The following is a 72,089-nucleotide window of genomic DNA, read 5'->3' as shown; positions in this document are numbered from 1 at the left end:
CTTAGTGGGCATCTACCTCCTCTGAATGAATATGCAAAATATATGATGGTATGTTATATGAGGTCTGAACTTGACCTAAATATTAATGTATGGTATATCAGATTGAACTGTCCATGTGCTTTTTCTCAACATTTGTTTTTCCATTGTTTTTTATTGTTGCCTTTGATATTTAATTGCCCTTTTTGGCCATTGAATACTAAATCAGCATATGCATAACATGCACATTAAAAATATTTCTCTCTTAGTTTGTTATTATAATAATCTTTGAACAGCACATGTTTTTGGGTTTATTGAATTCCCTGGGGTATGTATTCAGAAATCCCCGTTTTATAGGACATGTGCTTATACCATTTTTTTTCTATTGCTAGATTACCCACCAGAATGGCTGCAATAAATACCGTAGAACCCCCGTAGTTTAGCACCTCCCTAAACTGAGCTGATTTTCATAGACTGGATGTGCACCAAGTGTACCTATCAGTACAGTAGGCCTATTTCTTATGTTGACTAGTTTGTTGCAGTCCCTTGGGTGGTCAACTTACAGAGGTTTTACTGTATTTGCAAAGTCATTAGCATACGCAAGAGCTCCTATTTCCTCACATGTTTGCTGAAATGGGCTATGATTCGAATGTTTATTTATTCTTTTTATCAGAGTAGTTATAAATTGATACCTCTACTTTGGAAATTTCTGATGACCTATCAATAAGAACATGGATTTCTTCACATCATCCATTCAGTTTCTCCTTCACCAGTTTGAACATTCATATGCCTGGTCCATTTTCCTGTTGGGCTGCCTCTCTTGTTTTTACTGATATGTAGGGTTTTGTAAATATTAACCCTTTCTTGGTCGTACACATTGGAAATACCTCCTGTCTGTGACCTGCAATCTTTTAACTTTGACTGCAGTGCACTTTGTGGAGCAGAAATCTTTCATTTTGATGTAAACAAGGGGTAATGCTTTTTCTGACATGCTTGAGAAATCCTTCCTGATCCCAGGGTCATAAAGCTGTTCTTCCTATTCCTCTCTCCCTGGGTAGCTTATTTTATACTGAGGTTTTAAATCCGTCTGGATTTATTTTTGCTTATAGAGCGAGGTAGTGCTATAACTACCTCGCTCAGATGTTTTCATTATGATGACCTGATTTTCCCAATGGCATTAATAAAATGATCCTGTTTATTCTCTGTTTATGTGTGATGCCATTTCTATCATTCCCCACTTTTGAAATGGGTAAAAGTCTGGTTTTAGATTCTCCATTTTGTTCCATTGCTCAATTTGTCTATAACTGGACCGGAAATGTAATAGCTTAATCACTGTGATCTGTGCTGTGTCTTAATATCAGGTAGGGTAATTCCCTCCCTGCCTCCTCCCTCCCTTTCTTCCTTCTTTTCTTCTCCTCCCTTCCTCCCTCCCTCTTCTTCCCTCTCTCCCTTTCTTTCCTTCCTTCCTTCCTTCCTTCCCTCCTCTCTTTCTCTTCCTCCCTCCCTCCCTTTCTTTTTTGGACAGTCTTACTTTGTTGTCCCAGGCTAGAGGGCAGTAGCACCAGCCCAGCTCCCAGCAACCTTAATCTCATGGTTCAAGCAATCCTCCTGCCTCAGCCTCCTGAGTACCTGGAACTACAGGCACCTGCCATGACACCTCACTAATTTTTCTATTTTTAGTAGAGACAGCGTCTCACTCTTGCTCAGGCTGATCTTGAACTTCAGAGCTCAAGGGCTCCTCCTGTCTCAGCTTCCCAGAGTGCTAGGCTTACAGGCTTAAGCCACCATGCCTGGCACCAGGTAGGGTAATTGTAATGACGTGACTCTTGTTTTTCAGAATCCATCTGCGATTTTGACTGGAGCTTTGCTGGTTTACTATGATCCTTGGTAGCTCTTTGCTTTGATCTCTGCATATGTAGAATTCTGTCTCCAAATAGCACATGACCTCTGCAAAGTTAATTTTGATATATCCAAATTTCTAGAGAAGGAATGACTTTCTGTGCGAAATCCAGTTTTCAGATTCTTTAGTGGTATACTTACGATGATGGTTTTGAGAAACTTCCCTCATGAGTCTTCATCCATTCCTACATGAACTCACTCCTTACTAAACGATAATTGAGCACATGCTTTGTAATAAACACAGCACAAAGTGTTGTCAACAAACATTCCAAGCTTCCCCTTCATTCACATATCCTGCATGAACCAGCTGTCATTTTTTGTTGTTAGCAGCTGGACTTAACCATGGCTTCCACAACAAGATTTTGGGGAGCTATACTTTGAATTAAGGCACTCTGATTATATTTTTTAGTTAGTGATGCTGACACTATCAGAGGTTAATGTTGTCAGATCCCAATGCTGGCAACTATTCTCTGGAGTTCTGGACTTGAATCCATTCTGCTATCAACCAGTGGGTCAATTAGATGCTCTGAGCCTCTGTTTCCTTATGTGTAAAATTAAGACATTGGATAGATGGTTTCTAAAGTCTTTTATAGCTCTAAAATGAATTTATGATTTTTTTTGACAACTGGGATTGTGGAAGCTCTTTGATTATACATGCAAGGGGAACCTGTGGGTCTTGGTAGCAAAGTGACTAGTACTGAATGGGTAGGTAGGGCACACAGAGCTCTGCACGGGAGGAGGGATTAAAGAATGGCTGAGGCCGAGGTAATGGTAAAGCAATGCAGCCCTATATGTGAGGATGGAAGGTCAATTTTCTGGTTAAAAAAATATACCTAAGCTAAGGCTGAACATGAGTCAGAGGAGTGGTGAGGGCATCAAACCTTGGTACCCCTTAAAATAACAGTGATATTATTAATAAAACTATTTTTAATGAATACATCATTTGTCTACTTATACAACATAAAGTGAAGTCATATGTTACCCATTTGCTATTAAGAATTCCATCTTTATAGATAGTCATATTCTTTGCTCTGTTTTGCACAGAGGAAATTGAGGCATAGAAGTTCAAATAGCCTGATTACCAGCTTTTCATGGTGAGGTGGGTACTCGACTCTTTGGTCTCCAAAGTCTTATCATTTCTTCACGCCACCCCCCCGCCCCCCTGGGGAACTTTTCTTTCTTTCTCTCTCTCTCTCTCTCTCTTTCTTTTTAACACTGATTGTGTCTGTTTGGTAAAGGCCCTCTTACAATTATGTCTTGTCCCCCAAAAGGTGTGTCACACACTGAGCAAAGTCTTGTAATTTCCACCTCACCACCGTGCATGGACCTGAGTTTCATCTGTTGAAGTAAGCGTGCAGAAAGGGCCTACGGCAATTTCTATATTTAGGGACTCATAATGAACTGTCTTAAACCTCGTGGATTTTATTTTTCTTTCTTAAGCAACAAATGGTCTCATAGAAGACCCCTGATTAAGCAAGAATTAGTGCCCCCCTTGCTTTCTTTTAGAAAATCTCAGCTTATACCGGCTGTTGAGAGAGGCCTCTGTCTTCCCTGGCTTTTCAGACTCTCTCTATGGACCTCTCCAGATCTCACAGTCAGTGTCAAGTGCAGCAGAGGGAAAAACAAACCCTGCATGCCTTTCTTCATATTTGCATTCCTGAGCTTTGCAGCTTCCTGATTTCATAGCATGGAGGAGTTTCAGTTAGTTAGCAGATAATTGACACATTTTTGAGTTGAATGGCCATGTCAGGCTCCTATTCTTAAAACAGAATTTAAAAAACAGGTGGAGGTAGTCTTTGAGTCTGGTAAGTCTATCTCAGTGTCTGGAAAGCCCTTGCTGTTAGGCAGGCCCTGGCTGGGATGCAGCTTCATACAACTTATGCAGGCTTTGCGTTGATGGCCAAAGGATACTTTTACAGAATTGATTTTTTTTTTTTTTTTTAGTTTTGGCCAGGGCTGGGTTTGAACCCACCACCTCTGGTATAAGGGGCTGGCGCCCTACTCCTTGAGCCACGGGTGCAGCCCCAAAAGGTACTTCTAATACCATGTCTAGGGAGTAGAAAGTAACCCTTCTGTCTGTACCCATAAGAACTTTAGATGCCTTGAATTTGTATTCTATTTTATTTTTTAATATTGCACGACTTCACGTTTTCTTCCCCTAATTCATTTATTTTCAAAGTACATTAATTTTCCATATCTTAAGACCCATTTCCCAAGAAAACAAAAGAGAAATGAACACAAGACCTTTTCTGTAATTTGCTGTTTTAAGTTTTCCAAATTTGTCCAGTCATAGTCATTATTTTACTTTTTTTTTTATATTGCCAGAATGCCCTAGGTAGAGAGAGAGAGAGAGAGAGAGAGAGAGAAAGGTTGCACTTATGCTTTTTTTTATGAGAACGGAACGATTGATGTAGATGGCTAAAAAGTACAACTTTATGGTTTGGTTATATGAGTTTTTTGTTGGCAAAACTAGATTTTTGGTAGTATGGTAAGATTTCAAAGAGTTGCGCTGTCAGCTGAGGTTTTGATTTACTATTGTTAGAAAACCTTAGGTCAGTGGTCCCCAACCTTTTTGGCACTAGATAACGTTTCATGAAAGACAATGTTTTTCCAGGATGGGGGCCATTAGATTCTGACAGGGAGTGTACAACGGAGATTTCCTACATGTGCAGGCGGGTTTGTGCTCCTATTGAGGGTCTAATCTCACCACTGATCTGACAGCAGGTGGAACTCAGGGAGTGACATGAGCCATGGGGAGCAGCTATAAATACAGAGGAAGCTTTGCTCATTCACCTGCTTCTCACCTCCTGCTGTGCAGCACAGTTCCTAACAGGCCACAGACCAGCAGCAGTCCAAGGTCTAGGGGCTGGGAGGACCACAGGCTTAGATGATGTAAATGCACTACCAGGATTGAGAGCCATTGACACCTAGAGCATCCCTGACCTGAAGCTGCCCATTTTATTAGGCACCAGGTATGAGATGTAGACTGTATAGGATATTTTTGCTAATTAAAAAAATGCTATGACTCATAATTTATTTATTTTACCTTATTTTTCATTAACAGAACAGTTTTAGATTTACAGAAAAACTGAGCAGATGGGATAAAGAATTCCCATATGCTCCCCTGCATATGGTTTTCCCTATTATTAACGTTTTACATTATTGTGGTATATCTGTTACTATGAATGAACCGATATTGATACATTATTAACAAAGTCCCTAGTTTATTCAGATTCCTTAGTTTTAAACCTAATGCCCATGTGCTGGTCCGGAATCACATTCAGGATGTTGCTTTCCCTTCAGACATCAAGTCTCCTTAGGTTCCTCTTGGCTGTGACAATTGCTCAGACTTGTTTTTGATGACCTTGACAGTTTTGAGGACTAAGGTTTATTGTAGGATGCCCCTCTCCTGGGATTTGTCTGATGTTTAAATTTTTTTTTTTTTTTTTTTTTTTTTTTTGAGGCAAGGTGTCTTGCTCTGTTGCCCACAAAAGAATGCAGGGGCATTGTCAGAGCTCACTGCAGCCTCAGACTCCTGGGCTCGAGTGATCCTTCTGTCTCAGCCTCCCAAAGAGTAGTTGGGGCTGCAGGTGTGGGCCACCATACCTAATCTTTAAATATTTTGTAGAGATGAGGCCTTACTGTGTAGCTCAGGCCTATGTCAAACTCCTGGCCTTAAATGATTCTCCCGTGTCAGCCTACCAAAGTCCTGGAGTTACATGCATGAGCCACAGCACCTGGCAGGTTGTCTATTTTCTGATTAGACTGTGTTTAGGAATTTTGAGGAAAAAGAACACAGAGGTAAAGAGCCATTTTCAGCACATAATACCAAGGGTTCATAATATCATAATTGTTAGTGATAACATATATCACCCAGTAGTTTTTATTAGATTCCTGTAAAGTTATTCTTCTCCCCTCCCCCCTTTTTACACCATATTCTTTGGAAGGAGGTTAGGAGGGAAGTCCACATTTAACAAGTGGACAGAGCTATATTCTCCCTCCTCCAGGGTGAAGTATCTGCAAATTTATTTGAAATTTTTATGCATGAGAGATTTGTCTTTATTTACCTGTTTATTAATTTATTAGGCTATTTATTTATAATCAGCATGGTCTTAATGGATATTTATTTTATGCTTTGAGTTTTAGTCCAATGCAACTTTATTTATTTTATTGTTCAAATGGCTCTGGCTTTAGCCACTGGGAGTTCTTTTTAGTTGGATCCTGTCAAGTTTGACATACTGCCATCATTGTGGGATTTTGTTTTATTTTTGGCAATCATTTCTGAAAGGCACCCTGGATCCTTTTATTAATGACATTAACATCCAAGATACAGGAGCTTAGTTTATTTTTAAAGAAATTACTTTGGGTGAAACCTCTAAGTCAGCCTTGTCTACCAATGTGTTGCTCTGGTTAACTGATTACTTTTATTAACTAGGATTAATTCATTACATTATGATATTTCAGAAGAGTGGATTTGTCCTTAATTTCTCTTACATTTATTCAGGTATTAATTGCGATATTTGTTTGTGGATCACATGTCCTCCAGTATGTTCGGAAAGTGAAAATAAGTTATCTGGGGCCAGTTACACTCAATGCTTACTATATTATTTATTTTCAACTTTTGCTTCGATGTAAATAATACACAGTTTTGTTTTAATTGTCCTGCTATTCTCAACTATGACTTTTCAACAGTGATTAACATGAGAGGGAAACACAGGAATGAATTTTGAGACCACTGTGCTAAAGAGACAGAAATTTTGTGGCGCCAAGCCTATGTTTTCATAGGAGGTAATGATATTTTAGTGTGACATGTTGTGGCTCAACAACTGGAAGTCATTTGGTCATAACTCTGTGTACACATATGGGCAGGCTTGAAGAAGTGGACCCACATGCTAGGAGTAGTGCTTGGCTTCCAGTGACCTCCGAGTGATTTTTTTTCTTTCTATTTTTGATATTTTTCAAATTTAAAAAGAAATAAGAATCAATCAAAACACTAATTGATGTAAAGTCTTCATCTTTTTTTATGGCTGAATAGCATATCTTTTATGTTTATGATTTGCATATTTTGAATCAGACAAAAGCTTGATAACTAGGATCTATAGAGAACTCAAATTAATCCACATGAAAAAAATCAACAATCCCATGTATCAATGGGCAAGAAACATGAATAGAACTTTCTCTAAAGGAGATAGACAAATGGCTAACAAACAAATGAAAAAATGCTCATCATCTCTAATTATTAGAGAAATGCAAATCAAAACAACCCTGAGATACCATCTAACCCCAGGGAGAATGGCCCACATCATAAAATCTCAAAACTGCAGATGCTGGCATGGATGTGGAGAGAAGGGAACACTTTTACACTGCTGGCGGGACTGCAAACTAGTACAACCTTTTTGGAAGGAAGTACGGAGAAACCTCAAAGAACTCAAACTAGATCTCCCATTCGATCCTGTAATCCCATTACTGGGCATCTACCCAGAAGGAAAAAAATCCTTCTATCATAAGGACACTTGCACTAGACTGTTTATCGCAGTTCAATTTACAATCGCCAAAATGTGGAAACAGCCTAAATGCCACCAACCCAGGAATGGATTAACAAGTTGTGGTGTATATATACCATGGAATACTATTCAGCCATTAAAAAAAGATGGAGACTTTGCATCTTTTGTATTAACCTGGATAGAAGTGGAGCACATTATTCTTAGTAAAGCATCACAAGAATGGAGAAGCCTGAATCCTATGTACTCAATTTCGATATGAAGATAATTAATGACCTAGTACATTAGGGTGGTGGAATGGGAGAGCAGAGAGAGAGAGAGAAGGAGGGAGGGGGGTGAGGGAAATGAAGAGCAGGGAGAGAGAAGGTGGGATGGGGGTGGGGTCTTGCTGTGTGACACACCTTTGGGGGCAAGTCACAATTGTAAGAGGGACTTTACGTAACAAATGCAATCCAGTGTAACCTGGTTTCTTGTACCCTCAATGAATTCCAAACAATTAAAAAAAGAAAAAAGAATGGAAAAAAAAAGTATTGTTCTCAATACTATTATGAAACCAATATACAAACACTCACACACTCATATGAATGATAAAATACAAATATAGTCTAGCAAAGGGGAGGGTAAAGAAGGAATGGGGGAAGGGCAAGTGGCGGTAGAAGGGAGGGCATTTGGTGAGATCTCACCTAATGTGCACAATACAAAGGTATATTTCAAAGTAACTAAGAGATGGTTATGTTAATCAGCTTGATTTAAGCATTCCACATTGCATATCACATCATCACATTGTACTCCATAAATGTATAGTTATGATTTTAATTAAAAATTAAATTAAAAATATTAAAAATAGTAAAAACTCTGTTGGACACTCATGAAAACGCACACTAAATCAGTCATTGAGAAAAATCTCTTTTAATTTTTCTTGGCTGGGGCTGGGTTTGAACCCACCACCTCTGCATATGGGGTCGGCGCCCTATTCCTTTGAGCCACAGGCACTGACTGAGAAAAATCTCTTTTAATTTTAAGAACTTATTTTGTGAACGTGTAGGACAGACCTGAGCTGTCCTCCTGCTTCTGAGACCCTCACCTAGCCACCCTACTGGCTTCTTCAGGGATTGCTCTTCTGGAAGCTCCTGACTCTCATTTTGCTCTTCATCCACCCCATAGAATTCCACGGGCCAGAAAATTGCTCATTCATGTCACTCTTCTCAGTAGAACTCTGCATTTTCAAAATGGAGTTTACCAAATAAATTCACTAATGGATAAGGACAGTCGTGCTTGGTTGGGATTCCGCAGTCCTTGCTTTGCCCTTGTGCCCACACCTGGAGGAAACTGTGCCAAACACTGTCACTGATCTTGGGCTTTACCTGAGTTATTTCATTTCTGGGTCTTTGTTTCCACGTTTTGAAAAATCAAAAAATTGAACTTTAAAGTCATTTAGTAAAGTATCTCAAGAATGGAAGAAAAAGTATTCAATGTACTCAGCCCTAGTATGAAACTAATTTATGGCTTTCACATGAAAGCTGTAACCCAGTTATAACCTAAGCATATGGGGAAGGGGGAGAGAGAGGGGAGGGAGGGTGATTGGTGGGATTACACCTGCCGTGCATCTTACAAGGGTACATGTGAAACTTAGTAAATGTAGAATGTAAATGTCTTAACACAATAACTAAGAAAATGCCAGGAAGGCTATGTTAACCAGTGTGATGAAAATGTGTCAGACGTTCTATAAAACCAGTGTATGGTGCCCCATGATCGCACTAATATACACAGCTATGATTTAATAATTAAAAAAAAAAGAAAAAAGAAATAAAGTCATTTCCATACTGAAACATGATGCAGAGTAAAAATAATTTTTCATTATTTCTGAATTTAGCAATGATCACAAGTTAGTTTGGGGTGATTATTATTTGCCTTTTTACCTTTGAATCTTTCCTGAATTTTTGATGAAATAATTTACATAATTCATTTTTCCCTCTCCAAACAATATATAATTTTACCCTTCGATTGAAGGAAGTAATACATATTTAATTTTATTTTTCACATTATACACTTGCTTGTTTGTCCCTTATTAAGGCAGATGTAGAGGCTTATCTTCTTTAGACAGAAGTTTTTGTTTTTGTTTTTAATTAAATCATAACTGTGTACATTGATATAATCATGGGGCATCATTCACTAGCTTCACAAACCTTTTACCAAGTTTCACATATACCCTTGTAAGATGCACCGCTGGTGTAATCCCACCAATTCCCTTCCCTCTATCCTCCTCCCCCCTCCCTCATCTCCCTTTCCCCCTTCCCCCATTCTTAGGTTGTAACTAGGTTATAGCTTTCATGTGAAAACCCTAAATTAGTTTCATAGTAGGGCTGAGTACATTGGGTACTTTTTCTTTTTTTTCTTTTTTTTTTGTAGAGACAGAGTCTCACTTTATGGCCCTCAGTAGAGTGCCATGGCCTCACACAGCTCACATCAACCTCCAACTCCTGGGCTTACGCGATTCTCTTGCCTCAGCCTCCCAAGTAGCTGGGACTACAGGCGCTCGCCACAGCGCGCGGCTATTTTTTGGTTGCAGTTTGGCTGGGGTCGGGTTTGAACCTGCCACCCTCGGTATATGGGGCCGGCGCCTTACCGACTGAACCACAGGAGCCGCCCACATTGGGTACTTTTTCTTCCATTCTTTAGATACTTTACTAAGAAGATGGAAGTAGTTTTTAACCATGTTTGGCTAGAGGGCCACATTGCTGCTACTGAAGACTCAAAAGAAGCAACTCATCAACAATTTGGGAGTCAGAAAATAGCAAGACTTTAATGAGTTGTGAGAGTGAAGTGATGATTATCTTGGATAAGCCATTGCTTTCTATCAGGAACACCTATAGAACCTTATCATTCAGAAAGCAATAATAACAAATGAATTGATAGAACGTAGAGATCATCTCATCCAACTTTTTTATGTTACCGGAGAGGAAATTGAAGCTGTAGTTTGGCAGCTTATCCAAGGTTACATTACTGTTGAGTGGTGGGATTCTTATAATCCAGGCTACCAACTGGTAGAAACTATACCACAAAATCCAGTGATCAAGGATGTAGGCACCATGAGGCAGGAGATACGTGTTATTGTCATCACTACATTCCTATTGCATGGAACATTGTTTGGATGGTATAGATATTGAATAAATATTTCTTAGATGTTTGACTGTGAACAGTGATCCACATCACTCTGAGAGTGTCTAGGGTTTGGCAAATGCACCTTCATAATATAGAATTCAACATTTATTCCATCAGTATTTATCAAACACTCATATGTGGGGTGGCACCTGTGGCTCAGTTGGTAGGGCGCCGGCCCCATATACCGAGGGCGACAGGTTCAAGCCCGGCCCCGGCCAAACTGCAACCAAAAAATAGCCAGGCGTTGTGGTGGGCGCCTGTAGTCCCAGCTACTTGGGAGGCTGAGGCAAGAGAATCACTTAAGCCCAGGAGTTGGAGGTTGCTGTGAGCTGTGTGAGGCCATGGCACTCTACTGAGTGCCATAAAGTAAGACTCTGTCTCTACAAAAAAAAAAAAAAAAAATCCAAACACTCATATGTGAAACATTGTGCTAGCTGCAAGGCCTTCATCTGTGAACAAAAGTGTATATGAACGGTCTTAGTTTTCATGGAACTTGCAGTCTCATTGGGGTGATGGAGGAACCACAAAAATACAGGTAGAATTACAAATGTGGGCTCAGCGCCTGTACACAGTTGTTATGGTGCCAGCCACATGCACCGAGGCTGGTGGGTTAGAGCTGACCTGGGCCAGCTGAACAACCATGACATCTGCAACAAGAAAATAGTCGGGCATTGTGGCAGGTGCCTATAGTCCCAGCTACTCAGGAGGCTGAGGCAAGAGAATGGCTTAAGCCTAAGAGTTTGAGGTTGCTGTCAGCTGTGACTCCACAGCACTCTACCCAGGGCAACAGAGTAAGACTCTGTCTCAAAAAAGAAAAAAAAAAATTTACAAATGTGGCAAGTGCTACATCTTCAAAGAACTGAGGACCTGTAATAGAAGGACCTATCTAACTGGTCAGGGAAAGCTTCTCTGAGGCAGAGGGTCTGCCTGGGTTGTCACGAGGAAGGAAGCATTGACTAGATGAGAAGAGGGAGGTGCCCTATGCTACGCTTGTTAATGCCGATATTGAAGAGAATGGATAAAGGGGTGTGTGTGTATGCAAGAGATGTAATCAGGACTGACTTCTACAAGTAAGTCAGTTCTTTAGATGCAGCAGGGTGAACCATTTGGAGAAAAGCCAGAGTGAATCAGAAACTCAAGTGTAGACAATGGACTTAGACATATACAAGAATCCTCAGGACAGACCAGAGTTAGAGGATGAAGGAGAAAGAGGAGTCCAGGATTTCTCCTCATTCCTGGCTGGAGCCAATAGGTGAATGTTGATGTTATGTCTTCTCTGAGGCATAGAATATGGAAGAATGATCAGGTCTAAACACCTTGTGGAGATCACAGTGAGGAAGGAAATGTTGAAAATCATGATGATGATGCCTTTAAGATTTTCTTGAAAAGTTGCATAGATTGTCCTCAAAAATTTTGGTGTTGATGCTAAAGCATTTTGATGTCTTTCACAGAGTTATGCACAAATTCTTTACATTTACACCCAAGGCCGTTAAGTACAATTACAGTATGATACCCCGTTTCCCCGAAAATAAGACAGTGTCTTATTTTAAGGTGTGCTCCCAAAGATGCGCTAGGTCTTATTTTCAGGGGATGTCTTATCCTTCCTGTAAGTAGGTCTTATTTTTGGAGGATGTCTTATTGTCGGGGAAACAGGGTAGATGTGGGAGGCAGACAGGAGAGCATCCTGTTCACTTTGGAGTTGAGAGGACAAGCCCCCAGAGCTCATACAACTTCCTTAAGGGACCCCCCACCCCTGGAATGAGTGACAGAATTGGGAGTAGAACCTTGATCTGTTTCCTCTCTGTAAGATCTTTACAGTGTACTAACTGCCCTTTAATCTCCTTTTTGCTGAAAAAGTTTCAAATTTTTAACATCAAATATTTGGGTCAATATCCTATTTAAAAAATCTTGTTGTTTTTACTGGGTGTCCTTACGCTTCCCTGGGGAATTTGGAGGTTGGTGGGACTCTGTTTGTTTGTTTGTTTGTTTGTTTTGAGACAGAGTCTCCCTCTGTTGTGTTGGGGTAGAAGTCCCCTGGTGTCATAGCTCATAGCAACCTCAAACTTATGGGCTCAAGTGATCCTCATAACTCAGCCTCCTGAGTAGCTGGAACTACAGGTATCTGGCACAATGCCAAGCTAGTTTTTCTATTTTTAGTAGAGGTGGGGTTCTTTCTCTTGCTGAGGCTGGTCTCAAACTTCTGAGCTGGAGCAATTCACCTGCCTTGGCCTCCCAGAGTGCTAGGATTAAAGGAGTGAGCCACCACACCTGGCCTGATGGGATTTTTTAAAATTCAAATATACCAGCTCTGTTTGAGACCACAAAGCTCTAACTAGAATACAGTATTTTGTTTTGTGCTTCGGATCCACACTCCAGAAAGATATCATGTCAGTACATGGCCTGTAGGCTGGGACTCTGCAAAATATTCCCTATCCATGGAGAATCCAAGGAATGTTCTATTTTGCTAGTATTGTGGAAATATAGCTACATTCAAGAATTAAATAAAAATACTATATGATACTTACCTTGTTTACATGTATTCTGCTAAAAAAAGACATACTTAACTTCCTTTTGGCCTTGTAATTTGGCAGAGTAGGGAGAGGTGGAGATGTGAGGCAGTTTTCCAGGTAATTCTACAGAAAATGTATTTACTTCTCCAATTGTTAAAACATTTCATATTTGCCAAGAGTAAGCACCATACATTATGATTCTATTCTTGTCTTTAGTAGTATATATTAAACTGAGGGAGTCAGTCTATGACATGATTGAACAGATTCTATTAAAATGGATTGATATGGTTTGATTATTCATTCACATAATAGATTTTTAAGAAACCACACAGACAATAGTGGATTTTAACATGTTTCCACTTTACTTCAGGTCAAAGCAGATGGCTCAGTACAGACATACAGATTTCATTTGGAAATGTGTGGGTGTGCAAATGTTCCTTGAGGACAATCCCTCTGGGCCAAGGTCAGGCAGGGGCTGTATACACACAGTTTTCAGGTTTGGTCATGCTCTGGGCCAAGTAGGTGGTTGTCCAGAAGGGTGAACTTCAGGGCAGTGGGAGGAAATGAGGCCTCAAAAATCTTCCTAATTTCCTGTTCCCAGGATGGCAGTATTTACATGTTGTTTATTTGTGTATCCATCTTTTAATGGAGTCTGATAGATTCAAATATCTCACGCCTTTATCAGAAAAAGGAAGGTGTCATCTGAGTAAATGTATCATGAAACTAGAGATTTCTGTGCAGGTCCCATAGGACATATGAATTTTGCCTTTCTCCGAAGTTTTCATAATGTTGGCCAGATGAATCTACAACTTAATACCTCAGCATGGGCATTCACCTTGGTGTGATAGCATAATCATAGCAATTATGCTTACTCGTTGTGGAGTAACATGGAGGGAATACGGAAGCACTTAGTACAAGAGATCATTATTGAAGGTCCCAGCTGAAGTTGCAGGGTCTCATGGATTCTACTGTAATTCCAGTTTCCTAAGGGGAAAGATGGAACTTTGAATTTGTTAGTCATGTCACCAATTATCCTTTTTCTTATCTCAGCAACTCTCAGGGTCCCTCATTTTATTAATATGTCATAGTAAGCATAATGATCACTTTAAACATATTATCAATGTCAAAATCAAATGAATGCATGTTTCCATAGTTGGTCTCATAAGAGAACAGAGAATTTGCAATACCTTGTCACAGAATACACTCAGATGTGAGCTACAGAAAACTCAACTCCAATGATGTAACAATAAGAAAAAGTTGTCATCCTTCATAAGAAGCTTGGAGGAAGAGCAGGTCCTTAAGAAGTTAATTTAGTGGCTTGAGAGCATTATCCAGGGCCCTTTTTCCTGCATCTGTTCTTGCTGCCATCCTCAGAGTGTTGCATTTTGTTGTGAGACTTGCTCCTCTGTGTTGCAAGATGGCCATTGGCAGTTCATGCAACATTGCCCAAAGGCAAGAAGGTAAAAGGGAATTCATTCTTCCTCATCTTTTACTTAAAGATAAAAGAAAATCCCAAATGCTCAAAGACAAAGAGAAATGGACAGCAAAGATCCATCATTCCCTGTGAGACTCGTGGGACCACTCCAAAAAGCAAGCATTCTCCTTATTGGAATTCCTGAAGGTGATGAGAATGATCTGAAAGGCACAGATGCTCTACTCCAAGAAATTTTAGAGGAAAACTTTCCAAACATGGCAAGAGATAATGAAATTCAGACAGCAAACAGTTTCAGAACCCCAGCACGACTCAATCCAAATAAAGCATCCTCTAGACACATTGTAATTAACTTTGCCAAAGTTAATATGAAAGAGAAAGTCCTGCAAACAGCCAGATATAAGAAAATAATAACCTACAAGGGGAAGAATATTAGAATGACTGCAGATCTTTCTGCTGAAACATTTCAAGCCAGAAGAGGATGGTCATCAACCTTTAATTTTCTAAAACAAAACAACTTTCAGCCCAGGATCCTGTATCCAGAACAACTGAGTTTCATTTATGATGGAGAAGTCAAATACTTTAATGACATTCACACGTTGAAGAAATTTGCCATAACTAAACCAGCTCTTCAAGATATTCTTAGACATATCCTCCATAATGACCACAACAATGTTCTATTGCCAAAGTAAACTCACTCAGAAATTATTGATTAAAACTCAAATTCCACAGTGGCAGAAGGATTAAAAATGTCCATTGGTCTTTCAAAAAACTTGACATCCAAAATACTACCAGGCTTATCAATACTCTCAATTAACATGAATGGCTTACATTGTCCTCTAAAGAGGCACAGGTTGGCTGACTGGATACAAAAGCTCAGGCCAGATATCTGCTGCATACAAGAATCTCATCTTATCTTAAAGGATAAATATAGACTCAGTATGAAGGGATGGACAACTATAATCCAGGCAAATGAAAAACAGAAAAAAGCAGAAGTTGCAATTCTATTTGCAGATACATTAGGCTTTAAACCAACAAAAGTAAGGAAAGATAAGGATGGTCACTTCATATTTGTTAGGGGAAACACTCAACATCATGAGATATCAATTATTAACATTATGCACCCAAGCAAAATGCTCCTCAATTTATAAGCTAGACTTTAACAGATATAAACAATTTGATATCTTCCAGCACCATAATAATTGCAGATTTTAACACCCCTTTGGCAGTGTTGGATAGATCCTCCAAGAATAAACTAAGTAAATAAATTTTGGACTTAAACTTCACCATACAACAATTGAATTTAATAGACATCTAAGAAAATTTCATCCTAACAAAATTGAATACACATTCTTCTCATCAGCCTATGGAACATCCTCCAAAATTGATAACATCTTAGGTCACAAAGTTAACCTCAGCAAATTTAAAAGAATAGAAATTATTCCATGTATTTCCACAGATCATCACAGAATAAAAGTTGAACTCACCAATAACAGGAATCTGCATACTCATACAAAGACATGGAAACTAAATAATCTTATGCTGAAAGATAGCTGGGTCAAAGAGGAGATTAAGAAGGAAATTACCAAGATTTTGGAACAGAATTATAATGAATATATGAATTATCAGAACCTCTGGGATACTGCAAAGGCAGTCCTAAGAGGGAAATTTATAGCGTTCCAAGTCTTCCTTAAAAGAATAGAAAGAGAGGAAGTCAACAACTTAATGGAACATCTCAAGCAACTGGAAAAGAAAGAACATTCCAACCCCAAACCCAGCAGAAGAAAAGAAATAACCAAAATTAGAGCTGAATTAAATGAAATTGAAAACAAAAGAATTATTCAAAAGACCAGTGAATCAAAAAGTTGTTTTTTTGAAAAGTTTAACAAAATAGATAAACTCTTGGCTAGCCTAACCAGAAATAGAAAATAAAAATCCCCAATTTCATCAATCAGAAATGAGAAAGGTGAAATAACAACAGACACCTCAGAAATTCAACAAATTCTTAATGAATACTACCAAAAACTCTACTCTCAGAAATACGAAAATATGAAAGAAATTGACCAATACTTGGAAGCCACCTTCCTAGACTTACCAGCTACCACACCCCTTCCTAGACTTACCCAGAAAGAATTAGAAATATGGAACCAACCTATATCAAGTACCCAAATAGCATCAACTATACAAAATCTCCCAACAAGTAAGAGTCCAGGACGAGATGGTTTCACATCAGAATTCTACCAAACCCTTAAAGAGGAACTAGTACCTATGTTACATAACCTTTATAAAGCATAGAAAAAGAAGAAATACTTCCCAACACATTCTATGAAGCAAATATCACCCTGCAAACCAGGGTGATATTGATCTCCAAACCAGGAAAAGACCCAACAAGAAAAGAAAATTATAGACCAATATCTTTAATGAACATAGATGCAAAAATAAGATCTTAGTAAACAGAATCTAGCAATACATCAAACAAATTATACACCATGACCAAGTTGGTTTTATCCCAGGGTCTCAAGGCTGGTCCAATATACGTAAATCTATAAATATAATACATCACATAAACAAAATAAAAAACAAAGACCATATGATTCTCTCAATCAATGCAGACAAAGCTTTTGATAATATCCAGCATCCTTTTATGATCAGAGCACTTAAGAAAATAGGTATAGAAGGGACATTTCTTAAACTGATAGAGGCCATCTACAGCAAACCCACAGCCAATATCATCTTGAATGAAGTTAAATTGAAATCATTTCCAGTCAGATCAGGAACCAGGCAAGGTTGCTCACTGTCTTCGCTGCTTTTTAACATTGTAATGGAAGTCTTAGCCATCGCAATCAGGCAAGAAAAGGTGATCAAGGGTATCCATACAGGGTCAGAGGAGATCAAACGTACACTCTTTGCAGATGATAACGATTGTATATCTGGAAAACCCCAGGGATTCAACCCCAAAATTCTTATAAGTGATCAAGGAATACAGCAGCATCTCAGTTTACAAAATCAATACTCACAAATCTGTAGCCTTTATGTATACCAACAATAGTCAAGCTCAAAAAAACAGTCAAGGACTCTATTACTTTTACAGTAGTGCCAAAGAAGATGAAATATTTGGGAGTTAACCTAACAAAGGATGTGAAAGATCTCTATAAAGAGAACTATGAAACTCTGAGAAAAGAAATAGCTCAGGGCAGCGCCTGTGGCTCCATGGAGTAGGGCGCTGGACCCATATGCTGGAGGTGGCGGGTTCAAACAGAGCCCGGGCCAAAAACTGCAAAAAACAAAAGAAATAGCTGAAGATGTTAACAAATGGAAAAACATACCATGCTCATGGCTGGGAAAAATCAACATTGTTAAAATGTACATACTACCCAAAGCAATATACAATTTTAATGCAATCCCTATTAAAACTCCACTGTCATACTATAAAGACCTCAAAAAACTAATATTTCATTTTATATGGAATCAGAAAAAACCTCAAATAGCCAAGAAATTACTCAGAAATAAAAACAAATCAGGAGGAACCATGCTACCAGACCTCAGACTATACTATAAATCATAGTGATCAAAATAGCACTGTACTGGCACAAAAACAGAGAGGTAGATATAAGGAACAGAACAGAGAACCAAGAGATGAACCCAGCTACTTACTGTCATTTGATCTTCAATAAGCCAATCAAAATCATTCAGTGGGGAAAAGACTCCCTATTTAACGAATGGCACTGGGTGAACTGGCTGGTGACCTATAGAAGACTGAAACTGAACCCACACCTGTCACCATTAAGAAAGAGAGACTCTCACTGGATTAAAGATTTAAACTTAAGACATGAAACTATAAAAATACTAGAAGAAAGTGCAGGTTGAATATTTTATGAGGAGGACCCCCCGGGCAATTGAAGGAACATCAAAAATATATTAATGGAATCTGATCAAACTAAAAAGCTTCTGCACAGCCAAGAACACAGTACATAAAGCAAGCAGATAGCCCTCAGAATGGGAGAAGATATTTGCAGGTTGTGTCTCCGACAAAGGTTTAATAACCAGAATCCACAGAGAACTCAAATGTATTAGCAAGAAAAGAACAAGTAATCCTATCTCAGGGTGGGCAAGGGACTTGAAGAGAAACTTCTCTGAAGACAGGCGCTTGGCCTACAGACACATGAAAAAATGCTTATTATCCTTAATTATCAGAGAAATGCAAATCAAAACCATTTTGAGACACCATCTAACTCCAGTAAGATTAGCCCACATCACAAAATCCCATAACCATAGATGTGGAGAAAAGGGAAGACTTCTACACTGTGGGTGGGAATGCAAACTAATATGTTCCTTTTTGGAAAGAAGTTGGAGATCACTTAGGGATCTAAAAATAGACCTGTCATTCAATCCTGCAATTCCTCTACTAGGTATATAGCCAGAAGATCAAAAATCACTTTATAACAAAGATATTTGCACCAGAATGTTTATTGCAGCCCAATTCATAATTGCTAAGTCATGGAAGAAGCCCAAGTGCCCATCAACCCACGAATGGATTAATAAATTGTGGTATATGTACACCACAGAATACTATGTAGCCTTAAAAAAGATGGAGATTTTATCTCTTTCATGTTTACATGGATGGAGCTGGAACATATTCTTATTAGCAAAGTATCTCAAGAATGGAAGAAGTATCTAAAGTACTCAGCCCTAATATGAAACCAATTTACAAACACCCACACTTCCATATGAAAGCTATAACCCAACTACAGCCCAAGATGAAGGGGAAAGAGGAGGGGGAGGAGGGAAGATGCATGGAGGGGTGGTGATTCGTGGGATGACACCTATGGTGCATTTTACAAGGGTACAAGTTAAATCTTCTAAGTGTAGAATATAAATATCTTAACACAAGAACTAAGAAAATGAGGTGAAGGCTATGTTAACCAGTTTGATGAAAGTGTTTCACATTGTATATAAAACCAGCACATTGTACCCCGTGATTGTATTAATGTACCCAGCTATGATTTAATAAAAAAAAAGAAGAAGAAGAAAATGTCCCAGAAGAACTAGCAGGATTCTTGTGTCTCATGGGCCAGAATTGAGACTTAGGCCTTTTATGACTCACTCACTGGCTCACTGAAGGCCTAGCTTCCCTGAGCACATGGCCCTTGGACATTGAGATGAATCCCGTTCTGGAGAGAGGAGTAGATGAAAAAATGTCTGCCTGGTGAGCACCCCGTACATACATCCAGTCCTGATGGTCTTGAGAACTCTATGCTCCAGTGAAGCTTCCCAGGAGACAGCATCATTGTCAATAGTTTCCATTTTGTTTTAAATGGGGCCTTCTGAGGACAGGATAAGGAGTCCACATGGGACCTGAGGTTCTGGCCCTGCTCACGTTGGTTCAGTCCCACCCTTCTCCAGGTCTCATTTTCTGTTGTACAAAATGGGTTTGGGGTGGGCTGGGTGCAAGCCCTCTGGCATTTCTCCCGGGACAACCTTGGGCCTTCTTTCTTATTTAGATGATGTAATTGACAATGAGGTCCCATAAAGGTGGCTCCTGCTGTGCCCATGTGTTGTGGTGGGTGGCGTGTTTTTCGTCCAGGTGCTGCTGTATGTGATGGGGCTAGTGTTGCACGCCCATGGATTCGGTCTTTCTAAGCTGTGTCAGCTTCACAACTTGACCTTCCTCACTGCTGTCTGATGTGATTAACACTGAAGACCTGCTAATGAGGTGTATGAAAGTCTTACTGAGTTTGGCTTTCATAGACAGAAAACTTGTAGGGGAAAGGTTGTGCTTACTGAGGCTAATGAGGTAGAAAAACAAAGTAAACATGAAAAATGTGCAAACCAGTGGAAACTATGGTATAAATGGGAACAAAAATACAGTAGAACTACCATAGTTGACCACCTCCTTAAGTTATCCTAATTTTTGTAGACCAGACATGTACCACTTGTATGTATTAGTACAGTAGGCCTAGTTCCCTTTGTTGACCAGTTTGTTATTGTCCCTTGGGTGGTCAGCTTACAGAGGTTCTACTGTACACAGTAAGTGGTTTTGGAGTTTTAGGATGTACAATGGATTGAATCCTAAAAATTTAAATGGAATTAAGACAGAAATACAAAAAAATGTATCTTCTCTCAACTGTATTTTTTTCTGGAAAAAAAAAAAAATCTAAATAACAGACATAGAAAGCCACAAAAAAGTCAAAGTTTCCAGTAAAGGAAACATGGAAGAAATAGTTGCAGAAATGTCTATAATAGTTTTAATTTCTGCAGGGTAATGGCGTGCATTCCCAGACACATTACTTAATAATGATTATCTTGGACGGAGTCAGGTTTTTCTTGTCACTGTTTGTCTCTTTCCATGGCATCTGCGGGAAACATCTTAAACTGGATCCTTTACTTCCTAAAGATAATAAACACGGGTTTTTACATCCCTTTGACTTTCTGATGCTAAATCAACGTTCTGATGCTGATTCAACCTTACAGCACCTGCAGGTTGAATCAGACCACATCTTTACATGAAAGTTCTTCACGACTGCTGATTTGACAAAAGTTGTTTACTAAGTGAGCATTTAGCAGGATGTAGAACAAACTTGCCTACCTAAAGTTTTTAACCTTCTCCAGGTGCTTGACATTGTGTAGATGTCAACATGTATATAAAATGTAATATATTATAATAATGGCGTTGACCTTTGCCATAAATCAAGCCTAACACACACCAGCCACTTATCAAATGAGTGAATAATAGTTTCAAGGACAGAGAAGCCTTGTCACAATTTTTGTGAATATGTGACATGGTCACTTTTTAAATCTATGCACTAGACTATTGGGTCAAGTTTGGGGGAGAAAAATTCACTGAATTCCAAGTAATCAAGAAGACATCACTGCTACGCTATCACTCTCTGCTGTTTTTCTGAAAATTGCTGCAGCTGTAGGCTCTTTGACTTCTGCCAGACTTCCAACGGATTGTCATGGACACTCAGATGAATTTTAGATATTTTTTGCATGGAAGCAGAGGTAGCAAAAACCAAAACCACGTCAAAACTATGACTTGAACACAATTCACAAACATCACTTTACCTGTTGCCAAAATTATCTGTGTTTTGGTTATACTTTGCTAGGGGGCAGGGTTAAACGTTGTGCAAAGTTCATTCTCAACTCACAGCTGGAAAATGCTCAAAGATTGATAAGGGGTTAGACCAGCGGTTCTCAACCTGTGGGTCGCCACCCCTTTGTAACAATGAAAATATATCCTGCATATCAGATATTTACATTATGATTCATAACAGTAGCAAAATTACAGTTATAAAGTAGCAACGAAAATAATTTTATGGTTGGGGGGTCACCACAACATGAGGAACTGTATTAAAGGGTCGTGGCATTAGGAAGGTTGCGAACCACTGGGTTAGACTCTCTTTTTAACTTCTTGTTCAATAAATAACTGACGCATTCTCCTTAGTACAGCATCACAAGAACAAGAAGCAAAAATCCAATGTACTCAATTCTAATATGCAGGCAGGAGATGATCTAATATAAGGTGGGGGGTAGGGGAAGGAGGGAGCAGGGAGAGGGGAGGAGGGAGGGGGATGGGGGCCAGGTTTATGGCACTCCTCTCAGGGGTGGGATGCAATTACAAGAGGGCCTTTACCTAACAAATGCTGTCAGTGTAACCTAATTCTTTGTACCCACAATGAATCTCAAACAATAATTAAAAAAAAAATGATGAATTTTGTATTGGATGAAACTGATTAAAACGCTGCTATTAATTAATAATATTATGATCAATAAAAATGGGATTTTCTTTCTTTTTTTTTTTTTGAAAAACCATTTTTAATCAAGTCTAAAACTCCATACAATTTACTAAAGCAGGTAGTTAAAAAGTAAAAGACAATCAAATAATTTCTTTGTCTGTAGGGTACATTACACATATTTCCCCCCCAAATAAATGTGTTTTGATACCGGGAATAATAAGTTGAACAAAATCAAACTAAAATTTTTAAAGTTTGTTATGAGCCAGTTACTTTCAAATGCATAGTATGGGGTATATGGTATTATCCTTATTTTAAAAATGGGGACGGGAAGGCTCAGAGTGGATAAATTGCCCATATTCTTACTGTTAACAAGAGGCAGTCGTGGGGTTTGAACGTTCACTTGTCTGGCTGCAAAGCCTGTATTGACCTGCCATTCAGGCAGCCCATGAGAAATATCCCCTCTGTCACCAATACTCTGAAAGAAATTCAACTGTTAAGTCAAACATAAGCTACTGTGTATTACTTTTCTTCCAGGAATCTCAAATTACAGATGAACAATCTGGTGTGATTGCTACTATCTCATGCTTATTAAACGGAGTCACACAGTCTTTGGGCCAGTTGAGAGGGAAACAATGGGAACCAAAGGACATTACCAAAGAGCAAGAGAGACATTCAGAGAAGCATGTTGAAAAGAAGATTATGCAACACTCTCTACTTTGCAGCAGTAAAGGTGCAATGTCTAGGGCTAACAATCGCCCCTTTCAGACTGTCCTGAAGTTGTGGTCTCTTCCAAAATACGAAAAATTGTATGATATAATGAGAAATAGTTTAATCTTTCGTTATGCACTGGGAAAGTTTCTTTTCAAAGCATGATGGGATCTGACAAGGCCCTGCCCAGCTGTCTAAGTTCAGCACATGTGAAAATTCAGGAAAGTAACAAAGACGAAATGTTTATAATGAGTGGATTAAACCTCAAACAGTTGCAAGCTGTAGTAAGGCTAACTCGAGATACGCAAAGCACAGTGTTCATGTGAATCAGATGTGCTGTAAATTGACCCTGTAATCAAAAACTTTTAGTCCTTTATCCTTGAATGTTTTAATCATCTATGCTAGCCATCACAGGGTATTTGTGTGTATGTATTTACTGTGTTGAAAAATATTGTATTGAAAAACTTACAAATTATGACATATTAAATATTCTATTAAAATAGACCATATTCCAACTCATAAAATATGAACTTGAAATATGTGGCGCCCTGGAAGACCATGCTGAAGACCATACATTTTTGTTGTACCATGTCCATTGGTACAAACTTCTCTGAGATTTATAGAGAGAGTGAAAGTGTTTTAAAAATTTTCAAATTCCTTACATGAAAATAAAAATCATACCAACATTCGCTTTTTAGCCACTTTTGGTGATGAGTTCATTGAAGGCAATAAACCCCTTTTAGCACATTATAGCTCTGATATATAGGTATAGAATTTTAATTGCTGAAAGTGACTTTGCTAAAGGAGGTGCCCAAGAAATACTTAGATTCAAATTTAATTAATTTTTGAGTATGTAGCCAATGTTGGACGCTAGATAAGAAATGTTTACACCCATGATTGTCTAATAATTTAGGTGTATTTTTTTTTTCCCATTTCACAAATAAAAGAGTTGAAAAAATGAGATCTAAATGTGGTTGGCTTGCTCTGGCTGCTAGAAATCTTAGCACCTAATTAAAACCCCTACTTGGTACCGTGGTTATAATTTTTTGTATCACTCATTTTTTTATCTTCCATTTTTCTTATCCATGTTGTTTTGTAACCTCTTGTATGTATCTCTGTAAATCATCTCAGTTTCTTGTTTTTCTTTTTTGTTTGATTTTGTTTATATTGTTTATAACAGAGGAAATTTAAATTAAATGACATGCAGTTTTGTTCTGTTGCTAACTTTGACAGAGCCGGGGCTGGGAAGCAGGCTACGTTAGTCCCTACTTCTCATGAAAGTATCAAGTGGGATTACTCCTTTTACAAACTGCAGTTCCACCTTCAAGTAATCCATGAAGCAGTTGGTGAGAGAGAGCCGAGGAAAACTTAACACGGAAAACAAACATACTAATGGACCAGAAGCCAGTGAAGCGGCGTTCAAGAGCAAAGCGGGGATGATCCCGGCTTGCTTCCTCTCCTTCTCTTCTCTAGTTAACCCTCTTGAAGTCTGCAGCCTTGAAGTTAGAGACCAAACCTAACTTCAATGCAGTTAAAGGAGACAAAGCAAGTCTGGCCATGCAAGGTTGCAAATCAGAGGGAGTTTCTTTCAAATAGGGTAACGTGGTTAATAAGTGGCACTTTCCTAGACATCAAAAGGCTGACACAAATGGAAATAAGCACCAAACGGACCTAACCCACCTAACCGAACATATTTTGTCAACACACTGTGGTGAGACCTTCTGGAATAGACACCGGTGATGTCAGGCTGCAGCCCGGACCTGAGCCAATGCAGCTATACACCCAGGATGTGTGAAGTTTAAAGCGCTGAGATGGTTCAGAGCCACACCATAGATCCAATGATGCCATTTGCACCTATGTGTTAATGCAGCTCAATGTATATCAGACAAAATTATTTTCAGCATATTGATATTCTCCTGAGTAAAAGAAGAGAGAGAGAGAGAGAGAGAGAGAGAGAAAGAAGGAGAGAGAGAAATGATTCTAGAAACACCTACCACATAGGTGTTTATTGTTTATGAAATGTATGGATTAAAAGAAATGAAAAATGACAAAGCAAATTGAATGAGCTAGGATGCAAGAATGCTGTACAATTTTATTTCAAGAGAGAGGGTCTTAATCGGCTTAGAAATGTAACTGGTCCTTTTAAGGCAGACATGCTGTATAACACAGCTTTAGGGATGCAGAAACTTGAAAAGCCCAGATCTTTGATATAATTTTTGATAGAGTGAAACAACATGATACAGGACAAATTAAAACACCGAGACGACTCCTCTTGGACGAGAGAGAACTCTTGGCCATCAGAGGCCAGTCTGTGGTTTCATTAGAGTAGCACAAAAATAGGAGCTCTATACTCAAGACTCCGTACAGGCCCAAGTAAAAAGTTACTGGAAGATCAGAGCAACAAACAGAGCAGTTAGCAAGTGGGATTACTCCTTTTACAAACTGCAGTTCCACCTTCAAGTAATCCATGAAGCAGTTGGTGAGAGAGAGCCGAGGAAAACTTAACACGGAAAACAAACATACTAATGGACCAGATTCCGTATTCCTTAAAGAGCTGGAGAAAGGAGCAGGGAGTCGCTGGGTCACAGGCAGCATCCAAATGGGATATTTATAAGGCCAAAGAGGAGAGGAGGTGATGAGAAAAACATCTGAAGGTCTTGGCCGAGATAAGGAAAGGCTTACTAGGGAAATAACACAAACAAAATAATAGAGGAAGTGGAAAACATCAGATTGTAGTGGCACAAGGTTTCGTAAGCTTTGCTGCAATGCAACAGACAAGTTGGAGCTGCGGGCAGGATGGAAGGACCAAAGATGACCCCCACCCCCAGCCATGCCTTTGCTATTTTAGTAACATGAAACTGAGAAAGAATTAAATTCCTGACTTAGCCTCAGATGAAACAAAAATTTTCATCCATTTTGACAAATTTTCTTAAACATAACAAAAAAAAAAAAAAAAAGAAAGAAAGAAAAAGAAATCAATGGGCTTAAGCATCATACCTTTTGCTATCTGTCCTTAACCAAGAGACCAGAAATTCAAGTGGGGTGGAGGTATCTGAGGAGGGTTGGAGAACTGGCAATATTGGGAACCTTGAGAAATGAGGAGAAGGCAGAGGATGGATTTAAACATTCCTTTTAACCCATCACCATCCATGAGTGTTTCTCTGGTTCACAGAGTCTTTGGCTCCTTTGCTCACTCATCAGATGCTTACTCTGCCTTAACTTCAGGAACGCACTGCTCTGATGTGTATTAAGGATGTCACAATGAATGAAGTAAGAACTTCTAAGGGTGCTGAGAACAGTGGGATAATTGAGACACATTTTCTTATTTTTTTTTCTGGATTTCACCTGTTTATGGAGAGGGATGTAGAGGCCTTGTTTGTAAGGGAGTTGGCCAGCTTTGGCAAGCATTGGAGGTCTCTTATTTAGTCAAGTTAACTAAGTTAATTATGACTAAAAGTGTTGATGGATTTGCATTTTTCTCGAGACAGAAAATTCAGAACTTGCTTCCTTCTAAACTCTTACCCAACTCCCCTTCCCCCACGAAAGGCAGGGGCGACACACCACCCACCGACTTCCCTTTCCTCGTCCTGGTTGTTGATTTTAGAAGAAAGAGTAATGAAGACTTTGAAGGGTTTATCCTAGTGGGCAACAGGAACTACTCAATTTAATCTGTTGTCCTTTCCCTTAATTTTAAAATTATAATTCTTTCACTTCAAATAGACTTTGATCTTTTCTCTAACTAGTCTTTGCAGAACTAACAGTCTGGATAATTTGTGTCTCGTGTATATCCTATTGATACAAATGTCAGGTGTACACACACCCACTTAGTGGGTTAGCCTAATTTATCATTACCGGATTTTCATGTCTAGCCTAGGGCCAGGTTGTGAGGGAGACAAAGTACTTCCACATTTCCTTCTGCCTGCCAAAAATTTCCCTGCGTTATACGATGTTGAGTCTTTGATTTCTTTCTTTGGGGGGGTTCAAATCTTGCCTAACTTTATTTGTGAGCTGACTTTTGCTCTGAGAGACATTTTAGAAGGCATTCTTCACTTATTTAAGATTTGCAAATTATTTAATGCAGTGTCTTTCTGTCAACTACAGGGCAGTTTTTTTTTTTCTTTGTGTTTTATGAAAACACTTTCTTTTCCTTTCTTTCTTTCTTTTTTTTTTTTTTTAGAGATGTGGTCTTGCTCTTGCTCAGGCTGGTCTCAAACATGAGCTCAGGCAATCTACCCACCTCGGCCTCCCAGAGTGCTAGGAAAAACACTTTATTTTCAAAGGAAAAACTTAACAACTCACTGTCATGAGTTTACTACTAGATAGTAAATTCTAGCCAGAGAATCATGTTCTGTATGTCAGTGACGATCACATATACACAGTTCATGGTCCATCTGATGGGCAAGGGACCTGACCCCTGGGGTCATCTTGTGTCTCTCTCAATCTGTGGAGCTGGCTAAGCTGAATTGGATGAGTTTGCTTCTCTCCTAGTGTAACCTGTGTTGTTCTCCTTTGGAGACTGCTGTCTTCCCATTTATATGACTTCTGCAATTTCCTTCCTGTTTAATCTGCTCCAGCCACACTGGATGTGTTGGCCCTGCCTGGCTATGACACAGACAGGATGTATGACTGTATTCTGGGAGACTAAGGGGCTCCCTGTGGCCTTTTTGTATTCCACAGAGATATTTCAAAAAATTGCATCTCATCTGCTATGGTGTGTGCACCTCTTCTGCACTGCTGTCTCAAAGGCACAATCTGTGATGCATAGATGTCCCTTCCTGAGGCCTCTCCATACTTTTGACCTGTTCTCCTATTGCCTGCTCAGACATCAGACCAATACCTATCTGGGAAACGGAAGAGGAAGATTCTAGAACTCACTGAGGAGGCATGTGAGGACGTGCTTTTCCCTGAAACCCTGAAATGTATTGGCTTCAGGTAAATGGTCAGATGGTTAACTGCGAATGTGATTTATGTCCTGATGGAGACTGGAAATGTTGGGGCTTTTCCAAAACTGTGAGTTATGCTTTGTGTTTCTGCTTCCCCAGCAGCACTGACTTTCCTGACTTTATTTTTATTTTTTTTGTCTTGACTCTATCTTCACTCATCAAGCGGTGAACTCTCAGTCACCCAGACTCGCCCTTGGTGATGCAAGAAGCATCCTCTCCCTCTAGCCACAGGGAATAACAGGAGTAGCAGCGCTCTGCTCCATCCATGGTGTTTTAATGCCTTTACAACTTAGTTTCGGATTCCTTACTGGTTAATTCTGTAATTAAATGATTTAGATTCTTTTTCAGATTCCTTACTGGTTAATTCTGTAATTAAATGATTTAATTGTTATAGAAAAAAGATTATTACTGAGCTCTGTGTTTAAAAACAAAACAAAATATCAGCAACAATTGTTTTCCTCCTTCACGCGTTCAACAAGTATTTTCCAGCTGCCTTATGGGTATGGCAAGATGCCAAAATTTACCTCCACAAATACTCAGCTGATGAAAACATGTTCTTGAATTTTACATGTAATTTATTCACTGAGAATGGATGTGGCATGTGGTCTCCTCTGCACCCTGTTGCAATTCATTTATTGTCTACCATGTTTGCTAGGGGTGTTCGTGCATGAGGCTCCGGGGGTGTGAGGTGGGGGTACATTTCTCATGGCTGGGGTCTAGCTCCTCACTCTTGGTCGGTGACAATTCTTGTGAAAATAGAGATGTTCTAAGCATGAGCTAATGACCGGTTTTGAGGACAGGGATTTTTGAGAACAATATCAGGCCAAAGTTTTCCCAAATAAGACATGAATCCTGAAAGGACCTCATACCTTCAGTAATGCCTGTGGTCCATCTGTGGGATCACGAAAGATAAAAGAGTATTCTGGGCTTGGCACCTGTAGCTCGGCAGCTACGGCACCAGCCACGTACACCAGAGCTCGCGGGTTCAAACCCAACCTTGGCCCACCAAACAACAATACCAACTACAACCAAAAAATAGCCAGGTGTTGTGGCGAGTGCCTGTAGTCCCAGCTACTTGGGAGGCTGAGGCAAGAGAATAGCCTAAGCCCAGGAGTTGGAGGTTGCTGTGAGCTGTGATGCCAAGGTGCTCTAACGAGGGTGACATAGTGAGACTCTGTGTTAAAAAAAAAAAAAAAAAGAAAAGAAAAAAAGAGTATTCTGAATTTGAAATGCTCTGTTCTCTGTCAGAGCATCCTTTCGTGAACATTTCTTTGTGCATTCTGCAAACATCTGTTTGTTTGTGAGGTATCCTGGTAGGTATTGGATGTAGAAAGATGAAGAATGTATAAACCTGTCCACAAGGAGTTTACAACCAAGTAAGTCAGACAGGAACAAATGGCGTCATAATTCAGCACGCTCTGGACCACTTTGCACGTATGTACGCACACTCACATTCAGGGCCGCCTTTATCAGCATGTGATCTGGATTGCTATGCAAGTCTCTGTGCTTAGTTAGGTGGGGCCTGTTGTGCCCAGTCAAAATCCCCCACAAAGACCACCGAATCTGATGCAAAAGCAAAAGAGCAGTTTTATTGCAAATTCGAGCTTGGACTCCTGGGGTCTCCGTTACAACAGATCCGAGCCAGGAGCCCCGAGCTCTGGAACAGGGGTATTTTTATAAGATAGCACAGCAAAGTAGGTGTATACAAGGTAAACAAAGGAATCGCTTCTGGATTGGTTGCCACTGGTCCTGCCATATGGCCCATTCCAGGAGGCAGTTTCTGATTGGACGCCCATGACTCAAGGCCCAAAACTCAGCAATTCATGGTGACTCATCAGTTTTAGACAAAATGGCTCTGAACCTTAAGATGGCGTCAGTCTGGTTCCCTCAAATATGGCATTGGTCTGGTTCTCTCAGGGCCTATGCTTGGTTTAATACTCTGCTATTACCTCTTAAAATTCTTAATAATTTTTGAACAAGGGCTTCATATTTTCATTCTATGATGGGCCCCACAAATTATATAACCACCCCAGCTTATAGCTTATGAAAGTTTTGAGACACCCTAAAATCAAGAAGTATAAAGTCTGTGTGGATAGAAATGAATGAAGCCCTCCCAGCTTTACTGATAAGCTGAGCAAAATGAAAGTTGCACAAGTGAATCAGAAAGGACACCACTGACTGTGTTTCTTGGAGGTGAAATAACAGACTGTAAGACAGTCTATCTCCAAACATTCATAGTGACCCATAGATTCATACTTTCATTCAATGTTTTCTTGTTAAGTGCCTGATAATTACCAAGCGTTGTTCTAAGTACAAGGATATGTCAGTGAACAAGACAGCAAAACTCCCTGCTCTCATGGAGCTCCTATTCTCATGGCGGGGGAGGGGCAGTGACATAATAAACAAGTTCCAATATGTCATGTTTGAAGGTGATAGGCAGCACGGAAAAAGTAAAGCAAGGTCAGGAGTATTCAGAGGTGGGAGCTGAAGTCTGAGGTGACCTTTCCACCTGTTTGTTGTCATAATGTCACTTTAGTATCCTAACTAAAGAGTTTCACAAAGCCACAAGAGAGACACAGAACCCAATGGGGTGTCATCTTATTGTCTTTAAGAATTGTGGCATTCATGAAATAGGAAGAGATAAAAAAAAAAATAGTATTGAATCCACTCTACCCAAAACAAATGATAAGGCATATGGAACAAATTACACTGGAGTCCAAAGGTTCAAATGGGATTCACTTTCAAAGGTCTTTAGAATTAGACAGAGAGATATTAAAATGTCATAGGGGGGCAGCAAAACAAAACAACAGCCAAAGCAACCCTCAAATCCAAATAAGCAGAGAAGGAAGTTAACTGTGTCTGAAAGTGGAGAATGGGCTTAATTCAGAGGGAAGAATTAAATAACATGGGAAACTGATGTGGGAGTTCAGGAGTTCGAGACCAGCTGAGCAAGAGCGAGACCCTGTCTCTATGAAAAGTAGAAAAATGAACTGGGAGCAGCGGCAAGCACTTGCAGTCCCAGCTACTCAGGAGACTGAGGCAGAAGAGTCCCTTGAGCTCAGGAGTTTGAGGTTGCTGTGAGCTAGACTAATGCCACCGCATTCTAGCTTGGGCAACAGTGAGAATCTGTTTCAAAAAAGAGAAAAAATATATATTTCAATCCAGAGTTGCAGGCTGAGTGTTGCATTCTTGCATATGTTGTGGATTTGTAGATACAAAGACTAAGATTCAGCATGTGCCCTCAGTTTCTTGGTAAAGAATAGAATTCTGCACCTTGGCCCTAAATTTCTCTGGTTAATTTTTAATCTTGGTCCACTAAGTTGGAAACCCCCATTTGTTTGGGATAACATAAACATCCTTTAACCCTAGGAATGATGAGAAAATTATAGAAATTATAAAGTAAACTTGTCCCACCATATTCTTTTGAGGAATCATCTATCTACCCTGTTTCCCCGGAAATAAGACAGTGTCTTATTTTAAGGTGTGCTCACAAAGATGTGCTATGTCTTATTTTCAGGGGACATCTTATCTTTCCTGTAAGTAGCTCTTATTTTCGGAGGATGTCTTATTTTAGGGTAACAGGGTATATGTTTGGACAATTGAAATAGTGGCCAAATCAGGATACCTAACAAATAGGCCCCCAATTCAAATGTAATATATAATTGACATTATTGTACTTTTAAATCAAAGTTCTGTGTTTACTAAATGTGTAAATAATATTAAAATGTTAATAAAGTTTAATATTTATCAAATGCATGCATTTAATGTATTTCACTTATAAGAATGTATATTTTAGACAGGTTCTAGTTCTTAGAGGCAAGTGAGGTATGTAAAAGAAATCAAATATATCAAATTTATGCATGCAGTTTAAGGCAATTAACTAAGGTGTTAGAAGACCCCCTTATTATTACTTTTGTCATATTATAAATACTATAGTGTTATAAATAATTAAGATATATAAGATTATGACTCTTTAAAAATCTTTACAAAATTATAAATTAAATTTAAAGGCTTAGTTGAAAAAATAGGGTTCAGAATTAATAACCTTAATAAATCGTAATAATTTTCAAGTCCAAAGTAACTACAAAGAGTGTTTTTTGTGCCTGAAACCCACCCTCAAGGACACCTAAATTAATTTTTCCATTTGAATTAGAAGTTGTCACAGCAGTTAAGAGTGTGGAAACCCAATGTAACAGTTTTTTTAAAAGTCCTAAATTGCTATTTGTTAATTATAAAATAAACAGAACTGAAGGTGATAAAGCTACCCTTCTTTTAAGATGCATGGCTATGAAGGATTTTTCAGAAAATCGAGGAGATTTATTTACCCAGAGATATAATTCTTCCCAATGCTTGAGATTCCTATAGTAAAGTGTGTTCAGCCTGAAAAGTGGAGAATGGGACTTCAGAAGGATAAAAAGAAAGGTTCCTTGTCCTAATGGATTTTATAGTCTTGCAGGGAAGATGGGTGCATTCAATAATGAAATAGTGCAGAATATGAGATGTCTTAGCAGAAAAAGCCATGAGAAATCAAGGAGTAGAGAAGAGAATTCTGTCTGGGGAGAGGCTGGCAAAGAGGGGGCAAGGCTTTCTGGAAGGGTGGCAATTGAGGTGGATGTCACAGGATAGGGGTAGCATTATGTTGGGAGGCCAGACCATTGTGATCTGGGAGGGAAGATAGATGAGGTCTATTTTCCTCAAAATTCTTGTCCACACTAGTTCTTTGTCATGTAATCACATATTGTGTTAGACAACTTTTATGGTGAATTGTAAAGGGGACGGAACACTTACTCCTCACAATTCTTGTTTCCAGGGGAGGACTTTTCCCTGAACACTCTGTCTCCTTGCCCTGATTGGTGAGTCTGGAATGAGAAACTGGACGGTCATTGCTGGGCCCCCCTCATTCTCTCTGGGAAGCCAGGTTGCCAGATACATCTTGTGTCTCTGCTAGAGAAGTTTCCTGGGGCACCAGCAGGTGCCTGCAGCTAAGTTGGTTTGTTTAATTCTGGTGCATCGCATGAGTGAGTCAATTATTGCCTCACACTATACATTTTTCAATGCAGCCTTTCTCACTAATGAACATATTATTTGATTTCCATCTTCCTGCTCTTGACCTATTTCTTAATTGATTCAAATATGGCTGTAACAACCCTGAAATAAATATTTTACCTCTGTAATGAGACCACACACCCAAATAGGAATGACAATGTGAACTTTGTTCCCATCCCTTGGTTCGTTCATTTATTCTTTCAGCAAACATTTATGGGTTGTACTCCATAGCCTCTGTCAAGAGGTGCTTTTTTTGGTAGAGTGCTATACTATATATTAGAGCTATGTTATATTAATGTCATGGAGTCAAATACTTGTTAATTGAACGTTAAGGAATATGGACTTTCTTCCATAGCCAAAGCAGGGGAAGAAAAGGTAAATGAGACAAGGTCAGGATCCTCCTTTCCTTCCTTCCCTTGGACCAGGTTTTAAATGCAATGGATCTAGGGATCATATGGAGTTAACTGCTTATGTGTCTGTAAATAACTGGTCCTATCCTACATTCAAGTTTACTGAGACCACGATAAACACACCAAGGGTAAATCTAAGGAGTGATAGTGGGTGTCAGGGAGGATAGGTTGGGAACACTTGAAACGTATTTAAGTAATATTCCATGGTATCATATACCACAATTTGTTAACCCCTTCATGGGTCGATGGGCACTTGGGCTGCTTCTGAATGTACTCAACACTATTATGAAATCAATATATAACCACCCACACTTTCATACGACAGATAAAATACAGTTATAGCCCAGAAAGGAGAGAAGAGGAGTGGGGGATGGGTTAAGGGAGGGTAATTGGTGGCACCTCACCTACTGTGAATATTGCAACTATACATGTCAAATATATTAATAGTAGAGAATAAATGTGTAAACACAACAGTTAAATAGGTGAGGTGAATGTATTAACCAGTTTGATGTAAACATTTCAAATTGTATATAAAATCAGCACATTGTACCCCATAAATGCAGTAATGTACGCAGTTATGATCTAATAATAATAAAAAAAAAGTATTTAAAAAAGCATGTTTCACCAGAGAGTGGTGGAATGCTTAGGGCCTTAGGCATAGGAAGTGAAAAAAGTCCTTCCATATATCTGCCCTTTGCCCTTTCCTTATCTCCTTGCAAGGCACCCTAAAAATCATGTTGACTAAACAAAAACTGCTATTTATTTTTACACTCCTTTTCTCCTGGAGGGCTTAGCACCAGTTCTGCTGGTTGGTCATGTGGAACAGTCCGACTCTTTTGACAGGTGGGTCCAACCAGATCTCGAGGCTTAAATTTATTGTACCAAGATACAGATCACAATACCTGATCCTTGACAGTCACCTGGAAGACTCACATCCTTGGATCCATTTACAGTAGAGGAATGCACATGTCAAACAGTTGCCTTACAGATAAATGAAGCCAGTGACCAGGGAAGATCTTCTTTTTCCCTCTGCCTGGGAAAATCTTAGCCCTGCTGGGCTTTGTCTGGGAAAAGATTCCCATTCGAGCTCCCTGCTGCTAGAAGGGTTGGCCTAGCCCAGGGTGGAATTCAGCTCAGAGTATTTAAGAGTGGGGCACATAGACTCTGCAGGCAGGGTGCAATGGGGCTCCACCCAAAATCTGGAGCTGGATACCTCAAGTCGCTAAGAAAAAATAAAATTAGCTGCTTTTTACCAGAGGCGTTTCATGTAATAAAAACCAAAGGCTTTGTGGTTCTGCTCAGAATGGTGTGCTACTTGTCACAATGTGTTTGCAAAATCAGAAGGAGTTTGAGTGAACATGTGTGTGTTTAATTCCCTGGCGGAGCCCCCACCACGGCAGGGGCTGGCGCTCAGCACAATATTAGTTTTCACCAGCTGTTTGGGGAGCGAGACACATGACAGGTGGGTAAGGCTGGCAGACAGCTTGCCTTCTGGTTGCCAAGAAATAGATCAGCTAGCTACCAACGGGGTTGGTCTGAGGAGTGGGATGCCTTTTACATGGCAAGGAAAGTGTGGCTGCTGTGACAGGAAAAGACGCCAACATATCCTGGGTGAGCTTGGGTGGTCTCAATTTCAACCACTGCAGGCGCTATCAGACCACGGGACAGATCAGTCAATCCCTCACATCAGCGTATGCAGAGACGTCTATTAACAGACAACGAGGAGCACCTGTTTCTTCAAAACTGCACCCAGTTGTTACAGGGTCTGAAATTCCACCATTAGGAATTCACTACTGGTGTCTTGAAGCCTTTCGTAAAATTTCCAGGGCTCCCCGTTAAAGCAGCCAAATTCGTAAGTAGTGACTAACCGAGAATGAATCCCTTATCACAGGGTGTGTGGGCATCACAAGTGGGTGAAACCACTGAAGGCTTGGAGAGAGAAAGAAAAACTCAATCTCATTCAAAGCCTGGTCTGTGTTTACACCTTGTATTGGGTCATTCTAATTGACTTGTTGACCTCACTGAAATGAACAGAGTGCAAAAGTATTGCCATTGATATAGTGCAAGATCTCTTTCTATTCTCTTTAAAAGACTGCATATGGGCCTGATGTGGTGGCCCATGCCTGTAATCCTAGTACTCTGGGAGGCTGAAGCAGGTGGATTGCTTGAGCTTATGAGTTCGAGACCAGCCTGAACAAGAATGAGACCCCTGTCTCTAAAAAACAGCTGGGCATTGTGGCAGGCACCTGTAGTCCCAGCTACCTGGGAGGTCGAGGCAAGAGAATCCCTTGATTCCAGGCATTTGAGGTTGCTGTGAGCTGTGATGGCCAGGGTACTCTACTGAGGCTGACAAAGTGAGACTGTTTCAAAAAACAAAAAACAACAAGACTGCATATCATATTTAAAGATGTTATACCATATGTGGTACCTTGACCATTAGAAAATAGAAGAAGTTAATCTCTATGGCTCTTTATAATCTAGATAGTGATTTTAAGAAAATTTCTGGGTCCTTGTAAGAGACTTAGGAACCAGAGCAGTGATTTTTCAAGCAGTGTACCGTGAGAAAAACTTAGATGAGCCATGAAAATTTTTAAAGATCATTAAGTTATTTTCAAAAGACGTTCAAAGCACAGTCTGTGTGTATATATATATGTATGTATATACACATATTTTTTACTCTGTTGATCAATGTAATTTAAGTGTGTCATGGAAGTTTAACTATAGGTTCAAGTGTGCCCTGAGATACAAAAGGTGGAAAAACAGGTTAAAAAGGTTGAACTAGAGGATAGGAAATGAATGACTAGTTGAAAGGGTATAACTGAATGTTTTTCTAAACAAGATTTCTGCTATTACCTCATTTCTGATGTCCGTGATTTGTCACAAGGCAAAAGGAAACAGCATTAGAGTTAGGTAGAGTGCTCATAAAGCTAATGGGCTTTCAATGCTTTGGAAATGGTTAGATCTTTCTTGCTGGACATGTGTGATCACAGCCTACATGGAAGGTCTTTGAAATAAAAAAATGAAATAAAATAAAAGCACTTCTCACTAGTGGATGTATTCCTGCCAGAAAAATTCAGTAAGATCTTGGCTGAATCAAGACTGGAGAGATCCAGAGTAAATGCAGACCAAAATGGAAATGACAACTTTCTTTTAGATTAAGAAGAAATCCATCTTATTGGATCTATGTGTTCTTGAAATCTTTTTGTAAATTGATTCTTAACTGAATAGTCAATACTCCGTCTTTGGTAGGAGGGTGTCCCAAGTTCTCTGCTTCAGATCACTGTGTCTATGGAAAGTGAATGGCTTAGACCAAGAGAAAGCATCGCTTACCTGGTGCCATTTGATGTTGACTTTGGTCTGAGGACTTGGAGAAAACAGAAAAAGCCTCGTGGGTCCTGGCCCCTTAGCTGCCACCATACCAGTGAAACTTCTCTGGCTAAGGTAATCTACAGCCTCCTATTTGCCCAATCAAATCAGAGAACTGTAGTCCTTTTCTTCTATAATCTCTCCGTGACATTGAATGCTGTTGACCACACCCTTATTATATATTTTTCTCTCTTTCCTTCTTTGATGCCACCTTCTCCCAGGTCTTCTCCAGATGTGCTTCTCAGCTTTGTCTATGGCTCCCCTTCTTGTACTCTTTGAACATGGCCCTTCCCAGGGCTGTATCCTTGTTGGATCTTTTCCCCTTTCTCTCTCTGTTGTCCCAAGCAATCCTACACGTGAATGTAGCATCTCCTACCTTCTGTATAAATATGGCTGAGCCCCTCAGCTTCACATCCTGCTTTTATCTCTGACTTTCAGTTTTCTCTCACACCATTCAACTCTTCATGATCCACAGTGCAGTGATTGGATGCTCCTTGCTGTTGTTCGCGCACATCGTGCTGCTCACTGCCCCTGCTGCCTGGAGTCACCTCCTCTCAGTCTTGTCTCTCGGTGAACACTCATCAGGCTTTTGGGATCCACTGAGGATTCCCTGCCTTTGACCTCATGTGACAGTGATCTCATCTTCCTTCTCCACTTCCTCTCAAACTTGAGCTTTCCTCCAATGTGGCACTTATGTTGAGTGCAGTTTTTATTTTTCCTATTAGATTATGATCTGTATAAGATTAAAGACGACATATTATTCACTTTTGTATCTCTCATTACCACTAGTAACCATATTGACATATATCAGGGACTCAGCAAAGAGTTTCCCGCAGGAAAGCCAATCCTCAGCTGTATAAAATGTTACACAAGTCACAGCTGGTTGGGTTGTTCCTTCTCTCATCTCATACTCCCACATTTTGAGTACAGTATTCGGTTGACAGAGCAGTTCCTTGTGAAACCTGATCTGATGAATCTCAGAGGCATCTATTGGGTCGAAGAGAGAATGACAGAGAGGTTGGCTCTAGGGCCTCTCTGTTTATTTTGTGAATTGGATAAAATTAGATTGTTCCTGTCTCATCACATTTAATACACTGGAAGCATAGATGTTCTCATTCAGAATACCCCACAGTGTTCAGTTAATCTCAATGAAAATCTACTCATCCCCAAACCGATTCTCTCTGCGATGACCACACTTGTACTTTACTAGGGCAGAATATGTCTATCTTCAGGAACACAGAGTGTCAACTTCCTCCCCGTCCAATCTTCCATCTGACATTCATTTATCATTTCATCCATGTTTTTCTCCTTTTCTTCTGTGGAAGAAAAAAGAATCCAACCTTCCCCTCCTTCCCTTACACATCCACCTGCTCCTTCTTATTCTTTCCGTCTCTTTCTTCTCCTCTTCCTCCTTCTACAGCAGTGCTCTAGGTTTTCTTCTACCTTTCTGGATGTCCTCGGCCTTAATTTTTTTTTAAAGACACCTTCCATGTAGCATTATCTACTGTTTCTCTTTTTTCTCTCAAATGTGTTCAATTCTTCCATCTCTCTAATGTGACTCCCCTTCAAAGCATCAAGCCCGCTTTGTCACTGCCAGACTTTCGGAAAAAGGAATGCACATTTCAGTGTTTCCAGTCAATCTCTGACCCATGACCATTTGCTTTACACCTTATCATTCTGTTGTTGCTGCTCTTGCTAAGATCGCTCAGCCACTACCCTCTTTCCAAGCCATCTTCTGTCGCTTTGTAGCGCCGGACACTGTGTGGGCTCCCTTTCCCTCATCTTTTTGGTACACCTTCTCTTGTTTATATTTCTGACTTCTCTGCTTGTCCATCTTAGCTTCTGTAACAGTTTATTAGGGCCTCCATAATGAAGAACCACAGATTGGGTGGCTTATGCAGCAGTCCCATTTCCTAAATAGTCTTGTCTATGGAACTATTAATACTTCCTCACACTTCTAGGAAGTCCTAGATGAAGGTGTCAGCTGAGCCCTCTCTCCTTGGCTCGTAGACAGCCGTCTTTTGGCATCTTCACATTGTCATCTCTGTGCACATATGTGTCCAGATTTCCTCTACTTACAGGACTGCTAGTCATACACGATTACCCATATAACCTCCTTCAAATATAGTCACATTCTGAGTTGTACTTGGGGTGAGGAAGTTGACATGAATGTGGGGGGCATAATTCAGCCCACAACGGTTCCTATTGTTGGCTTCTCCTCTTCGCTCCTCTTACTTATGATGCTCTCAGCAATCGTCTCAGACTTTCCATCATGTTCTGTCTACATCGGGCTTTTCTAAAACCTGGTCCTAGACAACTGGTTAGAAATATTCATTCCTTTGCCATGTCCCAGACCTCTTGGCTCAGAATCTGTGGGAGATGTTCAAGGAATTTACCTTTCGGTAGCCTTCTAGATGATTCTTATTCACTTTTTTTTTTCAAGTTTGAGAACTTCTCCTCTGCATGGTGTCTGGTCAACTCACCACTAGAACATCTGCCAGCACCTTTTTGTTGATGTCCTTACATTGGGGGATCTTTACCTGATTTCTAAGCTTCAAATCCACATTTCTAACTATCATAAGGACAGATCCAACCTGTGTCTTATTGACATCACAGATCCCACCTATCTGAGCTGAAAGGCTTTATCGTTCTCTCCCAAATCAGTTCTTTTCCTAAATACTGGACCTTGGTAAGTGGCATCCCTGTTTACTCAGAGTAACTGGGATGAGTGTTTACTTACACTTTAGACCTAGAAACTTTAGAGAAACTTTATTTCTCTTCTTTACCTCATTTGCCCTCCCCCCCACCCCATCCTCCCTACAGAATTCAGGGCATTCTTCTATGGAAATGTCTCTTCAGCTGACCCTTCCTTCCCCCTATAGAACCGTATTCCTGGTTCAGACTCCACCACTGCTGTCTTCCTTGGGTCCTTGTAACAGCCTTCTGGCTGGCATCCCATCCTTTCTACACTGCCACACAACTCCTCACTTGTTCTGTGGCCACTTTCCCAAAATCTAAATATCACTGCATGGCTTTCCTTATTTTAAACCCTCCTGTGCACTCCTCTGTTGGATCGTAGTTGTGCTTTTTAGCACGCCTGGTCATTAGAGGAACCAGGCTCGTTTTTAACAACTCAGACTCCCAGACTCCAAGGTTCTCCTGATTCATTGGTCTGGGCTGATGTCCCAGTTACTCTGAGGATCAGCCAAGTCTGAGAACACCTAGCAGCAGCTGAGGTCTGGCCTGCGGGGAAGAACCAAATCCCTCTGCTCTGTGGATGTCATTCCCCACAGGACTTAACCAACTGCCCAGACTCATCTCCCTGCCCGTGCTTGCCTTCATAGCCACATACAACGGGAATTAGACTTTCCAAATATGACCTAGCTTCTCACCATAACTTTGCAGTTTCTTTCTCCTGAAAGTCCTTGGTCTACCATCAATTGGTGAACTCCTATTCATCCTTCAGAATCCAATTTATATCCCCCTCTTTTGTTAAGTTTCCCCTAGCCTTTGGTGACCTTCAATTTGCGGTTCCTCTTTCTGCAACACAATTATTACATTGTAATGCAATTTCCCTACGCACATCCCTATTTGTCCAAAAGGCCAGAAACTCTCAAGTATCTGGTGTCCAGTGATATCTAGCAGGAGCCTAGTAAATATCTGTTGGTGAACGATCTTTGAGCCACAGGTGCCACCCTGGATAAATGATCTTTTAACATACTTGTTCTGTTAGCTTATGAATAAGTATAGAAGTCACACAACTTTTTTTGCCATTACTGGAATGTACTTCTGTTTGGAGCAAGATTCTAGCCCAAGACTACAGTTATTCTTTGAGTAATAAGGGAAAGCCAGGACTCAAAAGGCTGAGGTTCAGGATAGAACTCAAGACCCAAAGGAGTAACCAATGTCCATCAGAAAATGGATTTGGTATTTCAGTTAAAACATGGGGTTATACACAGGACATTGTGGTGGTTTGAACATGTCTACATTCTCTTTGAGGCCTTTTCCACTAAGAGGAGGAGTTTACTTCCCCACCCCTTGAATCTGGACTGGTCTTGTGATTTGCTTTGTCCAACAGAACACAGTGGACATCATGACTTCAGAGCGAAGTCTCAGGAGCCCTTTTGTTTTCTTGCCCTGTTAGATGTTGTGGCCATCATGAAAAAGAGCCCCCTCTAGCCTCCTGGAGGATGAGAGTCCCCATGGAGGAGAACAGAGGTGCCTGAGCTGACAATTCCAGGTGAGGCAATCTAAGAGGAGCCGGTTCCCAGCTGAGCTGTCAACAGACCACAGGTGCACCAGGTGTCCCTGCTTCATGGAATCCTCGCTGTGAGGATGGTTGGTTGTTTTGTACCACTCAATTTTGGGGCTATTTGTTATGCAGCAATAGATACATGGGTAATTGGGCAGTGGTTATGTGAGTTGTTATGTACAGTAGCAGTATTTTGGAACATAAATTACTGATCTGACAAGACATCTAAGGCTTGGGCAGGATTGGGTTAGGGACTGGGTGGAGTTGAACCTGAAGTTGACAACCAAACCTCACTCTCGACAGCCCAGAGACACTGGGGGAAACCACCCGGCAGGGATGGTGGATGGATGGTAATCACTGCTCAATCACACAGCCATGTTTTCAATGATTGCCTCATGTATGGAACGTGTGCAGTGTAGAAATGGATGTTGTCACTATCACATCCATAAAAGCGGAGCTGGAACTAGCTCTTAGGATATGATCTTTTCCCAGGAACTCCTTAAAAATTAAATGCTTTTCAAGTTTGCCTTTTATTCTTGGTTTCTTTGGTATTGTTTAAACAGCTTCCTAATGCCACACAAACTGTGAATCATGTGTGGGGATAATTTATAGCCAAAGCCTCATTTCTCTGAAGCAGTGTTCTTCTGAAATGTCAGTTCTGTGGCTTTACAGCTGACACAGATGACCGGATGACGGATGCTTAAACACCTTGGCACAATCCGTAAAGATCTGGTGGTGTTTGGCATGAAGCGCCTTATGGTTCTCAGGGCCCCCCGCTTTTTAACAGATGCAGTGTGATCAGTGTGATACCCCCCGGTCATCACCCTTATCGTGGCTTTTGTCTGTCATCGTATCTCACCACATTTCAGAATTCAGCTTCTGTTGTAATTTTTTCACTCTTTTCTTTACAAGATTTCATTACATTTTCCATGTTTTAATCCAAACAGCCAGTGCCAAAAAAAAAAAAAAGAAAGTACAGCTGTGGTGAGTCATTAAAGTGATTTTTCCAGCTGTTTAACTATTATGTCTGGCCCCGCAGCAGCCTCTAAAGGGCTCAGAAAACGTTCTGCTTAGACTTTCTAGGGCTGAGAGTTTACAGATCGCCGATTTTTCTTACATTTATAAATCCTTATTACCACCAAATGCAGCAACAGAGCAGAGGTGCATGGGGGAGGAAACAAAGGATAAAAATGTTTTAGTACAGTCATAAAAACTGTAAGCACTGGAGTCAACAGATTTGGGTTTAAATCAGGCATCAGCTGCTGATTAGCTCAGGATGCCAAGCAAGTTATTTAACCTTTCTGAGTCTGTGTCTTTCCTGGTAATATGAATTTCTCAGAAAATTCAAGAGAGTAAGTAAATTGATGTAAAAAAAAATTTCACGTAGGCAGGAATGCTGCACAGTCAGGGCTCCGGCATAGCTGTGATGATGTTGCTGGTCTGGAGGCTCTGGCTGCCTTCTCCATCCTTCCTTCCCTGGTGAGGCGTGGCCTTTGCACTGTGCTTTCCCCAGCAGTCCGGGTGATGAGGGGTGGCACACAGCCGGCTACGGTGTTGCCAGACAGCCCAGGTGTATTGCGTTCATGAAATTTACAACACCGGGTATTTACACCTGTCACAGCTGTCACTCCTTACAGACAGATCAGACAGCGTTCCCTGAGAGCTAAGCATGAATCTGTCACAATCCAGCTCTCCAGAAAAGTCTGGTTCTCTTCCCTGCTGCTTTGCAGAGTTGAGAAGATGCTTTCCTGTCCTGTCCAGTCAGCAGCTCTGCCAACACGGAGGCATATTCTTGGTTCCTCCTCCCTGACACCCTTGGGGATTTAGGTGCTCGCAGGAAGGGTGGTTCTTTTTTTAAGACATTGTCTGGTGTATAAGAAAATCACCCAGGAGTTGGAAGGTGGGGCACAGCAGGGGAGGGCCCAGGGCTTTGCAATTGTGCTGTTGGTAGCTGTGGCTCCTTGTCACTTAACCTCTCCAAATGCCAGCTGCTTTTTGTGATTGGGAAAATAATGCAATTTGAATAAGAATAATTTCTAAGAAACCTACCATCTCTATATACCTCTGACTTTTATATCAGGGAAAGCTTGCCTTATGTTTTTAGAAACAAGAAAAGGAAAGGAGGTTTCAGTATCACCTTGACCACCAGGCTTTACTTCCTAGTTATTTCCAAGTTATCATAATCATGGCCACAACAGATCACAGGCTTTGGGTTTGCAATGAGAGACATCAAGAAAAATCCAAATCCAATACCAGTTCTTAATAGGAGCCTGAATCCTTTTGTCCATGAGGGTGGAGCTAAATGTCCATATGTAAACAGCAGATAAATATAAATGGTTGGAGCACACATGTTCAGGAAAAATGATAAGGTTGTTTTATTAGAAATTAGTTGGATGTTATCAAAAGGGAGACACATTTCTTAATTTGAAAATGAATAAACTCCAATTTCATTTCTAAGTATTGTCTTATCTCAGAAGAGGCCCCCTTATGAAAACATATTATTAAAACCCAATGTTCCCAAGAATTCTTGACTGATCATAAAGATTCAAAGAAGTCCAAATAAGTTACCCAATCCCTTCAAAAGTTGTATGTTATTGGGGATCTTGATTAAGAGAGAAGAGTTAATTCTAACGACTGATTGTGATGTTATTTAATTTTGTCTTTTATACCACACATGAGGAAAGAGGGTAAAGGCAAATCTCTGTATTAATCATTAGACCCAGCAGTTCTCAACCGGTCGTGACCCCTTTGTAACAATGAAAATACATCACGGCATTAGGAAGGTTGAGAACCAACCTTCTTAATGACTATGACTTCAACCTTCATAGGAGCTGAAGTCCTAATGGTTTGTGGGTTAAAGCTTTCTGACCTCATGAATAATAGGATGCTAAGTCCATATAAATCACAGTTATCAGCACATGGCTAAAATGACATCCTTCAGCACCTTTAACCCATTACTTCCCTAGTGTCCAATGGTGCTGGTACCAGAGGACAACTGGCTAGGTCTACCAAATAGGATGGCTGTGATGTCTTGTAGGGAACCGTGCGGAGCCTTGGCTATGATACCAGCCTGTGCCTGGACAACATGCTGAAATTGCACAGATTTTTTCTGGGCCCTTAGCTTTTTCTTTAGGGAGATATGACTTCAGAGAATCTCATAAAACACCCCTTACTTGATCTTGGACTCACTTTTCATTAAATACAATGCATCCAGTACATCCTGGGAGAATAACTCAACCTGCTCTTATGCCCACTGTTTCTTTCATTTTGGGGTCTATATTGAATAAAGTGATTAACATATTAATACACTGGGTATATATATATATATATTTTTTTAAAACTAGTAGTAGATAGCTATGGACTGTGGAGATGTTCGTATGAATCTAATATAAAGTCACAGAAGTAGATAACGTTTATTTCCCATTATAGCCCTGGAATAGCTTGAGATCTTCCTCCCTAAGGGCAGGCCATGGTAGAGTCATCTCTTCTACTTTCATAACTTTTCATAACCAAATGGAGTTTGATTCATCCGTGACATGATTTGTATACTCTAGAGGTAAGTACTGATTATTCAGCCATTGAGGATCAGCGCCTTTCTATGTAGGCACAGAAGCTGTTGCATGTTGTAGCCAAGGACACATGGTTGCCTTCTGAGTTGGTACTGACTTTGCTTATCATGGTGACTGTGAACTACCCTGCAACTTATTCTGATGAGCTTACTGATTTTGGTTTGATCTATATGTTGCTTCCCACGGCTCTTTGTTTAGTAACATTTAGATGTATTATTTAATTTTTGATAAATTATTTTTTTAAAATTTCAGGTTAATATGAGGGTATAAATGTTTAGGTTACATTGTTTTTGTTTCTAAGGTAAAGTTCAAGTTGTAGTTGCGTCCTTCACCTGGGGGCCTGCTGCATGCCCTCACATTGTGCACATTAGAGTTTTTTAGCTAGTAGTTAAGATGTAGACACACCTGTGCATCCTTTCATTGGTGGCATCCTCCAGTAGAAAATAAATTTGATATTGTAGATATGGAACTGTTAGGACCTTAACATTTTCCTTCATTGAAATCAGGATTCTTCGACATGGGCACTATTGATATTTTTGGCTGGATCATTGTTGTAGGGCAGGGGTGGCCTGTGTATTATAGGATTTTATGCCAGTAGCATACTGTTCCCCAAGTTGGGACAACCAAAAATATTTCTAGGCATTGCCAAATGGCCTCTGGGAGACGAAAATCGTCTCTGAGTGAGGATCACAAATTCAACCAGTTGTTTTTATTGTACCATTTGATAACATGCAATTTCTCAGAAATTTGATTCTCAAATTATAGCGGCTCAGACTTCTTAGTATGTAGAGAAATATTCCAGTAACACATCCAACTATTTTTTTTTTTAATCAGCACTGTCACGAAAGTAAGGCATTTAAAATTTACCCAGATTTTGTCACTGAAAGTTACCACCCTGCTCCTCTAAAACTTAAACGTTGAATATTCATCAGTCAAAAAATTAAGACTTATGTCAGATCACTGGGCCACTGGGCTTTTTCATTTCTGGTTTTTTTTTTTTCTTTCTTCAATTTCAAATATTATTTATTAATGTCATCAAAGTCAATTTAACAGCTTTTTCTATTCTTTCAATTTATTACTTCAAATTCCTGAAGACAGTCTAATTTATTAGAATTATCTTTGACCTAACCACAAATAGACGCTAAGTAAAAATTTGAGGCTCTCATTTATGGATACCACACAAGAGCTTTAGGCAAGCACTTTTGGGATAATACATATAATTGTTCAGAAGATTTTCTAGATCTTTTTTATTTTATTTTATTTTTTTAATTAACTTATTTTTATTGTTAAATCATAGCTGTGTACATTAGTGCAATCAAGGGGTACAATGTGCTGGTTTCATATACAATCTGAAATATTCTCACCAGACTGTTCAACGTAGCCTTCATGGCATTTTCTTAGTTACTGTATGTAAGCATTTGTATTCTGCATTTAGTAAGTAAGTTTAGAGTCAAGGTTACCACGTGATGAACCTTTGGGTAAGTAAAGCTGACTGGTCAGAGCTGGCTGAAATTTGGAGGTTCTCTTTAGGCCAGGTCTCTAACAATCCTTGATCATTGGAACATCTACTGATTTTCAAGAAGCCATTTCCACGATGGCTGGCTTACAGTGTGATCTCCCTAGGCCTGTTAGGCCTTCTGCTTCCATTATCCTTTACCTTCTTTAATAACGTCTCTTTACCATTTGATGGACTTCTCCTTCTTCCAGGGCTGCCTTTGCTCTCTTTTGTCCAGCAGACTCCTACTCCTACTTCAAAGCCTAGCTCATTTCTTCCCCTCTCTGTGAAACCACCATAAATGTTCCCAAGGAATGTCAACCTCTGACTGCTTACAGCCTTTGAGCCTCTCTCTATTATTTATTCTACTTTATTATTATTTTTTTATTGCAACATTCTCTCTCTCCCCAGGCTGGACATTCCCAGAAGGCAGGAACTCCAACTTTTCCAATTTTGGTAGCTCTGGCACCTTGTAGTTGCTTCCTGGATAGGATGGTCCTGGTGGTAAACACACAACTGTCTTAAACGCCTCACCAATTTTCCCTGTCTTTGCCATTCCAGGCAGAGCTGGGTCCTCAGACTGATTTCTTTGCTTCTGAATGAACTCTCTGTGTCAGGCAATTTACACAATGGTTACGATAACTAGTGATCCTTACTGTTTTTGTTTGATTAAAATAGAGACAGCCTTTCCTTCTGTTCCTTTCTGGAAGAAATACAACGGAGTCATTCCAAAGCAACAGTAAGCACTGCTAGCAGGGATTAGTCTGAATCAGACCATCACATTCTGTTAGTCATAGTAATGGAAAGAAGAGCTTTGATATTCTTGCTGGTATAACACAGTGAAGTCAGGGAACAGACAGAAGCTCTCACACATCTGATTACTTAGTTCTTTTTGTAATCGATCTGGAACAATCTGTCTTTGTTTTTGAAGATAACCAGAGAGAAAAGATTCAGAAGAAAATCTAGGCAAAAACAAACACCAAACACCAAGAAAACCTTCCCAAAGCTTTATGAAATGGGGTGTCCCAAAAGCCACCCCTAAAGTTGCCATACATAGGGAAACTGAGAAGTTATAATTAAATGCATCATTATTTACAAAACATTCATTTCACAATTTTACAAAGAGGTAGCCAACACGCAGAGAAAACTTTGTAAATATTTTGTAAAATTTTCTAATGAATATTTTCTACGTGAAGGTACATTTAGCTACAATTTCCCATTTCCCCCTATGTATGGCGACTTTAGCAGCGACTTTTGGGACAGCCTGTAGAATATCTATCGCCCTTGGCCTTAAAGAAATTCATTCAAAGGGAGGAATATTTCAAAAGCAGGAAAGAAATGCGGACTCCCTCGTTGGTGGAATACAGAGTTAGAGCCAGTGGCCATCAGTCTACAGGAGACAGAGTGGGAAATACTGAAACACACACCGGGATTGTTTTCTCAGAGGCTTTAGCTTTCTGGCCTCACTCAGACTTCATTTCCTCTGTAGCTTTGTCTTCTGGGGAGGAGGGAGGAAACTTTGGGGGTGTTGGGGAATTGGGTGAAACCTGGCAACTAAGCAGCTTGCAGGTTTCAAGCTTATCCTTTTTTCTTCCCCCCCTACAGGGAGTCCTGGAAAAGGAGTATACTTTGACGAGGGAGACTGAAGCCAGGTTTGACCTGCTTCTTGCTATTTCAAAGAGCCCCACTCTGGCTCTGGCCTCGCCCTAAGGCCAGCCATAGACCTAGTTGTTGTAAGTGTCTTCGTCCAGAATGGAACTGTCGCAGCACTGGGGAATAGCTGTTTTTTTAACATTCCAACTCGACGCACAAAATGAGAGTATTTCCTCAAGGTGCTTGCATATTGGTAAGTGGCTTGATTAAGATGAATGATCCAGCTTACTTCTAAATTTCAGGATGATTAGGCACCAGGAACTGGGGGGCAGGGGCGTTATGACAAAGATTGCAGGTCAAGAAAATGTAGTTATCTTTTCTTTTTTTTTTTCCTCTTAATTCACCTCTTTCTCCAGCTGAATCAGGGCATCTATGCCTTTATAACTTACACTAAATTCTCCTTAAGAAGTAGACTGTAACAAGCTTAGTGACAGGGTAAAACAACTGTAATCACACTCTTTACCCTCAACATCCATTCTCTTCATGTGAGTAACCCTACTTCACATAACTGCAATTTTTGGAGCCATAGTTCCCCCAAATGGAACAAAATGAGATGCAAATACGTGCAAAGTAATAAAGTAAAATTTATGATTAACCCACAAAAAGCAATTAAAGAGGCAGGGAGGCTTTGGGGGGGGGTATATAGTTGACCACCAACAAGAATGGTTCCTTCCTGGAACCTTCCTTCATGGCACACTCTGAGTTTGGGACAGTTTCGTTCTTTCCTAGGTCTTGTGTTATTTCCTGCAGGTTGGGTTGTTGAGATTTGGTGGTTCTGGACCCATGAGAGAGTCTTCTGGGTCTCCTGGCTTTGAGTAGAAGTCAATTGCACAGCTTACTGGAGCCCAGGATTTATTCCTCATGTGCTCTCCAAGCGTTCTGTATACTGATTAGCATCTGAATAATTTTTTGGAACTTCATCATTGCTCCACAACATTTGTAAAAGGGATGAATCTCTCTGATTTGAATGCAAACTTTCCTTGTGGCTTGGAGGTTGCTGTTGCAGCAGTTGAGGTTTGAATTGGTACATGGGTGTGGGTGTTAGACTGTCAGGACACTTCCCTAGGTACCAAGTCGTGTTGGGGGCTGCCCTTCAGCTGAGCTGGTTGTCCTGGTATCTTTCATGTTGAAACCCATATGCTCCAACCTTCTATACTTTGCAAGAGGTTAGGAAGTTTGACTGCATTGGTGACTGAGTGGTGTCCATGAGCTCCAGTCTAGCAACTTCATACCAGTGATCTCCTTCCCTTCTTCTTTTCCACACAGCTTACAAACAGATCAGAGACGCAGCCCAGCAGCACTGTGTCCCCTTTGCCTAATTTTGTCACATATCTTTTCTTTTTCCTCAAAAATTAACTTCCAGACTTAACACCCCAAAGAACCCAGTGGACGATGATGTGAAGATGTGGCTACGTGTATAAACACCAATAAACAGCGGCTCCTTCCCAAGTGTTTCAAATGTAAAGCGGAATTGGAACGGACAGGGCTCACTAACGCGCACAACCTGCTGACCCACCGTTGCCCACCAGGAAGGGTGATTATTAGAAGCAACCCTCTGCCTTCAAGAAAGAGTGACTGTTGTTCCGGATCTTTCTATCAAGCAGCTAGCACGCATTCGCACACGCACACCGTAGATACACGCGTGCACGCGGGGCCACCCGCTCACAGAGGCCATGCTTGATTCAATGACTGTTATGAAGCAGTAAACCCACACCCACCGTGCCGTCATTGTGCTTCTAAAAAATGTAAATGTCACTTTTTGGGGGTCTTTAAAAATTATTAAGCAGCGAGAAAGATAGCAATTTCCAGTGTTTGCTTGGATGGTAAGATGCAGGAGAATTAGCATTACTCTTGAGAGCTGCCATTGGTTAGCTGGAGGGAAAAAGGATATCAATTATACATAATCTAAGAAGCCTCTGCATAATAATCAGGCCCAGTAGGGCCTTTGGGGCAGCTTCGTTATTCTCTTGTAAACACAAGAGCCCAGATAGACATGTCAGTCAGGAGTAGCGGTAGCAATTCCTGCTTTCTAACACCTTCATATTCTATTGCTTCAATATGCAAACAAGGCTGTTTAGCTGAGGGTAGAGCCGTGCTAATGAGCTCCCTGCACTAACCCTGAAGTAAAAAGGTTCTGTTTCACAGCTGCTCAGAGACAGCTCCTCTGGGCATGCTCAGGTATCGGAAAATAATGCCTTTTAAACAGCGAAATGCCAGTCACGATTGTGTGCACACTGCCCCTTTTCTCTATGTGCTAATGCAATTACCTCATAACTTGTGAACTTCCAGTGCATTTGTCTGGTGTTTTCTCTCTAAATGATATGTTTGGAATGTGAATGTGGAAAGAGAAATGCTGGAAAAATCCAGGGACTGTAAAAAAAAAAAAAAGAAAAAAAGAGAAAAACACAGGGACTTCTTAATTCCTATAGGATGCAACCTCAAAGCTCATGCCCACATTTCTGCCTCAATGGTGGACTGTTCTTTTATCTCTCTCTCTCTTTTTTTCCCCTCCAAATATTATTATTCCTCTTCTTCCCAGGGTCACTTTAATGACCTGAATGGACAAGGCAGATCAGGACAGGCTTCTCACTCAAGCTGGAGGGTTTGTACCCCAGCCTTTGTGGTTTGGGAGCTATCGTGGGTCCTTGGGCTCTGGGCATCGCTGCATCTTGGCAACTCTATAATTGGCTGAGCAAAGACACACAGGACCGAGGATGGGGGCAGGGAGGGAGGGGGGCTTCACATATCAGCTGACAGTTTCGAATCAAGATACAATACATGATGGTTTTTCAATATCCAATTATTCTCATGAATAAAGAAATCTTTTGCGTAGAAATATTCTCCCAATCCCCACTGGGTTAATTTACCATCTACAGAAACCACTCGGCTTTGCTGGCTAAATAGCATAGTATGTGATTTCTTGTGTAATTATAGGACATCCTTCTTCTTGCCATTAATTCAATCTCAGGGCCATGCCTTCTAGGAGCCTGACACAGGAGACAGGGCCTGTCCACTGTGCCTGATAAATGGATGTTAAATGCAAGCACGAGTGTCCTCCACTTGTTTTAACTCTTTCTCATAAAAGGAGGTGCCATATTTTTCTGTCCCTTAGTTAACCAATCAGTGGGCAGGTTTCTAACTGCTGTCTCCATTTATAACAGCACAGTCAGGTACTACACAGTCAGCAAGAAAGCCTTCCTGCTGGAATATTTCAGCATTTCAATTATTTATTACATTAGCTTTATGGCATATCACAACCTATTTCAGACAGGTGCATTGAACTCACTTCTGCCACATGGAGCCTCATTAAGTGGCCATCATGACTGGTCAGGCTTAATTGCTTTACACCAGGATAGTTCTCTGTCATGATTTAAATCCCTGGTAAAGCAGCTGACCCCAATTCTCAGGGTGATTTGATTCACCCTTGACTTGGAAAATGAGAGCAAGCTGAGAGTTTGCTTTGCACATTTTAGCATCTGGTTAAAAATGTGCACGCTGGTGAGTTGCGCAGGAAACAAGTCATTGGTAACAGCACGTCAGAACAGTGAATGACAACTTCTATTCGATTGTTTATCTTTGCTAATATGTTTCAATGATCATAGAATTGTTCGAATTATGTTGAAGGCGACATGTGTATAAAACTGAGTTATGTTATAAAATAATCATTTATGAATTCATGGTTGTTTACAATTAGAACAAAATTTAGAGAACCAGATTAACAATGCGATTATGTTCAAATTCAAATGCCAAGTCCTTTTGGCTCTGATTGCTTATACATCTGACCAATATTTTGGGGGTGTGTTGTTTCTGTGTAATATAATAAAGATCTTAACACAGGTGAATTTTAGATTTCTGAATTCAGTGCTATATTGCTATAGTGTCTTGTTTCCTGATTTATTATGAGAAATCGCATAGTACATGGATAAGAATATGAAGTTTTGAGCTGGACTCTTTGAATTTTGGCTCTGTGACTTACTGGCTGTGTGATATTGGTCAGGTTAATCAACCGTTCTGTACCCCGTTTCCTCATCTGTCAAATAGGTGTAGTCATAGTGCCTACTTCATAGGGTTGCTGGAAAGATTAAGTTGGTGAATAGATATATGAGGCTGGACAGTTAAATTCGTGAACTCATCCTAGAAAAAGTGCTACATACCTCACTGCTGAATACACTATGGTCACCTTCAAAGTACACTCCTTTGGAAGCTATTCACTGATGCCAGTGCCTAGTCTACCCTTTAAAGCAATTTTGGTGCTCTTTTTCTAGGATGGCCTTCAGAGCTGTCGTTGTATAAGGTCAGACAGCTAAGTTTGCAAACTCATCCTAGAAAAAGTGCTTTGTAGAGTGGACTAGGAACCGGCGTCATAGGGGGAGTGGTACTTTGAAAGTGATTGTAGTGATACTCAGCAATGGGACATGTAGCATGTTTTCTAGGACAATTTTGTGAACTTAATTGTCTGACCTTGTGCAATTCTTATAACTCGACACCTATTAGCTATTGTTGTTGCTCATTGCTGGAGCATACGATAGCCTTCATAGCTGTTTGTGTGGTGGGGGCATCTAGGTATGTCTTTTTCTATGACTACCAGCATAGAGTAGTCTGGACTTACAAAATGCTGATCAAATGCTAATCAACTGCTTGTCCTTCTGACAATGATTTATCCAATCTGACTGTCTTTAAAATTGGTATTTAGAAATCTGCATTGTGTTAAAGTTTGTACCAAGATGAAGCACCTACGGATGGGTTGATCCTTTCCTTTATGCTAACTCCTATGATGGCTAAAAGAATCACAAACTATTGTATCACTTGTTCCCTGCTGATACTGCCTGTAGTACACTACTGATACAAGTCAACAAAGAATAGTGGGGCTGTTTCAATGGCTTAATTTTTCCTTGTACCATAAAGTAAATTTATCTTTTGATCATATATTCTGATTGGAAGACACTCTTAGCATGGGAATTATAACCACACACACAGAAAACCACACACACACTCAAGTATGCTTTGAAGGAAGTAAGCAGTTTTTCAAGACAATGCAATTCAGATGGGTTGCAGCTTTGCCCTCCTCCGAATAAGGATTTGCCATATCCTGTATGCCAAGAGGATGAAGAGATGAATCTTGAGAAACTGGTACAAGTTGCTGTTATAAAATGATCCTCATTTTTCATTAAGCTTCCAGTTGCTCTATAATTCTGGGGGTTGTTAGGCTCAGACTGAATTTGGAGAATTTGACAACCTTCTCCATAAGAAGGGGAATCTCTGACAGCCTTATAATTAACTGGATGATAAAGTAAAGGTAGGCTGAGATTAACAAACTCCATTCTGGCTATCAAAGAAGGGAGGGAGGGAAAAGGGGGAACACTTCTGTTTTGCATTTTGATCAGCTCAGGGAGCTTCCCTTTAATTGGAGGACGGATAAAGCAAAAGAAGGTCTGAACAACTTAGAGCGTAAATGACTATTTTTGAAAGACAACTTCAAAAAGAAGACAGTTGTGTTGAGTAATCTTGGGAGCCCTTTTTTCTAGCATCCAGAAATTAACCATATGTGCAATTCCACAGGTTAATGCCTTTGATTTTTTTTTACGGTCTCCCCACCATTAGATTTGACAACAAGTGCGGGGCTTATGGTCTACAGAGGTTATCTGCCAGCATGTTGCAATCAGGGTAGGTTTCATAGGTGTGTAAGCCATGCACTTGCACCCTGTGAAGACTCAGCATAGTGCCACACATGCCTAAATGTTCTACTTCACTATCAAAATTTTTTTTCAGTCTTTTTTTTTATTAAATCATAAACACATAGATCATGCATACATTAATGCATTTAGGGGATACAATGTGCTGATTTCATATACAATTAGGAACGCTTACATCACACTGGTTAATATATACCTCATCTCGTTTACTTAGTTATTGTGTTAAGACATTTATATTCTATACTTAATAGATCCAACATGTACTGTGGCCAAAGGGGTCCCACATTCATTTTGCCCCAGGCCTCACAAATTAAGTAGCCAGAGAAGGTTGCGATCAACTTTTGAACAATATCAATTACATTTATTGCACACTTTTCCCCTAAGAAAATGAGAATAAATGTTTGCATGACAGAAATGTTATTTTATTTATTTATTGATTGATTGATTGATTTGAGACGGAGTCTCACTAAGTTGCCCTCTGTAGAGTGCTGTGGCATCACAACTCACAGCAACCTCAAAATGTGGGGCTTAAGCAATTCTCTTGCCTCAGCTTCCCACGTAGCTGGGAGTACAGGTGCCCGCCACAACGCCGGCTATTTTTTGTTGTAGTTGTTATTGTTGTTTAGCAGGCCCAGGTGTATGCCAGCTCCGGTGTATGTGGCTGGCACCCTAACTTCTGAGCTATGGGCACAGAGCCAGAAATGTTATTTTAGAAATATCTAATGATGTATGTTTTCACATTTAAGCCAATTTCTCTTCTTGTACCTTTTCTGCCATTAAGAGTGATCCATGAAGCAGGGATTGGATCAAGAGGGATATGAACCAAGGGAAAGGGAGCTAAAGAAAACTCTGTCACTTCAGTGAGGGTTGGATTATGGGAAGAATAAAGTGTTAAGTAATTCTAGAAACATCTATGCAGACAAGAAAGGGCTCTAAGGGTGAGAGGAGATAGGCTCTAAGGGTGAGGAAGGAGGATGATACCTAAAGATGTTTTAGCCTGTGGGTCAGAGCCTGTCTAACCTCATGGGGAACTGAAGGGTAGGGAGGAGACAGGTCTCTGGGCTCCCCCTCCCATGCACAGTGTGTGCAGAAGATTTGGACAGTTGTGTGTGTCCGTGGAGGGGATACTGAGCTTCTGAGGGGCCCCTGAGTGGATGAAGGCTAGAGGTCAGAGTGAAGAGGCCATCACATGTGATGGACTCTGAGATGGGAGGCTGCGCATTAGGACAATGGGCTTCACTCATAGAAGACTGAATGCTACTCTGCTAGGGAGATTGGTGCTGGGCCACATACCTCAGTGGTCAGATCAGGGATTTTGGTTGTCAGATCTGTAGATCAGGGATCAGACCAGAGCAGGCACCCTCAGTAACAGCCACCAAGGATCAAGTGGGAAAAACATGGATTCTACATCATCTCCTCCATGATCCTGAGGAGCAACTGAGAACTCAGGATAGGACCTTGACAAAGAGATTAGTTGCCCAAAGGAATTCTTTGCAGATTGGATCCTTCTGAATATGTCAGATTTGTCTAAATAGATCTCACTTGTTCCCTTGTCTATGTACAGTCAAAAGGATTATGGGGAAGATTAGATCTGTTATGAAAATGACTACCTATAATTAAATAATAAATAAGCTATATTCTTTTTGGATATTTTGTGAGAACATGTGTAACCCTAAGGTATTGTTTTATTTTTAATGATGAAATTATGAATTCTGGTCTCTACTAGGTGTGTCTGGTAGACCTCTAGTAATATCTCACACACATTATCCCATCCTCCCTTTTTTCTCTCGTTTCCTTCCCTTTCTTCTCCTTCCCTTCTCCAGTACCCCTAATTCTGGAAATTACTCTGGATGCAAGTAGGAAGCTGGTAATCTTCATTTGTTCCTCACTTTTGAAGGTAAATTGGCTTTGATGTATTTGTTTGGAGGTGGACTTTAGTAGGGGACAGATTGGCATATGTAAAGTTTTTTGTTTGTTTCTTCCAATTATTCCTTTAATTACGCATGCTGTACAGTTGGGGTAATATTTGTATGGTGTTTCACAAAACTACTGGTTCTCAAACTCCACTGCACATAAGAATCACCTGGGGAGCCCTTAAAAGTATAGATGTCCAGGCCTTGTTCCATTCCAATTAAATGAAAACATGGGGTGGGGAGCAGACACAGGCATTAGGAGTCCTTTAAACTTCCCAAGAGATGCCAGTATGCGACCAAGCTGAGAACAAGGTTGAAGATAGCTACGCTTTCTAAACTCACTAGATTGTAATACTTACCCATGGTCTTTTGTAGCTGTATAAATTACCTGGCCTCTTCCATAGAAATTTGGATTCAGCAGGTCTAAGTTTGGATCTAAGATTGAGTTTTTATTTTATTGTTTTAGGTTAATTTGAGGGTACAAAGAATTGGGTTATAATGTTTGCATTTTTTAGGTAGAGAACTTCTTATAAGATTGCATATTTTTAACAGAGAGAGTTGCTCAGTTGTGTAACATAATGACTAGAGCATCGTTAAATTCTAGTAGCCCCCTAAAAGGATGTTTAATTTTTTTCCTCCAAGATTACTTATCTATGTGGCATAGGAGTGGAGGAAGCAAAAATCCAACTGATGGATGCAATTTTTCATCAGAGTAATGCAGGACATGGTGGTGAGAGAATTGAGTATGCTGGAAAGAAGATGCCTGCTTTGGGGTGGGAGGTGCTTTAGTTATGTATTGCCACAGTCATGCTGCGTAACAAACACAACCTTCAACTCCATGCTTTAGAAGGCTTCTATTGCTCTTGTATCTGGGATACAGGTGGGTGACTCTTCTGGTTTTTCCTGGGCTTGTTCACATGTCTGGGATTTGCTGCCTGCCATCTGGCTCTGATGTCTTCAGCTGGGGTGACAGAATCAATTTATGAGGGTGAAGCAAAGTTACATAGCAGAGAGTATGGACAAAGGCAGGACAAACACTTGGGCCTATTTTTGCATCAACCACAGTAGCTTTCAATGAATTTTTCACTTCTTTTGAAAGCACACTTTTGTAAGGGAGTATTTTGTCCATATAAGACAAAATATGGGGGAAAAGTTATTCAGATCTTTTTTTTCTTTAAAGTGCTCACTATTAGTCTTATCAATATCTAATAAAAACATTCTTGATCATCATAAATCACTAAACAACTAAATCAAGAAATACTATTTTTTCATTATTCCTTTTTATATTGCCCATATATATTTGTGGTCTATGCATACATATTTTGTGACTCTCAATTAGAATTCATTCAACATTTTCAAGATATAAAATGTGAGAGTTAAAATTAAATTCTGTCTCTATAAAACCATTCTTGGTATTAAGTTTCCTTCAGGACACTCCTTTTTGATAAAAAAAATGAGTTAAGACATTCAAAAGGACTTTGTACTTGTCTTCACTATACAAGTGCCTGGAGTGAACTTTTTCTTGACTCAAGATAAATTGTTAATTAGTTCAAAGTACACCAGAGTTGTGATATTGGAATCCCCTGATGGTAAACGTTTATTAAAACACCAGTTATTGGTCTTTGTTAGATTTACGGGAGGAGGACAGGCAGAGTTTTAATGGATTACAAAGCTAATGTTGAACCATTTAACCATAGTTGGCTACCAAACAAAAACCATCAATATTTCTTCCATCAGAATTTCTGAAAGTGTACTATCTCATCTTAAGACATATTCTTTTTGACCCTCATATGCACATTTAACTGACACTTTCTGGGATCCTATTATATGTTTTCATAATATCTTGCCCTTTTTACATTATAGAAATTGTACATGGCAGAAGTTTCCAGAAGGATGGGTGAGTGGTGCAGAGGAGCAGAGGCTGCCTGAGCTGCCCACAGCTATGCTCTTTCCTGCTACTACATTGGCCTCAACCTGTTCATTGGCTATAGAAACAGTAAAAGAAACCACTTACCATGATGTTTGGGGCATAAAACTCAATGGCACTTAAATTGAAGAAGGGTTATTTGAGACTGGCCTTGAAGTGCCACCCTGATAAGAATCCATTGAAGAAGACAAGTTTAAACATATTTCTCAAGCTTATAAAGTTCTCTCTGATGTGAAGAAAAGGCAATTATTAGATGACAAAAGAGGAGAACAGGTGATTAAAGAATGTGGAGCAGGCGGTGGCTTTGTCTCTCCCCTGGACATCTTTGATATGCTTTTTGGAAGAAGAGGAAGGATGCAGAGAGAAAGGAGAGGTAAAAATGTTGCATATCAGCTCCCCACTGTAGATTTACATAATGGTGCAACAAGTAATTTACATAATGGTGCAACAAGTAATCTGGCTTTGCAAATGAACATGATTTGTGACAAATGTGAAGGTGGTGAGAGGTGCTATCCCAAGTGCCGAGCTGCTGGAATGCAAGTAAGAATTCATCAGGACTCGGCATGACTCAGCAAACTCAGTCTGTGTGCATGGAATGCTGAGGCCATGCGGAATAGATTAGTCCTGAAGATATGTGTGATGCTTGCAGTATTAGAAAGATAAGTCAAGAGAAGAAGGTTCTAGAAGTTCAGATTGACAAAGCCATGAGAGATGGACAGAAGATAACATCTGGTGGTGAGGGACACCACGAGCCAGGTCTGGAGCAAGGATACATCATCACTGTGTTAGATCAGAAGGACCATGCTGATTTCACCTGACTAAGAGAAGACGTGTGTGTGTGCTCATACAACTAGTTGAAGTGTCAAGTAGTTTCTGAAAGCCAATATCCATTCTCAACAATGGAACCACGGTAATCACCTCTCATCCACATCAGATTGTCAAGCACAGAAATATCAAATGTGGGCTACATGAAGGCCAATTTATCATAGATCACATGAAAAGCATTGCCAAGTCATTGAATTTAAGGAAAACTTTACTGAGAATGGCTTTCTTTCTTCAAATGGACTCTCTTTGCTGGAAAAACTCCTTCCTAAGAGGAAGGAAATAGAAGAGTCTGAAGAAATGGATCAAGCAGAACTGGAAGAAAGTTTGGAGAATCCTCGAAGAACTCAAATTAGACCCCCCACTTGGTCCTGCAATCCCATTACTAGGCATCTACCCAGAAGAAAAAAATCTTTTTATCATAAGGACATTTGCACTAGACTGTTTATCGCAGCTCAATTTATAATTGCCAAAAAGTGGAAACAGCCTAAATGCCCACAGCCCAGGAATGAATTAACAAGCTGTGGTATATGTATACCATGGAATACTATTCAGCCACTAAAAAAGATTGAGACTTTACATCTTTTGTGTTAAGCGGGATGGAGATGGAACACATTCTTCTTAGCAAAGCATCACAAGAATGGAGAAGCAAGAATCCAACGTACTCTATTTTAATATGAAGGCAGTGGATGAGGTAATACAAGGGGCAGGTAGGGGAATGAGCAAGTGGAGAGAGGGGAGGAGGGAGGTGGATGGAGGTCATAGTGTACGGTGCACCTCGTGGGGGGAGGGCACAATTATAACAGGGACTTTATCTAACAAATGCAATCAGTATAACCTAATTCTTTGTGCCCTCGATGAATCCCAAACAATAAAAGAAAAGAGAAAAAAGAAATACAGTGTGGTTACAGTGGGGAAACATATGAGGGAGATGAGTGCATGAGCGTGGTGTCCAGTGTCCAGCCTTTTAATGGGGCCACCCTGCTGGCATTTTATGTGCAGGCATAAAAAAGTCTCATCATAGTATGCTCACTACATGCTATTGTTTTTGCTGTTTTGAAAGTTAAAGGAAGGTCAGGGTTGGTGGCTTATGCCTGTAATTCTAGCACTTTGGGAGGCCAAAGTGGGAGGATCACTTGAGGTCAGGAGTTTGAGACTAGCCTGAGCAACGTAGCAAGACACAGTCTCTATAAAAAGAATGGAAAAATTAGCTGTGTGTGGTGGCACATGCCTGTGGTCCCAGTTACTCAGGAGGCTGAGCCAGGAGGATCCCTTCAGCTTAGGAGTTTAAGTTGCAGAAAGATATGATGGTGCCTGGGTAACAGGGAGACCTTGTCTCACAAAACCAAACCAAACCATGTTAACTGAGAATAAACACAAATACAAAAGCTCTTACTCTGCCCTGTAAGTTGTCGGAAGCCATATAAGGTACAGCTCGGCCTTACTTCCTCTTCAAGTAAAAAACAGTTTTACCTTTTCCCGGTAACTTTACCTAACAACTAGCCAACCAATCACCTTATGCCCCATCTTACTTACTCTAGCCAATCCCCAGTTAACAACTCCTCTGAACCTCCCAACAAGACCCACCCACCTTCCCCGTAATGCTTATAAGGCACAAGTTTTTTCAATGAAGTTAGAGACTTGATCAGAAAACTGTCTTGTCTCCCTTTCTCGCGCCCCTTGTTTGTTTTTCTCCTTTAGGTGGTTCCTGCGTCCCCCGTTGCTGTCCCGCGGGTCGGGACAGTAAGTATGATGAATTCAGTGCACAAGTTTAATACCTGCAAAGACTTCTTTTAAAAATGTTCCCCTAGCATTGATACCAAGCCAGAACCTGTAATCGATTTAAGCTGTATCCATGGACAAACTTAGTGTGAAATGCTAGGCATATGTATTGGCTTCAGAGTATGATCCTTCATTATTATTGAGCTAGGAAATTCAAACTCTGTATTTAACTGGCAATAAGGAAAAAAAAAAAAACCACACCAATTTGTAAAGAAGTCTTCATTTGTATAGTTATTTGTATCAAGTGGGACTCATTATGATTCTTTTGCCTCAACTGTTTTTTGAAAATGGCGTAGTATATAATTGAGCTTGGGGTGTCAGAGATAGAAAAAAGGGGTTGATCATAACATGCTTCTTCTCGAGGGATTGTACTTCCAGAATTGTATCCCCTTCTGCCGTACCCTCTCTCTCTCTATTGACCAGTCCTGATTATTCCCCCCACCACCTTCTTTTGGATTATGACAAGCCCCTGAATAGTGATTTTCACAGCTGGGTAACTTAGAAGCTAAAGTGCACAGGCCTTTACATGGAGAAGTAATTTGCATGAATTACTTTAAACCATTTACTTGTGCTCCAAGGTAACTATAATTTAATATTGGTAGTACAACATGTTATGATGAATTGCTTTAATTATATGTTTAAAAGCCTCCTCCTTATGTTGACATGCTTGAATCTGTATATCAGAATTTATGCAATTCTCAAAATGTATGAATAGCTCCTTAATGTACTGATTACAAAGTGAAGGAAGGAAGGCATGAGGGAAGGAATGAAGGAAAGAGACAGAGAAAGAGAGAAAGGAAAAAAAGAAAAGAAAGAAAGAAAAGAAAGAAAGAAAGAAAGAAAGAAAGAAAGAAAGAAAGAAAGAAAGAAAGAAAGAAAGAAAGAGAAAGAAAGAAAGAAAGAAAAAGAAAGAAAAGGAAAGAAAAAAAAGAGAAAGGAAGAAAGAGATTGCTAGCAATTTTTGGTGTGGTTTGACTCATGTTCCCTCCCCTGCTGGACTGAGAGATTCACGTGGACAGAGTGTGCTACCCGGAGTCTCAGCCGCTGGCACTGAGAAGAAGCTCAGTTAATACTGTTGCATAAACAGGTCAATAAAGAGATCCTTCACTAGGACAAAATAGGTAACTGTCTGCCTTGACTGATTTAAAGCATTCCGGGAGATTCATTGCTGCCTCTAAATGCCTCTTTGGGTGGATCCCCACAAAGATGATCTGTAATATTAAGCTCTGGGACCATTTGAGAGGAGACTTGTTGCTTAGGAATTTCTGAAAAAGATGCAAAACCTTTTTCCTGGCCCCGGTACTCAGCTTACTGTAATTCCCACCCCTGTCTCTTTTCGCCATGCCAAAATAGAAACTGGAAACCCCGTGGAATTATTTCTCCCAGCTCTGATCTCTGAGGCTAGTTCTCAGCACCTTGCCTCCTTAGTTTATACCTCTGAAGAGCCACTCAGAACAGAACAGCGATAATTTGCATCTCTGAGGTTCTGTGACCAGGATGGATGCCATTTTAGGAGGCTCTGGCCTCAAGGGTGCCCAGGTCCCCTGCAGGCTGCCTCTGCTGGGCTTCTGGCTGGACAACTCTGCCTCTTGGGGGCCCTTGGGACATCCGTGTGCTTGACACAGTCTGGTCTCAGTGATAAAACATGAAATGCCACGGCTTCTGCTTTGTTTTATTTTTACCCTTCCTTTGCAAAGGCAAGAGAAACTATTTCCCCCCTGTGCCGTATCAAAAGGCATACATATATATTTTTTAGTTGACATATTTAAAGGAAGAGAAGAGTATTACCTCTTCCCCCATTCCCTTAGCTTGTATAGAGGCCCTTTTTTCGCATCCATGCTTTTAAAGACGGGGAAACACAGCTACAGTGATGGTTTTTTTCAATGCTCAGATATTTTCTTTGCTAATCTGCCTCTAGCACTGGCCTAAGCCTTCGCAGAAAGAACCCTGAGTGAAGCCTCAGGAGAGAGTCTCCGACTCCATCTGCATTCGTGCAACTGTCGGGATTCTGCTTCCTTTTAAGTCTTAAATCAGCCATTGACAGGTTTGCAACGGAAAGCCAAGATGGAACTCTCCCAGGTATTCCAGCCTGGAAACAAGTAGAAATAAACAAAAGATAGTAGTGTTTGAGGTGAACACACTATCTTAAAGTTAGACTGGAGTGCATTTGGGTGAACAGTTTCCCAGGGCCTTCCTTAATGATCTGGAGAAGGCCGAATACTTTCAGAACTGTTTTTTTTTTTTTTTTTCCTGACCTTTAGAAATAGGGAACATTCAAACAGGATGTTAAGGAGACTTCCTTTCAGCAAGGGCATGGCAGGTTTGTATTCCTAGTCCTTAGCCTGTTCTAAGTCAGATATCACCATCTGTCATGGTTAAAGGCCTAGAAGAGATTTCATCTTCTTGGTGTCTGGTTGAGGCAGGTGGTCGACAGGTAGGTATTAAAAAGAAACAGCCTTGAAGTATTTTCTTTCTCCATTCTCCATCCCTCTTTCCTTTCCTCTGGCCACTTCCATGTCTCTCCGAATCATCTTATTCTTTTATTTTGGGGGGCAGATGTTTATTATTTGATGCAATCTGTCTTTTATGATAGGATCAAGAGTGGCTTGGTTGAGACAGCTTCAATATCCTGAACTCCCTGTGTGCTATTATAAAAAAATGTACTGGTAATTATCACTTAATAAAAGATTTATTATGTACTTATTATATTTGCTGGGCACTGTAAAGAATACTCAAGCAAATAAAAACACAATCCCTGCCTTCAAGAAACTTCTAATTGAGGAAAGAAGAGCAATCCACCTATGAAAAGATAACTGTACCAAGGCTGTTAGTACCGACCGTGCAGCCCAGACGGGGAGCATGGTTTAAGGGTAACACGAGAACACTCTGTAGCTCTGCTGACTACTTCTTCTCTGCTTGTGATCCTTGGCAGTTTGTGGCCTGGAGCTTCCGTAAAAGTGTTAATCATAAATATCAGGTTCCTATTTGTAGCAAAGTTGTGAAATTCTGTACTGGCAAAGTATTTCAAAGTTCCAGATGAAATCCCTTGAGGTAGCATGTGAAAAGGACCCATATTTGCGAAAGCTACTCGGAGTGAAATTCAATGTCTGGCAAAAGATCCCCTCTGGGTGAAGTATGAGAAGTGCTCTCTCCTCGTCTCCCCTCTCTTTTATTCTCATTCTTTTTTGTCTCACCTCTCCCTCATTTCCTCTGACCTTTTTGCTCATGTTAGTAGCTTTCCCAGTCTAATTGGGATCCCCTGCAACAGAGGGTCGGCGAAGGCTGGAAGAGAAAGGAGGGATATTCTGAACGAGGAAGGCAGGATCCTATTAAAGAGGTAATTTGCCCATAAGTGAAATTTTATGTCTAACAAATATACTGCCCTATTCCAAATTCACTGCAATTAAAACTCAACTACACCATCTGACTGTACTCAGCTAAGTATAGTAACTCTTGGGATATAGTTTTGAGTGTTCACATTATAATTGCTAAATCATAAAATCAGTCAATTCACACTGGGTCTGTAGAGCATTAATATCTAATAACAAAATTCTACCATGATGGGAATTCCACTCAGTTCTTCTTCTTCCAAGAAGCAAAAATATTTCTATTAACCCTTGATGAATGAAATACACGGAGTTTCAAGGAATCAGATTATCTCACTCTCTGGATGCTAAATTAATTTTACAAGGTAATACTTAATTAAGATGACTGGGCAATGGTTCTGTATAAGTTCAAAAGACTGAAATAAAACATAGGAAAGGAACAAGATTGGATGGTTGTGGGAATGCGGGTGGTTCGTTTTGATTTTAGGACTTTGAAAATAGCATGGTGGATCAGGAAGAAGGGTAACAATAAATAGGTGTTTATTTATTGCAGTAAGGTATTTTGGGTAGACTTTTGATAGGCAATTACAAAAGTTAGAATTCAATTTTAGAACTCTGAAATCCAGTTAGAGGGCAAAATATATAGACAAGTGAAATATAAAATGTGACTTTCTTTGATACCATTGATTGATGTTGCAGATAAAAATCTAGTACTCTTCTTGGTTGGGGACACTACTAATGTAGATGTTGGTTTGTCATTAGAGTATTTAAAATAAAAAATGACATTTTAAATTTTATAGTTTGAACTTGGTGGTTTTGTACTTCTCAGATCTGCCGGGGAAAGAGCTAGAGGTCTTAGTCAGTGAGTAAATCATTCTTCATGTCTCCAGCCATAGTTGTTTCCAGAGCTCTGGGTGTGGGAGAAGCCACAGTGTTCTCAGAACTGGGAATGGCTGGTCCTCAGCTGGAGCCATTACAATTGAAGATACAAAAACCTCTACTTTGACAGTAGAAACCACAAGTTGTCAGGTTTTCAGGCAAACAAAGAGGAAATAGAATGTGGAGGTGGTACGGGAATGGAGAGTTGGTGTTGGCTGGGAAAAGTGAAAACAAGATTGTTTTCTGAGCAGATTAATTTGTAATCAATGCATTGAGTTGATAACCACTCTATCCACCTGAGATGACATACAGTACAGCCTCTGTAAGTTGACCACCCAAAGAACTGTAACAAACTGGTCAACATATGAAGGTGATCAACATAAAGAACTAGGCCTACTGTACTGATATGTGCATGTGGTGCACGTCCAGTCTATGAAAATTAGGTCAACTAAAGGAGGTGGTCTATGTAGGGAGGTGCTCAGCTATGGAGGGTCTACTCCATTTAATACATTTCTACCAGTCCTGGAATATGTTTTACCTACTTAGGTTTAAATCTGGGAGTTTAAAGCTGGGAGTTTGGCCCAGCACCAGTGATCCAGACTTAGACCAACTTCCTCCATGAGCTTTGTATCCACCATGGGTGGAGGCACAGATCTGGTTATACAATGTTCTAAGAAGTAAAATAACATCCAGGTTACTGATAAGAGAAGATATTCCCTTTTCCCTCTTTCACTGTTGCCCTAGTCCTTGGGAAATTAACATAGGGGATTTATCTTGGTGAGTATTCCTGGGCAGGTGATTGCAAATTTGGGGACAAAGGCATAACCACAGGCCCTCTTCCATTCTAAGGTAAGCTTGTCTTGTGCTTGACTTCCCTTAGGAAAGAATGTAGAAACAAACCTTCTCATAAAAATAATCCACAATAGCCAGTATGAAGCAGACTTAGTATTTAGAGCATTCATTCTCAGAAGAGCTAATATGTCTCCCCCAAGAGACAAAAGTTGGCTCTTGAGAGTGAGACAAAAAGAAAAAAAGTAGCTATTCAATAATGCATGGTCCTCCAAGGAGCCACAATATATACACTAATATATAGCATAGTCATGGTGTTAAAATTTTATGGATTGGGTGGGGTTGAAATCAGGACAAAAATATCTAAAAAGGCTCCTTAAGGGAGTGGTAATGAAAAAATGGTTAAGAAGCATTTGTCCAGGCTAAGGTATGATTTTAAAATTTATGGCATTAATACCCATTTGAGAACACTTCTCCATGGAGCATTAACATAATTCACTGCTTTTCCAAGAGCAGTGAATAGAACCCAGGAATTTTTGATATTTAAAAACAGTTCAGCATCTAAAATGAATAGTAAGAAAAACCTTTAAAAAATAATATTGCCCTTGGAGTACAAAAGTCTTACTGTCTCTGAGTTTTTTCTTTGAGCATATTTGAAAAAAGGACAACATTCAGACCCAAGAGGATGGACAAAAACACGTGCCTTTAATTTTCACTGACATGTTAACCCTGAAGATGAAGGTAAGCCTGATTGTCTCAGCATTCATGGAAAAATAATAGATTAGTGCATATTTTCCACACTGGGTTTCTCAAATTAAATAAATTTTGCTCTAGATCTAATCTTTTTTTTTTTTTTGTATTTTTTTGCTATTAAAATAAAAGTTTATCCTGGCTCACAGTTCTGGAGGCTGGGAAGTCCAAGAGCATGATCCTGGCATCAGGTGAGAATAGTCCCATGGCAAAAGGCAGAAGGGTAAGAGAGGTTGAAAGCATGCAAGGTAGAGAGGAAATGGGAGCCAAACTCCCATGATAACTAACCAACTTCCATAATGACAGCATTAATCCATTCACAAGGTCACAGCCCCCATGTTCCAATAACATTCCAAAACCCCATGTTTTGTCATTGTCAGAATGGCAACTACATTTAATTTAATTTTTCTTCCTTTTATTATTTTGACGGTGGGCAAGTACATGCCCTCTCTTTGCTTTATTTATTTATTTTAGTTTCAGAATATTATGGGGTTACAAATGTTTTGGTTACATGAATTGCTTTTTTACAGTTTGAGTCAAAGTTATAAGTGTGCCTTACTGGATAGTATACATTGTACCTGTTAGGTGTGAATTTACCTCTCCACTCCTGCCCCCTTCCACCTGCATGCTATCTGTTACGTTTACTACCAGATGTGTGCATGACTGTTGATTGATTAGTTCCAGTGTAATCGTGAGGATGCATGGTGTTTGTTTTTTCATTCTTGAGGTACTTCACTTGGAAGAATGGTCTCCAGTTCCACTATTAAGCTCAGTCAGAAACAAAAAAGGAAATATTACAACTGATGCCACAGAAATACAAAACATCATCTCCGAATACTATAAAAACCTCTAAGCACGTAAACTGGAAAATGTAGAGGAAATGGACAAATTCTTGCAAACGCACAACCTCCCTAAGCTCAATTAGGAATAAATAGAACTACTAAACAGATTAATATCAAGCAATGAAATTGAAGCAGTAATAAAAAAATCCTTCCAAGACCAGATGGTTTCACAGCTAAATTTTCCTGTGAAAAGAGGACATGGTGCCTATATGCACAAATTATTTCATAACATTGAGAGGAAAGGAATCCTCCCCAATTCATTCTGTAAAGCCAATGTCACCTTGATATCAAAACCAGGAAAGGACACAACAAAAAAAGGAAAACTGTAGACTAATATCTGTTATGAATACAGATGCAAAAATTCTCAATAAAATTGTAGCAAATTTAATTCAGGAGCACATTAAAAAAATAACCCACCATGACCAAGTGGGTTTCATCCTAGGGATGCAAGGATGGTTCAACATATGCAGATCTATATATGTGATTCACCACACAACCAGAAGCAAAAACAAAGACCATATGATCATCTCAATAGATGCTGAAAGAGCATTTGACAAAATAAAGCACCTTTGTATGATAAGAACTGTTAACAAAATAGATATAGATGGAACAGACCTTAAAATTATAAAAGCCATATATGATAAATCCACAGCCAACCCAAAGCCAACAGCATTCTCATTTAGAGATGGAACAAGGTTACATCTGCCACCATTTCCATTCAACGTAGTGCTGGAAATGTTATCTAGAGCAATCAGACAAGAGAAGGAAATCAAGGGCACACAATTAGGCACAGAAGACGTCAAACGATCATTCTTTGCTGACAATATGATCATATATGCAGAAAACCCCAAAGATTCTGCAAAGAGACTCTCTGGGAATTGATAAATTCAGCAGGGTCTCAGGTTATAAAATCAATATTCACAAATCAATAGCATTTCTATACACCAACAACAGTCAAGCTGAAAACCAAATCAAAGACTCAATACCTTTCACAACAGGAACAAAGAAAATAAAATACCTAGGAATACTTATAACCAAAGAGGTAAAAGACCTCTACAGGGAGAAATATGAGTCACTGAGGAAGGAATTTACGGAGGATATAAACAAATGGAAAAATACATCATGCTCATTGATTGTCAAAGTCAACATTGTTAAAATATCTGCGCTACTCAAAGTTATCTACAAATTCAATGCAATCCCCATTAAAATTCCAATGTCATTTTTAGCTGATCTAGCAAAAGTAATTCTATGCTTACGATGGAACTAGAAAAGACCCGAATAGTCAAAGCAACCTTAAGCAAAAAGGACAAATCAAGAGGCATCACTTTATCAGACTTCATGATATACTACAAGGCTATAGTAATCAAAATAGCATAGTATTGGCACAGGAACAGAAACACAGACCAATGGATCAGAATAGAAAACCCAGCTACAAAATCATTTTCATATTGCTATCTGGTCTTTGACAAAGCAGATAATAGCATACACTGGGGAGAAGAATCCCTATTCAATAAATAGTGCCAAGAAAATTGGATAGACACATGTAGAAGATTGAAATAGAATCTGCACTTGTCACCACTCACAAAAATTAATTCATGATGGGTAACAGACTTAAAATGAAGGCGTGAACTATAATAATTTCAAAACAAAATGCTGGAAAAACTCTTACGGACATCAGCCTAGGCAAAGAATTTATGAAGAAGACCCCAAAGGCAATCACAGCAATAAGAAGAATTAACAAATGGGACCAGATAAAATTAAAAAGCTTCTGCACAGCTAAGGAAACAATCAACAGAGCAAATAGATAACCTAAAGAAGGGGAGAAAATATTTTCATGCTGTATATCTGACAGAGGGCTAAAAACTGGGATTTATAAAGAATTCAAGCAAATCATCAAGAAAGAATTCAAACAACCCCTGTAGAAAAGAGAGCAAAATACATGAAAAGAAGCATTTCATAGCACTAATGGCTAATGAACATAGGAGAAAATGTTCAACATCTCTAATCACCAGGGCGGTGCAAATCGAAATCACAATAAGATCACCTAACTCCTGTGAGAATGGCTTTCATCAGAAAATCCTCGAACAATAGATGATGGCGGATGTAGAGAGAAAGATGCACTGTTAGTGGGATTACAAACTAGTACGACCTTTATGGAAAGGCGTCTGGAGATATTTCACAGAATTAAAAGTAGACCAACATTTGATCCAGCAATCCCCACTATTGGGTATTTACTCAAAGGAAAAAAAGTCATCTTATCAAAAAGACACATGCACTTGAATCTAATCTTTTAAACTATTGGTATTGGTAAATGCTGAGAACACATTTTTTTTTTTTTTTTTGACTGGTGTAAGCCAGGAGATTTGACTTTGATGTTTATAGGAATTCCTTTTAGAGGTAAATGGATCAAGTCTCCTCAAAGTAAAGCCATTTGCATTTTCCAGAATTCTTTTGGAGTATCAACTATGTTGTTTATTTGATAAGCTTGATAGATAATACTCAAGCGTTCTAGATTTTATTCACTATCTACCATTTTACATTCATGGAATAATGAAATTATATTATATTTAAGGATATTCAAAAACATCCTTCAGAAACGGTTATATTTTCATAAGCAGTTGTTAAGTGTTTTGGTTTTTATTAAAACCCAGTAGTCTTTTCTTGGAAAATTATTGATAATGTAATAAAAGAATAGCATTAAAGATAGAAAGTGTATTACAGTGTGATTTCACCATAGGAACTTGAACTTTGATACATGAAGAGTTGGCTCTCTACTTCCGCAGAAATGTCAATGTAGACAATTCTGGCCTCAAGTGAAGGAAAACTTGTTTCTGTTTAGATTTAAAAATTGTGAAGCAAACTTTTATGGCCTAAATAGGAATTATAATAGACAACATTCTTTTGTCCCATAGATTGTATAAAAATATTGAGTAGTTGAACAGGATTTTTTTTTTCTTTTATTGTTGGGGATTCATTGAGGGTACAATAAGCCAGGTTACACTGATTGCAATTGTTAGGTAAAGTCCCTCTTGCAATCATGTCTTGCCCCCATAAAGTGTGACACACACCAAGGCCCCACCCACCTCCCTCCTTCCCTCTTTCTTTTTTTTTTTTTTTTTTTTTGAATCACAAAATCAATGTATTTAATAGACACAGGGCTATATAGATTATCTATTTTTTTCTGAAGTAAGCTTTGATAGTTTTCATTTCAAAGAACTTGTCTATATCATGTAAATTGCCAAATTTATCAACATGAAGTTATCTATAAACTAACTTGCCTCTTTTTTTTTTTTTTTTCCCATTTTTTTTTCTTTTATTGTTGGGGATTCATTGAGCGTACAATAAGCCAGTTACACTGATTACAATTGTTAGGTAAAGTCCCTCTTGCAATCATGTCTTGCCCCCATAAAGTATGACACACACCAAGGCCCCACCCACCTCCCTCCTTCCCTCTTTCTGTTTCCTCTCCCATAACCATAATTGTCATTAATTGTCCTCATATCAAAATTGAGTACATAGGATTCATGCTTCTCCATTCTTGTGATGCTTTACTAAGAATAATGTCTTCCACATCCATCTAGGTTAATAAGAAGCATGTAAAGTCTCCATTTTTTTTAATGGCTGAATAGTATTCCATGGTATACATATACCACAGCTTGTTAATCCATTCCTGGGTTGGTGGGCATTTAGGCTGTTCCCACATTTTGGCGATTGTAAATTGAGCTGCAATAAACAGTCTAGTACAAGTGTCCTTATGATAAAAGGATTTTTTTCCTTCTGGGTAGATGCCCAGTAATGGGATTGCAGGATCAAATGGGAGGTCTAGCTTGAGTGCTTTGAGGTTTCTCCATACTTCCTTCCAGAAAGGTTGTACTAGTTTGCAGTCCCACCAGCAGTGTAAAAGTGTTCCCTTCTCTCCACATCCACGCCAGCATCTGCAGTTTTGAGATTTTGTGATGTGGGCCATTCTCACTGGGGTTAGATGATATCTCAGGGTTGTTTTGATTTGCATTTCTCTAATATATAGAGATGATGAACATTTTTTCATGTGTTTGTTAGCCATTCGTCTGTCATCTTTACAGAAAGTTCTATTCATGTCTCTTGCCCATTGATATAAGGGATTGTTGGCTTTTTTCATGTGGATTAATTTGAGTTGTCTATAGATCCTAGTTATCAAGCTTTTGTCTGATTGAAAATATGCAAATATCCTTTCCCATTGTGTAGGTTGTCTCTTTGCTTTGGTTATTGTGTCCTTAGCTGTACAGAAGCTTTTCAGTTTAATGAAGTCCCGTTTGTTTATTTTTGTTGTTGTTACAATTGCCATGGCAGTCTTCTTCATGAAGTCTTTCCCCAGGTCAATATCTTCCAGTGTTTTTCCTGTGCTTTCTTGGAGGATTTTTATTGTTTCATGCCTTAGGTTTAAGTCCTTTATCCATCTTGAATCAATTTTTGTGAGTGGGGAAAGGTGTGGGTCCAGTTTCAGTCTTTTACATGAAGACATCCAGTTCTCCCAACACCATTTATTGAATAGGGAGTCTTTCCCCCAAGGTATGTTCTTGTTTGGTTTATCAAAGATTAGGTGGTTGTAAAATGTTATTTTCATTTCTTGGTTTTCAATTCGATTCCACGTGTCTATGTCTCTGTTTTTGTGCCAGTACCATGCTGTCTTGAGCACTATGGCTTTGTAGTACAGACTAAAATCTGGTATGCTGATGCCCCCAGCTTTATTTTTGTTACTAAGAACTGCCTTAGCTATACGGGGTTTTTTCCGGTTCCATACAAAACGCAGAATCATTTTTTCCAAATATTGAAACTACAATGTTGGTATTTTGATAGGAATGGCATTGAATAGGTAGATTGCTTTGGGAAGTATAGACATTTTAACAATGTTGATTCTTCCCATCCATGAGCATGGTATGTTCTTCCATTTGTTAATATCCTCTGCTATTTTCTTTCTGAGGATTTCATAGTTTTCTTTATAGAGGTCCTTCACCTCCTTCGTTAGGTATATTCCTAGGTATTTCATTTTCTTTGAGACTATGGTGAAGGGAGTTGTATCCTTAATTAGCTTCTCATCTTGATTGTTATTGGTGTACACAAAGGCTACTGACTTGTGGACATTGATTTTATATCCTGAAACATTACTGTATTTTTTGATGACTTCTAGGAGTCTTGTGGTTGAGTCTTTGGGGTTCTCTAAGTATAAGATCATGTCGTCAGCAAAGAGGAAGAGTTTGACCTCCTCTGCTCCCATTTGAATTCCCTTTATTTCCTTGTCTTGCCTAATTGTATTGGCTAGAACTTCCAGCACTATGTTGAATAGTAAAGGTGACAGAGGACAACCTTGTCTGGTTCCAGTTCTAAGAGGAAAAGCTTTCAGTTTTACTCCATTCAATAAAATATTGGCTGTGGGTTTGTCATAGATAGCTTCAATCAGTTTTAGAAATGTGCCACCTATGCCTATAGTCTTCAGTGTTCTAATTAGAAAAGGATGCTGGATTTTATCAAATGCTTTTTCTGCATCTATTGAGAGGATCATGTGATCTTTATTTTTGCCTCTGTTAATATGGTGGATAACGTTTATAGACTTGCGTATGTTAAACCAGCCTTGCATCCCTGGGATGAAGCCTACTTGATCATGATGAATGACTTTTTTGATGATAAGCTGTAATCTATTGGCTAGGATTTTGTTGAGAATTTTTGCATCT

The 72,089-nt window shown here is 39.7% G+C and overlaps 1 pseudogene; it reads left to right on the top strand.

Annotated features, from left to right (window-relative positions):
• The first annotated feature begins 34,681 nt into the window (after positions 1-34,681).
• On the top strand, positions 34,682-58,009 carry LOC128572608 (uncharacterized; annotated as a pseudogene).
• The last annotated feature ends 14,080 nt before the right edge of the window (positions 58,010-72,089 follow it).

The sequence above is a fragment of the Nycticebus coucang genome, chromosome 20 (assembly GCF_027406575.1).
Source record: "Nycticebus coucang isolate mNycCou1 chromosome 20, mNycCou1.pri, whole genome shotgun sequence".
Classification (NCBI taxonomy): domain Eukaryota; kingdom Metazoa; phylum Chordata; class Mammalia; order Primates; family Lorisidae; genus Nycticebus; species Nycticebus coucang.
The sequence above is the reverse complement of the archived record's forward strand: the minus strand, read 5'-3'. Positions and strand labels throughout refer to the sequence as shown.